This window comes from Sorex fumeus, unplaced genomic scaffold (genome assembly GCF_029834395.1).
Source record: "Sorex fumeus unplaced genomic scaffold, SorFum_2.1 ptg000007l, whole genome shotgun sequence".
Classification (NCBI taxonomy): Eukaryota; Metazoa; Chordata; class Mammalia; order Eulipotyphla; family Soricidae; genus Sorex; species Sorex fumeus.
Genome location: NW_026606064.1, coordinates 49,044,830 through 49,105,354, shown reverse-complemented (window position 1 = coordinate 49,105,354; position 60,525 = coordinate 49,044,830). Strand labels below are relative to the sequence as shown.

The 60,525-nt window shown below is 50.0% G+C and overlaps 5 protein-coding genes and 1 pseudogene across 5 annotated transcripts; 2 read left to right on the top strand and 4 right to left on the bottom strand.

Annotated features, from left to right (window-relative positions):
* Positions 1–4,894: 4,894 nt before the first annotated feature.
* Positions 4,895–9,562, bottom strand: PYCR2 (pyrroline-5-carboxylate reductase 2). Its single transcript, XM_056134487.1, has 7 exons — positions 9,392–9,562; positions 8,743–8,813; positions 7,123–7,302; positions 6,744–6,965; positions 6,339–6,431; positions 6,017–6,180; positions 4,895–5,398 (listed from the first exon to the last, which is right to left on the bottom strand). The coding sequence occupies exons 1-7, from the start codon at positions 9,456–9,458 to the stop codon at positions 5,233–5,235; spliced, it is 963 nt and encodes a 320-aa protein (XP_055990462.1). The 5' UTR covers positions 9,459–9,562; the 3' UTR covers positions 4,895–5,232.
* Positions 9,563–11,338: 1,776 nt separating this feature from the next.
* Positions 11,339–12,119, top strand: LOC130016338 (peroxiredoxin-4-like). Its single transcript, XM_056107011.1, has one exon. The coding sequence runs from the start codon at positions 11,339–11,341 to the stop codon at positions 12,113–12,115; it is 777 nt and encodes a 258-aa protein (XP_055962986.1). The 3' UTR covers positions 12,116–12,119.
* Positions 12,120–17,710: 5,591 nt separating this feature from the next.
* LOC130045669 (left-right determination factor 1-like) lies at positions 17,711–20,832 on the bottom strand. The gene is made up of 4 exons (XM_056138503.1): positions 20,589–20,832; positions 19,449–19,695; positions 19,067–19,309; positions 17,711–18,077 (listed from the first exon to the last, which is right to left on the bottom strand). The coding sequence occupies exons 1-4, from the start codon at positions 20,830–20,832 to the stop codon at positions 17,711–17,713; spliced, it is 1,101 nt and encodes a 366-aa protein (XP_055994478.1).
* An 8,499-nt stretch (positions 20,833–29,331) lies between these two features.
* LOC130016331 (mediator of RNA polymerase II transcription subunit 22-like) lies at positions 29,332–29,981 on the top strand (annotated as a pseudogene).
* A 2,990-nt stretch (positions 29,982–32,971) lies between these two features.
* On the bottom strand, positions 32,972–33,978 carry LOC130043551 (AP-3 complex subunit sigma-1-like). Its single transcript, XM_056135924.1, has one exon. The coding sequence runs from the start codon at positions 33,935–33,937 to the stop codon at positions 33,356–33,358; it is 582 nt and encodes a 193-aa protein (XP_055991899.1). The 5' UTR covers positions 33,938–33,978; the 3' UTR covers positions 32,972–33,355.
* Positions 33,979–52,469: 18,491 nt separating this feature from the next.
* On the bottom strand, positions 52,470–52,990 carry LOC130043428 (60S ribosomal protein L26-like). Its single transcript, XM_056135696.1, has one exon. The coding sequence runs from the start codon at positions 52,952–52,954 to the stop codon at positions 52,517–52,519; it is 438 nt and encodes a 145-aa protein (XP_055991671.1). The 5' UTR covers positions 52,955–52,990; the 3' UTR covers positions 52,470–52,516.
* Between the last annotated feature and the right edge of the window lie 7,535 nt (positions 52,991–60,525).

Sequence of the window (60,525 nt, the reverse complement as noted above, 5' to 3'; positions counted from 1 at the left end):
ACCCCTGAGCACAGAGCTGGGAGGAGACCCCGAGGTCTGCAAGGTATAGCCCTTGCCAAATGTTCAAAGACACTTGGGGCTGGAGTGATAGTGGGTTGGGTCAGGTGTTTGCCTTGCACATGTGCTGATGTGGATTTGATCCTCCAAGTGCTGCTGGGAGTAAGTTCTGAGTGCAGAGCCAGGAGTCTGAGCATCACGGAGTGTGACTCTACTCCCCAAAAGAAACTGCCTGACAACAGGAGAGTTGTCATCCATATCCTTACTCAAAAGATGGGGCCTGCTGCCCGTTCCCTTCAGAAGCACCCTCAATAGACAGGCAAGCAGGAGGCCATCATGGAGGTGACATGACTCTGATCCAGCCCAGGGCTGGACCCAGAGAAGGCAGATGTGCACAGGTGGACGGAAAAGTGGACACGGGTCCACCTATCTGTCCTCCTTGGCGTGATGCTGTCACATCCAGGGGCAGTCACGGCTGCTGCAAGCAAATGCTTTATGCCTATTGATTTTTTGTTTGCTTGTATTTGGTTTGGGGCCACACCCAGCAATGCTCAGGGGTTACTCTAGACTCTGAGCTCAGAAATTACTCCTGGAGGTGCTCAGGAGGTGCTGGGAATCAATCCTGGGTCAGCTATGTGCAAGGCTAGTGTTCCCCCAGTGTACTATGGCTCTAGCTCCTATGCCCATTTGATTTTTTTCTTTTTTGGCTTTCTTTTTGAGTCACACCCAGCAATGCTCAGGGTAAGTTACTCCTGGCTCTGCACTCAAAAATTACTCCTGGTGGTGCTTGGGGGACCATATGGGGTGCTGAGGATTGAACCCAGGTGTGCCGCGTGCAAGGCAAATGCCCTACCCCGTGTTATGGCTCCAGTCCCGAGTCCTTATGATCTTATTAAAACCAGTCCCATTGCTCCATGCTGCTTGTCTCAGGTTTGCCTGGCCAGGAGCCTCACATAAACAGAATCATCGAAGATGTGGCGTCCTGTCTGACTCATGCCACAGGCTTCCAAGGCTGTCCTACACGAGGGCCTTGTGGTGGGGTGGGGTGGGGGAGAGTTTCCCAGCTGAGTAACACCGTAACAGGAGGCCCAGCATGGATCCATTTGCTCACCAGCTGATGGACCTGGCTGGTCTGGAGGAACGCCACCATAAACACCACAGTACACGTGTTCGTGTGGACGTGGCTCTCCGTTTCTCTCCGTGTGTTCTGGAGAGCTGAGGTCGGGTTGCTGACTGACTCTGTGCCCGGGAAATGCCACTGTGAGGTTGATTTTCTCCTGGATGGGGAGCTAGTAGGAGGCACTAGTCTTGCTCCATTCTCCTTTGTTCTTTGGTTTGTTTTCTTGGCCATCCATGGCAGTGCTCAGGACTTACTCCTCCTGGCTCTGTGCTCAGGGCTTACTCCTGGCTCTTGTGCTCAGCGATCACTCTAGGCAGGGATTGGAGGACCATATGGGGTGCTGGTGATTGACTTCAGGCTAGCCATGTGCAAGGGAAACACTCCACCTGTTGTACTATCTCTCTGGCTCTTGGTTTTTTGGGGTTTTTTTGGGGGGAGGGGGTCACACCGGCGATACACAGGGGTTACTTCTGGCTCTGCACTCAGGAATTACCCCTGGTGGTGCTCAGGGGACCATATGGGATGCTGGGAATCGAACCCGGGTCGGCCGCGTGCAAGACAAACGCCCTACCCTCTGTGCTATTGCTCCAGCCCCTCTCTGGCCCTTGTTTTAACAAAAAATAATCACACCTGAGTGTGAAGTGATATCTCACTGGGCTGATATTCATTTCCAAGTTACTAATGATACTAAACATCTTTTGCTTGGGGGCCACCGGGCTTACTCTTGGGTTGGTGTTCAGGGGATCGCATTTGGTGCTAGGGATTGAACCAGGACTGGCGACATACAAGTCTTACCCCCTGTAATATCTCTCTAGCCCACTAAGCATCTTTTTATGTGAACCTCTGACATTTGTATATCTGCCTTATGAAGTGTCTATTCAAATACTTGGGGGCAAATACCTGAGCCCTTTACTCTTGATTATGCCCAGCTACAATGGCCAGAACGAGTTTTGGTTCTGGACCACACCCAGCAGTGCCAGGGTTTGATCCTGCCTCAGGAATCACTGCTGGCCATGCTTGGGGGACCATATGCTATTCCAGGAATCAGGCTGCATGCAAGGCAAGCACCTTACCCCTGTACTCTCTCCAGTCCCCAGAATGGGATTTTATATGAAAGGTTTGCCAAGGACCTTTCTTATAATAGGGCTAAAAAAATGATAATTGTGAGGGTCAGGGATCAGACTCATTGTTGTAGGGCATGTGTGAGATGCTCAGTATGATCCCCAGCACTGCATGCTGCCCCTCTGTCCCTGACAACTCTGCTACATGCAGCCCTGGTTTAGTGTCACCAGCCCCAAGCACCAATCTGCCAGTCTGAAGTACCAAGCCCCACACCACTGACCCCTCGCAGGGGTGACCACTGAGGGTGGCCCCTTTGAAAAACTGAAAGCTCCTCCCTCTTAGAAAAGAACCAGGTTGAAATGGATGCATGTGAGACAAAATGCTGAGAAGGGCGATACCAGGAGTTGGGAGATGTATCACGCACACTGCTGAATTCACTTCAACTCTTCAAAAATGAAGAAAAAGATGCTATTTTATTTTATTTTTTTTTTGGTTTTGGGGCCACACTCAGAAATGCTCAGGGGTTATTCCTGACTCTCACTCAGGAATTTCTTCTGGCAGTGTGTGGGGGACCATATGGGATGCTGGGGATTGAACCCAGTCAGGCACACACAAGGCAAGTGCTTTATTCGCTGTACTATTGCTCCAGCCCAAGATACTATTTTTTAAAAAACCAAGCATGAACTCCTAGGAGCTAAGCAGGACAGATATCAACAAGCAGACTGTCGAGGATGATTTCTGAGCCAACATCCACAACCTTATCCAGGATTTGGTTTGATTTCAGCTCCCCTTACCCAGGACCACAAGTATAAGTAGTGATAATAATGGAGGAATCAATTATTTCATATCAGTTTGTTTGTTTGGGGGCCACCCCTTGTGGTACTCAGGGCTGACTCCTGGCTCTGAGCTCAGGAATCACTTCTGGTGGGACTTGGGGACCATATGCGATTACGGGGATCAAACCCAGATCAGCTCTAGTAAGTGCCCAACCCACTGTACTATCACTCTGGCCTTTCATACTGCTTAAAAAAGAAAAAGAATGTGGAGCTAGAGAAAACAGTCCCCCAAGCAACACCAGAAGTGATCCTTGAGCACTAAACCATCAGTAAACCCTGAACACTGGGTTCAAAAACAAACAAAAGGTTTTGCAGCTTTCTTTTGGCAGGGGGCAGGGGTCGGTGTGTGTGTGTGTGTGTGTGTTATGAGTCACAGGTGGCTGTCCTCAGGGGTCACTTCTGGTGGGAGTGGAATCCGCTATGGCCCCTGTGCTCTCTCCAGCCCCGAGGCAGCTAGTTTCCAGCACTGCATTTGTTGCTGTGGAGTAATCTGAGCCCTGGGCTAAGGTTTGGGGTCAGAGCCTGGGCTGCCCGGGAGAGGCGGGAGGTTCTTGCTCCTCAGTGAGGGGCAGAAGAGCTCCCTGGGAAGTGATTGCCATGTGCCCTGGATCCACGGCTCTCACCACCCAGCTGCCAGCACTGAGCATGAGCGTGGAAGCAGGATGCAAACAGTCTCATCCAGACCCGCGGAGGCACTGCCAGCAGAGGACAATACAGAGGACAATACACCTGGGGTCCAGGGTACCGCATGTCTCTGAGGGGGCAGGTTGAAAATGGAAGTGGAGGGCTGGAATGATAGCAGTGTGTAGGGCATTTGCCTTGCACACAGCAAACCGGGGTTCAATTCCCAGCATCCCATATGGTCCTCTGAGCACCGACAGGAGTAATTCCTGAGTGTGGAGTCAGGAGTAACCCCTGTGCATCGCTGTGTGACCCAAAAAGAAAAAAAAGAAAAGAAAAAGAAAATGGAAGTGGAGGGGCTGGAGAGACAGGTACAGTGGGCAGGGCACGTGCCAGGAGTGATCCCTGAGCACCGCCGGGTCCGGTCCCTCAAAAAGAAAAGAATGAAAGGAAGTGGGCTTGAACCCACAGCTGAGACTGCTGCCTGTGCCACAGGCAGGGAGCTTCCCAGGAGGAAGGAAGCCAAGAGCTCGGCGGGGCAAGGGGGGGGGGGGGGGGGCGGCAACCCCCAGCCTCAGCTTCTGGGAAGCAGGAGAGCAGGAGGCCAGCAGCACTATGAGCTGCTTATCTCCAACCCCCAGAGACTGACAACCATGTGCCTGGATGGGGGCTTCCTCTCCCGGGACCCGGCTCAGGCCCATCCGCAGGCCATGACAGCCCTCAGGGGCTGGCCCTCACCTCCTCTTCTGTCCACTGCTTACACCTACAAAAGTACCAAGTCCTCCAGGATGACAAGGACCAGAGAAATAAAACAAACAAGGTTTGGGGTTGAAGAGATAGTACAGCGGGGGGAGGGGGGGCATTTGCCTTGCACACGGTTGACCTGGATTTGGTCCCTCATTCAACCTCATATGGTCCCCCAAGAGCACCGCCAGGAGTCCTTTCTGAGTGCAGAGCTAGGAGTAACACCTGAGCGCACTGCCGAGTGTGCCCTCGCCACCCCCCCAAAATAAAAAGAACAAACCAGGTTCAATCCCCAGCACCGTATATGGTCTCCCCAAGCCCCATCAGAAGTGATCTCTGAGCACCACTGGGTATGGCCCCCACACAAAACAAAACAAAAACCCCACCCCCAAGGGAAAAAAGATTGATGACAAGATTCAGCATTAAGACAAGCAGGGTAATAAAAAACGTCTATGAAAGGGTTCGACTTAGCAGCGCCGAATAACGCACCCAGAGGCTGGCCTAGATTCAAGCGAGAGTTATACAGAAGCACAGTTTCGCTTCTTACGCTGCTGATTCACTGGACAGTTCTAAGTTGCTTGCTTGTTCCCCATTTATTTAGGAGGGTAGGCCCTCGCTCAGACCTAACCTTCCTGACTGGGTAGCACACGGACCCTGCTGAGGGTTCTGGGTGAAGAACCCTTGGAACCCTCCTGCTTCTCTCCCAATAGCTAGAGGTCTGCGGGGCTACACCTGGCTTCTGGTGCCCCCTCTACTCCCGAGCATCTCCCAAAGTGGGACATGGGGATCCCAGTCTCACCTGCCCAGGATGATTGAGTGGCCCCCTCCCTGGACAGACCCCCAGGAGGGCCCTTAGTCCTTCTTGCCTCCCGGCCCTGGGCTTCTCGTGAGGAGAACCCCCGGGCTGGTGGGGGTTAATGTGGACACAGAAGGGGATTCCAGCTTCACTCTGTCCAGGAGGGTCTTCTTGAGGGCCGCGGGGGAGATCTTTTCTTGGTCAGCCATGGACTGCAGCTCCCTGTGGACAGAGCCCCAGAGAAGTTGAAGGAGGAATGGGGGGCTTCATCCTCCCCATTCACAGAACCGCCCAAACCCTGCTGACATGCAACCATCAGAAAAGCCCCAGAGACAGAGTGGCTGGACAGCCAGGAGCGAGCTTGCCCTGCATATGGCCGACCCGGGCTCAATCCCCGACACCCCATATGGTCCCCCAAGCTTGCCAGAGCTAGAGTAAGCCCTGAGCACTGCATGTGTGGTTCTCCCCAAATACAAAAACAACAGAAAAAGGAAAGTCTTGACCCACTGTCTCCCCCAAGCTTTACCAAGCCCCTTCACTGAGACTGGGTCTCCCACAGATAAGTGTGGGAAGGCAGAGGCCCCTGGCATCCTCCTGCCTCCTCTGTCACTTAGGACAGCTCTGGGACCCTGGGGAAATGGTCTGAGCCTCAACCTCTCATCGATAAACCCCAGCCATGAGAACTGGGTTAGAAACAGAGTCAGGAGGGCAGGCAGGCTCGGCTAACCAAAGTCAGGTCACTGGCAGTTTCCACTGTGCAGGCTCCATCAGGGCCAGGTGGACACAGACAGAAAGTTCCACGAGCCGCTGCCCAGCCCAGAGGCAGAGGAAGCCACCCACCGTGTCCGGATGCAGGAGGCCTCAACGGCATTGATGAGCAGTGAGCGGAAGCCCCCACTCTCCAGGAAGTGCAGCGCGTGGATGGTGGCCCCGCCGGGGGAGCACACGTTGTCCTTGAGCTGGCCAGGGTGCTGCTCCGAGTCCAGGAGCATCTTGGCAGCCCCCTAGGGCAGGAGAGGAGCTGCAGTGACCCACACATGCGTGCCTCGGCCCAGGCTGAGGCTCACCCCAACCCCTGTGGTGCTTGTCCCCAACCCCTGTCCCAGCTCAAGGCCCCGCCCCCCCAACCTTTATAGAGCACATGCAGAGGGAAGCTACTGACCAACAAGGCCTGGGCCCCCAGCCGGACTGCCAGGCGCCTTGGCAGGCCCATCTTCACCCCTCCATCGGCCAACGCATCCAGGGCCATGAATGCCTGCGGAGATGCTGTGTAAATCCTGCTGCAGTGGGCACCTCGGGTGCCCAGGGCCATCACCTCAGTGGAACAGCGCTTGTCTTGAGCTCACAAGGCCCTGCGCTTGATGCCAGGTATCTCTCTCTCTCTCTCTCTCTCTCTCACACACACACACACACACACACACACACACACTCTTACACACACACACTCTTACACACACACACACACACACACACACATACCACAAGGCTGAGGAACCCACTGCCCACACCCATCCGCCAGCTCATGTTGCTCCCCGGGGTGCTGGAAGGGTGCAAGTGAGGGTCTCACATAGGCAGGCCCGCTACCGCTGAGGCCAGTGACGGCGTCGATCAGGTCTTCCTCCACCTCTGTGCAGAAGCCCACGCTGCTCATGAGCTGCTCCAGCAGCTGTCCGTCCTCCACCAGGGCATGCGTGCCCGTGGCGTACACCGTGGCGCCCTCCCGCACCACCACAGGTGTGTTGGTCATACAGCGGATGACCTTGGGGGCCGGCTGGAAGGCCATTAGCTTCTGAGGTGGAAAAAAGGGTTGGGGGCAGTTGGCACAGCACCGTCCTTGGCAGCACCCACCCCAGCAGCACCCTTCTCCCGACAACCCTCCTCCAAGGCTGTCACTTCCAAGGCTGTCACTCCCCCCACCTCCCAGGGCCTTGGGCGGAAATAGGCACCTTCTCCACAGAGCTGATGGTGACCCCGGCCGCACAGGAGACCACGATGTGCCGGGCCTGGACGTCGGCCCCAATCTCATCCAGGATGAAGGGAATGATGTGTGGCTTCACGGCCAGGAACAGCACGTCACTCTGTCTCACGGTCTCCTTGTTGCTCCGGGTCAGGTTCACTCCCATTTTCTGTGAGTGGAGATGAGTCTGTGGGCCACAATGCCCTGTGCTCCCCAGGGACTGACCACCCCTTACGCACTAAGTTGGCCAGGCTCAGACACACTTCTCCCTGGCTGTCCCTCATCTCCAACAACACTCTAGCACCTTGCCAGGACAGGCCCAGTGCCCACCCTGGCCATCTGCTCATCAATCAACCTTCGAAGCAGGGTTCTATCCTCCCAGGCACGATCACCATCTCCTACATTAACAGTTATCTTCCCTGCAGAATCCCCCCCATCTATACTCCCCAGAGTGGGGTGAAGTCTTGGTTAAGTGCCTTAACTCCTGTACTATATTCTGGTCTAAGATACTCTTTTTTAAACCCCCTCAGTTTTGAGCTACACTCAGCAGTGCTCAGGGCTTACTCCTGAGTCTCTACCTGAGATCACGCCTGACAGGGCTCAGGGTACCGTACGCAGTGCCAGGGATGGAAACCAGGTTGGCTGCCTAGAACATAAGCACCCTACTCGCTGGGTTATCTCTCCAGCCCAATGGGAGATACAGTTTTGAGAGAAAAAAACTAACTTGTCAGATTTTTTCCTATCCAACTCATTCATGCCTCATTATCAAACCCAGAGTTCTCAGCTTCTGCTTCTAAACGAGGGAACTGAGCCTCGGGGTGACTGAGTACTTGGCAGCCACAGAGTCCATGAAGAAACCAGTCCAACCACTTCTGACCTTGCCACGGTGTGGATCTACCTTGTCTCAACTTTATAATGGTGCAATATGCTGCAGTGAGCGGTGTGCATCCCACAGAAAACAGTTACTGCAGTTCCATCTTCTCCCTGGCTAGCAATATAGGAACCCACCAGGTCCTGCTATCATGATGCTGAGGAGTAGTCAAAATGCCTAAGATAATCAACACTGTACTATAAGACACTCAGTGCTACGTGACTTTGCAAGTGAATGTAGGTCTTCCGAGCCTGTTTCAGACAGGCAGGGCTAAGCCATGATGTTTGGGAGGCCAGATTCATTAAAGACATTTTTTCACTCAGGGTATTTTCAATTTATTTATTTATTTATTTATTCTTTGGTTTTAGGGACACTCCCAGTGATGCTCAGGGGACGGTATCCTGTGCCAGGGATTGAACCCAGGTTGGCTGCATGAAAGGCAAGCACCCTATCTTCTGTGCTATCTCTCCAGCCAGAGGATATTTTCTACTTACTGTAGTGCCATAGGAAGTCAGAAGCCAGGAAAACCTGTTTTCCTGATTCCTCTCCACAGGACCCCAGTGTGTGGATTTGAACCCAAATGCAGAGTGCTGCCTGGATCTTGCCTCACTAAACTGCCCCAGGAAGGTAGGGACTTACTGCCCTGACAAGCAACCCCAGCAACCAGGGCTCAGCTTATCTGGGACAGCACAACCTCCTTGTCTCCACCCACCTCCCCACCCCCTTGGCCCCACCTACCCGGAGCGCGGCCACCGTGGGCAAATCCATTTCTGGGGAGCTGGCTATTATCTTGTGAGCCGACAGGATGCCTGCGAAAGACAGGGCTCTTCATTCACTGAGTTACTTTCAATAAGGCCCCCACCATCATCTCTGTCCAGAGAGATGGTGTGGGGGTGTGGGGTGGGTCTGCAGGTTGCGATGCTCAGGACAAGGTACTGGGGCACCAAGACTACACCTGGAGGTGCTCAGGGAGACATGCAATGCCAGAAATCAAACTCAGGGCCTCGTACGTACTTAAGTCAGAAAGACCTTTTTTAAAAATTTTTGTTTGTTTTGTGCCACACCCAGCTCGGAGCTTACTCCTGGTCCTGTACTCAGGGAACACTCCTGGCAATGCTCAGGGGAACCATATGGATGCTGAGGGTTGATCCCCGGTGCCGACTTGAGCCAAAAAGACCTTTTTGTCTGGAAGTCGCAGATCAGTCTTCTGCCAGCTTTCCTGGGGATGACCGGTCCCCATCTCCTCCCCTCAGCCCTTCCCGGGCTCTCATCTTCCCCACCAAATGTAAAGTCCGCCTTCATTCACTCATTCATTCCACCTGCGGGGGAGAGGGGTCACAGACTAGGGTAGGGGCCCCCCTCCTGCCTCCCGCCTTCCCGCGCTCGCCTGCGGCCGTGAAGCCCCGCGCCAGGGCACAGGCCAGCTGGCCTGCGCCGATGAAGCCCACGCTCATGGTCCACGGACACGTCTGCAAGAGCTGCCTCAGGGATGCCGTCGTCTCCGGCGCGCGTAATTCCGGGGAGCTTCCGGCGCCGCGCGCCGCGACCACACTCACTCGCACCCCACGTGGCTCCGCCCCAGAATAACAGCCAATCGGCTGCCGAGGGCTTGAGATGGACCAATCAGTGCCAAACCTGGGAAATGTGCCCGCCTCCTGCGCATGGGATTTGGCAGCGGAATAGCGTAAGCCCCGCCCCCGCCCGAGAGCGCACACGTAGCCGTTGGGACCGTCCGGGGTCTCAGTCGGCGGCCCTGGGGACATCTGGCTGTTGTTACTCGGGGCCATCTGCGCCCCTTCCAGGCAAGAGGACCTCTTCAAGTGGCCGATTTGAGGGGTTGGATGAGGCCCTGCTGGCGGGTTTTCCATTTTGAAACCCGTGGGCTGTTCCCTCGGTGCCCCCACTCCTCCCCGCCCCCCCCCCGGGATTAACGGTTGAACGTGGAGGTCCCACCCCCTGCCTAGCGAGGTTCCCCGACGGTTTATTCACGCGAACTTTCATGGTTTACGTGAATTGGTTTAAAGTAGACCAAAGCGGGTTCGTTCTTCGTTTAGAAACGTTCCTTCCTTGAAATACATTCCTTAGGGCCTGGTTCTCGGGGATGATTCAACTTCACCCTGTCCCCTGCTGCTTGCTTTCAACAGCACAAAAGTGACACTTCCGTTTTCATCACTACTAACTCTAACTAAGGGATCGTGAGGAACAGGTGCCAGAAAAGTAGAGAATAAGGAATTGGCGCTCTTAAACAACCCAAGGAGCCAGCCGTGAAGAGAGACTTTCCCCCCCAAGGTCTTGATCAGCTTTTTTAGTTCCTTCAGTGTAAGCCACACCCCTAGGCCCTAACTCCTAGAGTCTCTTGCTCTGAATTTTTCTCTAGTTCCTGACCAAGGGACTAGGTTTCTGCACCTTTAAAAATGAGGTCTATGGGGGCTGGAGCCATGCAGTGGGTACAATGGGTCGCCATACTAATAGGTACAATGGGTCGCCCTACAATGGGTACAGTGGGTAGCCAAACAATTGGTACAGTGGGTAGCCATGCAATGGGTACAGTGGGTGGCCAAACAATTGGTACAGTGGGTAGCCATACAGTGGGTACAGTGGGTAGCTTTACAATAGGGTGCTTGCTTGCTCTTCGACTCACAGGTATCCTACATGTTCCCCTGAGCCCTTCAGGAGTGATCCCTGAGCACAGAGCTAGGAGTCAACCTTGGAGGTGGCCCAAAAACAAACAAAAAAGAGGCTTATAGGGCTGAGCCTTGCACGAATAAGGCACTAATTTGGATACCCTTCCCTCAGGGATATTTTTAAAAGGTTGGGCTTTTTTATCATAAAAATCACCTTTTCTGTTTAGAAGCTAATATATATATTGGAAAGTAATATACATTGGAGGATTGGGGGGCAGGGTGGGACTTACACCCAGTGGTGCTTAGGGTTTACTCCTGGCTCTGCACTCAAGGGTCACTCCTGGCAGGGCTCAAGGGACCATATGGGGTGCCAGGGATCAAACCCAGGTTGGCTACATGCAAGGCAAATCCCCTACACACTGTGCTATCATTCTGGCCCCTAGAGGGTATTTTGGAAACTACAAAAATTTTCCAAGTCAAAGATCACCCATTGGGAATAGTGCCTGGGAACTTGAACCTGACCATTTCCTCCAGTGGAAGGAGGATCACTGGGTCCCATTTGGTGGACAGCTACCCACTAGAGCACCTATGCTCAGTCCAGAGGAGTGGAATAATGAAATAGTTCCCATACTAATCTTTCTTTCTCAGTTCCCCAATAGAGAAGTTCAGTTCGGGGCCTAGACTTCGTGGCTATTTGTCCAACAGTCAACATGGAACACCGAAGCCGACCTAGGACCAAAGGTCTGGGTAGAATCCCTGGAACTCAGCCGCGAAACCCCAGGGTCCCATTTCCCCTACTGGTGGAACAGGAGGCCAGGGAAGGAGAAGAATGGGAGCAACGAGAAATACATCGACAGCGGACTCCTGTCTACAGCCCAGTAGAAAGTGAGGAGTTGACCGACAGTATTGCAGTTTCCAAGCCAGCACCCTATTGGGAAGGAATAGCTGTGATAAATGGAGAGTTTAAGGAGCTGAAGCTGACTGATTATCGTGGGAAGTACCTGATTTTTTTCTTCTATCCACTAGATTTCACTTTTGTTTGTCCAACTGAAATCATCGCCTTCAGTGATAGAATTGAAGAATTCAGATCAATAAATACAGAAGTTGCTGCATGTTCTGTTGATTCACAGTTTACCCATTTGGCCTGGATTAATACACCTCGGAAACAAGGAGGTCTGGGGCCAATCAGGATTCCCCTTCTTTCAGATTTGACCCATCAGATCTCCAAGGACTATGGCGTGTATCTGGAAGATGCTGGCCACACTCTTAGAGGCCTCTTCATTATTGATGACAAAGGAATTCTGAGACAGATTACCCTGAATGATCTTCCTGTGGGTAGGTCGGTGGATGAGACCCTGCGTTTGGTTCAAGCCTTCCTATACACTGACAAACATGGAGAAGTGTGCCCTGCTGGGTGGAAGCCTGGTAGCGAAACAATCATCCCAGATCCAGCTGGAAAACTGAAGTATTTCGATAAAATCAACTGACAAGTACTTCCTCAGATTTCAGTGTTTGCAAGACACAAACAATAAACAAAGTTCACTGTTTTTTGTTTTTATTGTTGTTTTTTCCTTCTGCTGTTTGGGTCACACCCAGTCGTGCTCAGGATTTAACTCCCAGCTCTGCACTTAGGGATTACTCTAAGTAGACGCGGGGAACCATATGGGGTGCTAGGGATGGAACCTGGGCTGAACTCGTGCAAGGCCCTACCCACTAGACTATACAAAAGTTCACTGTAAAAAAAGAAAAAATCACCCATGAATTGGTTGAGGATATGACCCAAAGGACTGGAACACAAGTTTTGCATGTAGGAATTCCTGGTTTGATCCCCAGCACCCAACATGGTATGGTGCCCCCAGCACCCTGAAACATCTAACCTGGAGTAGCCTTCCCAGCACCCAATGGGTATGTGTTTAAAACAAAACTAAAATAGACCATAACCATATTTCTAAGGATAGTGTCTTGTAAATATTTGGATACGTTTTCTTATTTTCTGTGCATATGTAGTTTTTTTACTACTGGAAATGAATGATGTAGCTCTGAATATTCCACATTACATACTCAGAACTACTCCACTTAGTTTTGGTTTCAGGGCCACACATGGCAGTGCTCAGGGGCTACCCCAAGCAGTTTTCTGTTCTCGGAGCACCATGCACAGCGGGAGATTGAAGCTGGGCCTCCTGCACACAAAGCATACACTCAGCCCAATGAGGCAACACTCTAGCTGCATTTTACTTAAATGAGAAATTATTTTAAATTAATGACTAACTGCATTATATGGATGCACTGTACAATTTAATCATTCTTCCAAATATCATCATTTATCCAACATCTACTTTAAAAAAAAAAAGATTTTGGGAGGCTCGAGAGATAGCACAGTGGGTAGGGTGTTTGCCTTGCACATGACCACCAGGTTCAATTCCCTGCATCCCATATGGTCCCCTGAGCACCGCTAGGAGTAACTCCTGAGTGCAGAGCCAGGAGTAACCCCTGTGCATCGCCAGGTGTGACCCAAAAAGCAAAATAAAGTTAAACTTTAAAAAAGAAGAAGATTTTGGGCCATCCTGGCGGTGCTCTGGGATCACACCTGATGGGGGTTGAACTGCCAGGGATTGGACCCAGGTCAGCCATGCACAAACCAAGCACTTTAACCCACTGCACTGTCTCCAGACCCCGATCCTGATCATTTATAACAAGTGTGTGTGTGTGTATACAGGTTGATCTGTAAATAACTGGAGATGTGTGCACACAGAGTTTTGCTTTAAGTGGGAGTATGGGTGTTTTCAACTCAAAATACCTTTAACGTTATTTTCTTGAAGAAATAGAACCATACTTCTGATGAGATGGTTCATTGATTTTTTTTTAATTGCTACCATAACAATTCACAGATTTTGTTTTGGGGCTACACCACCCAGCAATGCTCAGGGATTACTATTGGCTCTGTACTCAGGAATTACTCCTGGTAATATTCGGGGGCCATATGTGATGCTAGGATCAAACCTGGGTCAGCTTCATCCAAGGCAAGCATCTTATCCACTGTACTATTTCTCTAACCCAACAATTCACAGGTTTAACAGCTTGAAACAGTTATCTCCTATGGTGTAGATTGAAAGTGTCTGTGAGCCTAACTAGTGTCCCTGCTAGGCCCACCAGATTTGGTCAAGGTCCAATTGACAAAATTTTCATGTCACCTGATCTCTGAGCCACAGGCCCTGGGAGAGAACCAGTTTCCAGACTCATTCAAGTTGTCGGAAGAATTCTGTGCCACATGGCTGTATTGCTGAGGTCCCTGTCCCTTACTGGCTGCCAGCCACTGGTCCTTTTCAGGTTCTAGAGGCTACTCCCATTTTCCAGCTCAAGTCTCTTTCATTTTCAAATGAGCAGTAGGGAATTCTTACGTCCTCTCTTACCTCCTCTCTCCAGTCTCTACTCAGAGAAGGTCTCTGCTGCCAAGATATAATATTGATTAGGTTGCGTTCACAGGGACAATCCAAGCTACTTTCCCTATGTTCAGGTCTGAATTGTAATGACATTAGCAACATCCTTTTTGTCCATAATATAACAGTCTCAGGTGCCAAGTGTTAGGCCCTAGATATATTTGATGAATTTTCTATCACATCCTTTTTCTGTGCTCATTAGCCTCTCTTTACATTGTGTTTGAAAACCTTGGACATTTTTTCTGCTCACAGGGCACGATGCAAGCAGGACCATCCTCTTGCTGGTTGGGAATCTACACATCTTTTAAAGCCACAAGTGGGATTGGTGGGGGAGTGATAGTGCAGTGGGTAAGGTACTTGCCTTACACTCAGCAGGTCCAGGTTTGATCCTAGGTACCCCCTATGAAACTCAAGCCCCACCAGAGTGATCCTTGAGCACAGGAGTGGCCCCAAAGCAAAAAAGCCAGGGGACAGAGTTACAGTAGTATTCCTTCAATGATAATGATAGCCCTCTGTGGAGAGAGCAGCCGTAAGTCCTGGTACTCACAACACCCAAGGGGAAAGATACCATTCATTCATTTAATGCCATACGGAGATGAGCTAGCCATTAACAAGTAAGAGACAAACCCTCTCCCTCTACCTCCAACAATACTCTCACCATGGCCACAAAACCTGACAGTTCATTGACCTGCTTCATTTGTCCTTCCACTATCCAGTGGAAGTTGACAGCATTGGGGGTAAAAATAAAGCATCTATGAATTTCAGATATAAGGAGATGAAGCTGACTGGGAAAGGTAAATGTAAGGGAATGGAGTAACTTATAAATGACATTTTTTAAGGGGAGGGGAGGGTTGGGGGTCATACCCAGTGTTGTGCAGGGGCTATTCCTGGCTCTCTGCTCAGGAGCTACTCCTGTCAGTGCTCAGGGAACCACATGTGGTGGCCAGTCATTGGACCTGAGCCAACAGCATATAAGGCAAGGGACTTAACCTTTTGTACGATCTCTCTGCCTCCATGCCCAGTGACAGTTAGCCTAATGCCAGCATCTGCACAAGCAAGCTTCCTGTGCTGTGGGATGGGAAGGAGTGAATAACCCACGGGATGGGTGGTTAAAATTGCCTCTGCTTTAAATCCTTCCTTTATAGAAGAGGTTCCCCAGAAGTGCCACTGGGGGCAATTCTGGCAATACTCAGCCCAGCTGCGTGAGTCGGACCATTCAGTGTTCTGGTCTGGCAGTGCTGGGAGCCACCGGATCTCCACCAATAGGTGCTTGAGGGCCATGCAGTGCTGAGGATTAAATTCAGGACCTCTGTGTGTAAAGCAGGTGCACCAGCCCTTAGGGTGATCACCTAGCCTTATCATTTCAACCTTTTAAAAATAGGGAACAGGGGGGCTGGAGAGATAGCGATAGCACAGTGGGTAGGGCGTTTGCCTTGCACGCGGCCGACGCGGGTTTGATTCCCAGCATTCCATATGCTCCCCTGAGCACCGCCAGGAGTAACTCCCGAGTGCAGAGCCAGGAGTAACCCCTGTGCATTGCCGGGTGTGACCCAAAAAGCAAAAAAAAAAAAAAAAATTGGGAACAGGGGCTAGAGCGATATCCAGCAGAGAGGGCATTTGCCTTGAGTGCAGCTGACCTGGGTCCAATCCCTGGCATCCCATATGGTCCCCTGAGAACTACCAGGAGTGATTCCTGAATGCAGAGCATGGAGAAACTCCTAAGCATCACTGGGTGTGACTCAAAAAGTAAAAAAAGTAAAAAAAAAGTGGGAAAAATAATAACTCCTTCTAGGAATTGTTTTAAGAATTAAGTGATATGTATGAATATGTGATAAGCCTAACCAGCTCCCTGGGTTATAGTGAATGCTTAATCAATGGGCCAGCTTAAGAGCTCAACAAGCTGAGTGATCAATAGTTTGGGTAATAGTTTGACTTCTGGCACTGCATGGTTCCTCTGAGCAACACTGCAAACAACCTCTGTGCACTATATGTGGGAACAAAGGTCTAAAAAAAAAAAAAACTTCAATGTAACCCAATAATAAGCAGCCTTGTAACTGTGTATTTCACTGTGATTCAATTAAAAAAATTAATAATAAGGGGCTGGAGCAATAGCACAGTGGGTAGGGTGTTTGCCTAGCACACGGCTGGCCTGAGTTCAATTTCCAGCATCCCATATGGTCCCCCGAGCACAGCCAGGAATAATTTCTGAGTACAAAGCCAGGAGTAACCCCTGAGCATCGCCGGGTGTGACCCCAAAAAGAAAAAAATATTAATAATAAATAAAATTTTTTTAATTTAAAAATTTCAGTGTTAGTTTGCTTACCTCGCTGCTGTTGTCTCAGCCCTGTACTCCCACATTAAACAAGGATTAAAGTGCTTTCTAAGAGGTGGAGTAGGAATCATTGCTTGCAATATTATTTGGAGAATAAAAATCGGGCATAAAATATTATATATGGAGACATAATTGAAACTTGATTGTTGCAGAATTAAGCACCTCTAGGAAGTTAGGATTCCTTGGTCTCTGGCCTCCTTCAGATCATTTCCCCAAATCGCTCTCATTCCCCATTGCTGCCCACTTCTGTCCTATGTAGAGTACCACGTAAAAGAATTACAGGAATACAGAATGAAACTGCACTTTATTCAAAGAGGTTGTCTACATTTATTTTCTAATTAAAACAGAAACCATGTTAGTACATGTTACTCATGTGTTCTATAAATCAGTGGCAAAATAGCTTACGTCTATGTGGTTGACACTGGGGCGCTGAATGAGGGGCAGGTGAGGGGGAGACTGGCTGGTCCCCAGGGAAATGCAGTTGTAGAGCTGAATTCCAGCGTCTATTTAGGAGGAAAAGGGTGACCCACGGGTCTTGGCATTTGTTTGGGGTCAGGATTTGCTTTTTTGGGGGGGGGTTACACCCAGATGTACTCAAGGCTTACTCCTAGCTCAGCAGTCACCCCTGAGCTCCTGGCAGGGCTTGAACGTGTGGTTGAGCCACGTTAGCCGCTACCTACTGTACTATCTCTCTGGCCTTAGAGGATCAGGATTTGTGATCCTCTGAAACCCAACGTCTCCTAATCCTGATCTCCCTCCTCGTTCAGAGCTCTTTCTCAGAGAAAAGGGGACTGGGGATGTTTGTAGAAGTTCAGAATAGACCATTTGATGAGGGAATTGATATCCTTTTTTTCTTTCTTTTTTAAAAAATCTACTATGCTAGATAGGAGTCTGGTTGCAGGATTCTTTTTTAGGCCTCCTCCCTCACTAAGGGAAACAAGGATGTTAGTGTGGTTTGAATTCGTCCCGTGCTAGAGTCAGTCTCTGTCCCCGGTTTTTATCACAGGGAGGTGCTATACAGGACTGTGCGGAGAATTTGCCAGCAAACAGAAACCCCCAGCTGAGAGTTCGGCCTGGCTGCAGGCTGGGAGCACTGGCTGGAGCACAATGCTCCCAGCCGCCTCACTGTAAGTGCTTGAAGGCAGGGGTAGGAAGGGGTGGGTGGGGGAGAATAAAATGAAGCAACGCAGCAATGATGGGAAAGGACAAGGGACACTCGTCGGGGAGGGCTATGTGCTAGGTAGAAATTTAAGATCTACACTAAGCTTGTTTGGTGTTTGAGTGTAGACAGGGGTGTCAGCTGCCCCCCAAGCCTACGGCTCCAGCCTCCTGGGCACAGGTGCCCCGTCCGAGGCACAGCTGCACTTCTGCACCCTCATGTTGGGCAGGCTGACCACCCGGGGCTGGAGCTGGCCCCCCTCCTTGGTGCTCACAATCATGGGCAGGGAGGTTGTCTCGGAGGCTATACATTGTCGGGGCCCCAGAAATGGCCACTTGAAGGTCAGGGGGTCCGGGGGCTGCAGGCAGGTGCCCACGCACTCATAGGCCAGGAAGCCAGGAGGCTCCAGGACCCAATTCTCGGCCCACTTCAGCCCCTGCAGGTCAATGTACATCTCCTGGCGGCAGCAGCGCTGGGTGCCCCCACTCTCAGGCACCTCGGGGTCACAGTTGCCCTTGGCCCTGTGGAGACAAAGAGAAGTGGGGTCCAAGGTCAGCTGGGAGGTCTGTGGTCAGGGATATGTTGAGAGTCATCTGGAGGGAGATTTAGGACCCACATCTCCTACATTCTAGAAGCAGGATGGGAGGCAAAGGTGGATTGCTGGCACCTTACAGTCTCCAAGCACAGAGCAGTAAAAGTCCCTAGCACCACTGGGTGTGGCCCCAAAGTAAAAAAGCGGCACATTGGGGCTGGAGAGATAGCACAGTGGGGAGGGCGTTTGCCTTGCACGCGGCCGACCCGGGTTCAATTCCCAGCATCCCATATGGTCCCCTGAGCACCACTAGGAGTAACTCCTGAGTGCAGAGCCAGGAGTAACCCCTGTGCATCGCCAGGTGTGACCCAAAAAGAAAAAAAAAAAACGCTGCACATCTATGACACATGATGAATGGAGGGAAACCCCGTCTAAATCACAAATAATTAACCAATATTTATTACAGGCTCCTATGTGCCAGGTATTTAGTGAGGTACTTTGTTTATATTATCTCTGATGAGACCTGCAGTGCATGCCAGGAATTGATTATACATCAAGACGGGGAAACCTAAGGGTTCCCTGGCCCCTGAGACTCTGCAGCCAATGGAAGGCAGAGCGAGAGGGCGCCTACCTGTCGGATTCCAGGGGCCTCAGAGCCACCCAGTCTTCCCCAGAACGCTAACTTGTTCCATGAACGAATTGGCAGAAGAGAACGGTTCAATCTTAGCAACAGCTAATGCTGATAGTCCCATGTGAGTGGGAAATAAATGGTGACAGTTAATGTATATTATCAATAGCAACCAAAAAATTGCGATGCCACACCCCCAGGATATATTCACTAAATATTGGAGTGACAATGTGTAGCATAAGGAACGCTGCCGGGTGGGGAATTGGTCCCATTTGAGGACCTGTCCACATCCCCAACCAGTCCCTAGGTCGTGGACTCAAGGTACTCGCCTCCCGCCAGGCGGCGCCTACCCGTAGTCTTTGAGGTCCAGCGTGTGCAGCTCCAGCTGCGGCTCGGCCTGGCCCGACGCGCCCTGGCCCTGGGCAGCAAAGCGGACCAGCTTGTGCGCGCCCGACGCCTGCGGGCCCAGGTGCTCGCGCTGCACCGACACCTGCAGCAGCAGCGGCGTCCGCGGCCGGCTCAGCTGTTGCCAGAAGTTCACGGCTTCGGTCACGTCGAAGGCCTTCCAGCCGCTCTCGTGGACCGACACCAGCCTGCGGGGCGCGCACACGGAGGGCGGCTCAGGGCCGGGGCGGCCACGCACGGGGCCGGGCCGGCCTGTGGTCGCGCCCCGCGCGGGCCGGCAGCCCGCCCCGCCCCCGCCGGCCGCAGCCCGGGGCCGCCCCTGCCCACCTGGAGTCGATGAGGGAGGTGCGGTTGGAGCCGTCGGCGCGGACGTGCAGCCACTCGACGGTGACGCGCGCGCGGGCGGCGCGCGGGGACAGGCGCTCGTGCCTGCGCAGCGCCGGCCTGGCCGCGGGCTCCTGGAAGAGGCGCAGCACGGCCTGCACCAGCTCGCTGTGGGGCGGCAGCCGCTGCTCCATGCCGAACACCAGCAGGTAGCTGGTGGCCTCGGACACCAGGAACCTGCCTGCCACCTCTGGAGGGCGGGGAAAGGGGACACGGGAGGGTCAGGGGGCTCCCGGGCGCCAGGGGAGCCCCGAGTGGCAGAGTCGCTGAAGGACTGGCAGAGAAACAGCCCCTGTTTTTTCTCCCCACCCCCCCTACCAGCTACCCAAATCCTCGTGAACTCTGGGACCCCCAAACGACAGGGAAATGCTGAGACCCAGGTTCCTCCCTTGGCAGCCAGGGAGAGTCCGAACACAAGTCAGGCCAAATAACTCAGTGAGGGTCAGGATCTTAGTGTAACCCCAACTTTTTCTGCACAGAAATGTCCTTTACTAGTCACAGAAGGGAAAGGGGGAGCAGACCGTTGGGCAGGTAAAGGGCTTGCCTTTCATACACCTGACTGGCTTCAATATCTGACACCCCCTCGGGATCCCTGAGCACCAACACAATGATCCCTGAACACAGAGTCAGGGTAAGCATAGCCGGGTGTGACCCCAGAAATAAAACCAAAAAAATCGTTCTGAGTGGGCACTAGGTGAGCGGAGGTTGGACGGGGGTCAGAGGGGCAGGCAGGTCTGGACAGGACATGAAGCTGTGGGCTCACGGCAGGGTAATTAGTGGTTCTGTGAAGTGGAAGCCACAAAGCCTGACTCTTTGGTTCTTGCCACCCCAACTGACTGCTGCTTCCACGATCCCTCCTTACCTCTCCCTCCCTTCCTCCTCTGCTTTGGCATAAGGGCAGTGGGTCCAGCCTGGCCCAGCCCCTTCCAGGCTGAGGGGTGGGGTGTCCGTGCAGATGACACAGGGGACCCTGGCCGGTGCAGACCTTCTGCCACCCCATGAGTGTGGTCCCCAGAGGCCACCCCCAAGATGGGCAGTCCCGCTTGGCTGCCCCCAGGACCTGGCGCAGCGAGGGGTCCTCACCTCGGAAGTGCTGGCTGAACCTTTTCCCGCGGGAGTGGGCCTGGTGGCTGCCCTGCAGCAGCGCCACATACTGGGCCCGCACGTGGGCCGGGGTCACCAGCCGCTCCACTTCGGCCTGGTCCAGGACAGGCACCTCGCTGAGGTGCAGCTGTTGTAGCAGGCTGCCCAGGATCTGCTCCCCGGTCAGCGGCGCCCCCGGGCTGGCCAGCGCCCAGAGGGCCCAGCAGAGCCTCCACAGCCTCATGGCAGCGCTCTGGGGAGCAGGAGGAGCAGAGCAGAGTCCCCTGGGTGGCTGGCGAGGGTCCCAGCGGGGTGAGGGCGCGGCAGAGAGCCAGGCTGGGCCAGCTTTATAGCAGCCCCTGGGGGGAAGGGAGGGAGGACACACCCCTCGGACCTCCTGGGAGTCAGCGGCCAGACAGGGCCCTAGGAGTGAGGAGGGGGCTGTCTGGATGCCGCACTGGCCGGGAGACTCTGGCCGTTGTCTGGAAGTGCAATTATAACTTTAGAGCCTGCTGGATTTCCCTGCTGTGACTGTCCTTGTCTGTGAGAGGGAGCACTGACAATGCTTTTCCATGTCTCTAGGTCGGTCCCGGAGATGGGTCTGGGGCTGTGTCCTGGTGTGTGTGTGTGTGTGTGTGTGTGTTTGGGGGTGCAGGTGTCTGTTCATCTCATGGGGAGGAGGGGACTGTTCTGCGTTCCCTGCATGCTGAGCCAGGCTTTTGTTTTCTCCCTCTGTGATCTGTTCCCCACAGTGCCCGGGCCCCATGGCTCATCTCTGAAGTCCCTCTGGACAGAGGAAGGCTGGGCCTGAGGGTAGGAGGCTGTTCACATTTCTGTTAGCAGGAGCTCACCATTGTGAGCCACGTAAGGCCCAATGTCAGGGGACAACTGGAAAACCTGCCAAACTGTTTCCCTGGGCTCCTGGCGGGTGAGGGAGTCCCCACTGTGTCTTCAAGTGCATGTCATAGGGTGGCTGCGTTCACACCTGCCATCTTATTGGACCTGCCAACTATTTTTTCCTAGTATCTCAGTTTCCTCCTCTTCTAGATGGGGAGATTACAGTGGGTGAGGAGCGGGTAGAAATTGCCCAGAGAACTCTTGAGAAGGCTCAGTACATCAGCGTGAGGATGGAGAGATTGGGTCACAATGCATCCGTGGGGATCACCTGTCATTGATTTCCAGGGGAGAATTTCCAAAATTGGCCATCTCGAGAATAGCCATTTCTGGGGGGAGGGGTATGCCTCTGAGTAAGGCCCTGTTCAAAACACAGAACATTTTCCACAGCAGCTCAAGGAGACCGCATCAGCCTATCCTCCAGGTGCCAAGTCCAAATGCAGCTTGAGGAAGAAACCAGGGCTCCAGAAGCAATGTCATCCCCAGGCTGTGCCTGGCACCCAGGCGTGAGCATGTAGGGACCCGCCATGGCCCCTATCTGCAGCAGCCTCACTTCCCAATCAGGGTGGAGAGGATGAGGAAGGCCAAAGGCCCTGTCACCCCCCTGCTCCTCCCGAACAGATTCCACTCTGGACTCCACTCTGGGTATGGTTGTCATTGTCAGGGATCTTAGGTCAGCTCCTGCCTCATGCCACACACATACATACTCTCTCTCTCCACAGGTAGAATTTCCCCAGGACAAGAGCACAGGGAGCACAGGAGCTGCACATCACGTGCCTCACTGGGCATCTAACGGGGTTGGGGTGAGAGAGGCTGGGAATTTGCCAAAGGAAAGGAATGACTGCAACTTTTTTTTCTTTTATTGCAGAGGCTGGCGGGGGGTGGGGGGGACACACGGGGACACACACACATCCAGTGATGCTCAGGGCTTACTCCTGGCTCCACACCCAGGAATCACTCTTGGCGGTGCTTGGGGAATCGAACCCAGGTTGGCTGCATGTAAGGCGAGAACCCCATTGCTCTACCACCTCTCCAGCCTATGATGCACTAAGAGTGCCGGTGGCTGCTGGCACTGAGAAGTTCATATCATCACAACAACTTGCTCCACTTCAGAGATGAAGAAATGGAGGCGGAAAAGTGTTTGCTGAGATGTCCTTAGGTGCGAGGGCTAGGAAGTGCCAGAGCTGGGGGTGTTCGGGGAAGAGGGGGCAAGGGTTCAGTTCCAGACCTCCTTAGGCTGTGCAAGAGAATAGGCGAGAACCTTGACAGGTGGACAGAAAGGGTGGGGACCTCAGCTGCTTCCCGGGAGCCTGCTCCTCTCCTCTCTCACCTCTACTGCCTCTCAGGTCCCTTGGAGCGCGTCACATCACCGGGGTACCCTGACGTGTGGGCCCCCTCAGGCCTCTCCCGCTCCTGCCTTGGGCTCAGCCTTCTCCACAGCAGTAGCTGTTGCCTTTCCCTGCAGGCGATTAGCCAGCAAAGGACTTCCCTGATGCAAACATTTGGGCCTTAAGTTGGGCCAAAAGGTGCAGAAGATCTGTGATCCTTGGTCCCCAGAAGCTGTGTGGGGATGGTGTTCCATAAATATGCAATAGCCACCACCCCGTGGCGGGTGACAGGAAGCTCTGTGGCTTATCAAGGCTGAGTGGTGCCAGGATATCACACCCACGCCGCCCTGCCTGCCGCCCCCCTGCCTCCACTGCCGCTCACCCGTGACACCTAGATCATAGGGGTTGAAAGCACACAATGAAGCCCTTTGCCCAGTGCTGGTTCTGCAAGGACCTGCTGTTATCTGGTGCCACTGCTCCCTGATGTGGCCACATGAGGGGCTCACGAGAGGCTGAGGACCTCTGGAATGACCCAGGAGGTCAGATGCCCCTTCTATGAATCAAACTAAGATGAAGTGAAATCACCATCGAGGAGCCGAATATGGCAGAAACTCCTGCTCTGCTGACCTGGGCCAGCCCCGAGGGTCTCACTGTTGTCGGGTGCTGAGACCTCAGGGGATACAGCCCAGCTAGTACCCAGCTCTGACGGACTCCCTGTCTGCCCGTGGCCTGGTGCTCTTGGAATGGGACCAGGTGGTCTAAGAGTGGGAGGGAGACCGAGAGACTTGCCTTATCTTGGGGGACCCGCCATAAGTGGGAAGCATTTGGCAGGTCCCTGGGTTTGTCCAGCCAGGTCCCTGCTCCTTCCCCTGCTGCCCCAGAGATTAGAGAACCAAGAGCCGAAATGGCCTCTCCTGCCCCCCACATTTTAGGGCTAAACAAACTGAGGTCCAGAAGAGTCACCATCTCGAAAGCTCATAGTGTTATGAGGGATGCCTGCATCTAGGCGGAGTTTCCCAGCCTGACCTCCACTCTGTGCCCCTCTCGGGTGGGCAGGACGGGCGGGCAGGGCATCACCCATGAGCTCAGCCTGGGTGAGGGCGTGGGGGTGGGGAAGCAGGGCGAGGGCAAATCCCCCAGACAAAGGCTTCCCCCACCCAGGCCTCTGGTCTGAAATGTGGATTCCAGGCCAACTGCAGAGTTTTTTGCAGGGGTGGGGGGTGGAGGGGAGAATAAAATAATTGAGCAATTAGTCAGCTGCCCAAAGAAGGTGAATGTGGATTGGGAGGGTTTGGAAGGGACTCATTAGTCAAGAGGGAGGACAGCTGCCCTTTGTCATGTGGAGTGGACAAGCAGGGGTCCCCTGGGACTGTGGATCTGGGGGGGGCAGTCGGCAGAGTGAGTCGGGTCTGGCTGTCTGTGGGGCCAATTGAGACTGAGAAGCAGCAAAAATGCCCTCTGCTGACCTGAAAGGGGTCTGCTTACAAAGCTGGTGACCCGCAGACCACCTTTCGTGGGAAAAGTCCATACCAGGTTCGTGTTTTGTTTTGGGGATTTGGGGCCACACCTGGTGCTGCTTAGTGGTGGGATAGTGCTATTGGGGGCGAGGGGACAGGCAGAGGGCAATTATGCTGTGCTGAGATTACAACCTGGACTGAACCTGGACTTTCCTCATCAAATCTCGTGCTCCAGTTATGAGGTCCATGCAGCTGATGGGCGAGTTTGTTTCAGGTTTTACAATGTTGCAGGAAGCCCAGGGCTGGGTGCTACAAACAGCCCAGGTGACTGGGCTGTAATGGGCGGTAGGGGAGGCCAGGAAAGAGGATGGGGGCTGAGTTGGGAAGTCCGCCCCCAAAGTGAGGAAGCAGTTTGTAACTGTTGCTCTGTGATGAACAAGTTGTGTGGCATGGTCAGGCTGGGTAACAAGGATAAAACAGGGAGAGGCACTGCAGAACCCAGGCCCTGGACAAGGAGGGCAATGGAGAGCACGAAGTAGGTGCAAAAAGGAGGGATAGTGTGGTTTCCTGGGAGCACAGCGCATGCATGCTAAAGCTGCTTGCAGGCAGGGCTGAGCAGGGGGGCAAACAGGGGGGCAACAGCTGACCAAGGGGAGAGAATGCTAGACACACCCGCTGTTCCAGATGATTCCTCAGCTTCCACACTTCTGTGACGAGAGGAAAGAAACAAGGAGAGAAAGCAGAAACAAGTTTCCCCTGAAAATTGGTGCTTAAGAGCTGGAAGACAGAATGAAATTTTTCCCCCCTTTTTTTTTAAGCGGGGGGGGGGTGGGGGGGTGGGGGGGGGAGGGTCACACCCGGCAATGCACAGGGCTTACTCCTGGTCTGTACTCAGGAATTACTCCTAGTTCTGCTCAGGGGACCATACGGGATGCTGGGGATCAAACCCGGGTCGACCGTGTGCAAGGCAAATGCCCTACGCACTGTACTATCGCTCCAGCCCCACAGAATGTTTTTTTTTTCCCCCTTCTCTCTGAATGCTCATGTGATGTGCCAACTAGGTTTAGTTTTGTTCATGCTAAGTTAATGTTTTGGTGACTGTTTTCCTTTAGATGGCTGCTTTGCTCCCCTGGTCCCTCCTGCAAAACATTGTCAGGTTTTTGGCACAGCTTAACCTCGCTGAGCATTGCATTTTCACTTTCTAGAACCCTGACAGGGAGACAGGAGGGCCCGGGATGACCGACCACAGACACTGTCTCCTCCTGCCCGTGCAGAGGCTCCTCCCAGAAGCCTGCCCAACCTCGAGCCCCCACCCACCTGCTGGAGAGCCCCCAGCCCCCTGCCTGAGAGCCCCCAGCCTGCCTGCTCCACAAATCCCACTGCTCCCCACCAACCCCACTGCTCCCCACCATCTGCTGCCTGGCCTCTCACCAAACATCCCTGATGAGAATCTTTGCTCATTGCTTCACTCCTCTCCCTCTGAATTATTTCCTGTGGTAAGCAGCAACATAATTTCACTTGGTTCCTACAAACCTTTCCCTGATAGCCTGACCACCCTGTCTCTCTCTTTATCCCTGTATCACCGCCATGTTCTCTGGCTGTCCTCTGTCCCTTGAAAACACAAATGGATGGCACTCTTTCCTGACATTCCTTTTTGAGTTTGGGGAGGGGGGAGAGATACACACAAAGTCTCACACATAAACACGTTCTCTTTTACACACATACACTCTTGTCCATACACACTCATTCTCTCTCTCTCTCTCTCTCTCTCTCTCTCTCTCACACACACACACACACACACACACACACACACACACACACACACACATTCCAGGACAGCTCTCTCGACTCAGCAAAGACTTAGACTTGGTGTGCGCTGTGCTCTTGGTGACAATCTTGTCCTTTGGCTTGTCTGTTGCCACCAGTAGTCACAGCGTGCTGGCGATGCCCAGACTCCTCCAGTTCTGCCAAGGGAACATCTATAGCTTCCTTCTCTTACAGCGCCCACCCCCACCACAATCACAGCATCCCCTGCCTTCTATGCCCACATGTAGGTGCCCAAGAAACAGTGCTTTGTTTTCTGGAAGGTCTAGAGAAGAGCCGGCAGGTGGCAGGCACCTTTCCTCCTTCCCTTCGGGCCATGGTGGGGATTTCCTGGAAGAGAGCAATTCTCACTGACAGGGCAGCACTGTAGCACTGTCCCTCCGTTGTTCATGGATTTGCTTGAGCGGGCACCAGTAACATCTCCACTGTGAGACTTGTTACTGTTTTTGGCATATCGAATACGCCACAGGAAGCTTGCCAGGCTCTGCCGTGCGGGCAGGATACTCTCGGTAGCTTGCTGGGCTCTCCAAGAGGGCCGGAGGAATTGAACCCGGGTCGGCCACATGCAAGGCAAACGCCCTACCTGCTGTATTATTTTGTTTTGTTTTGGGACCACACCTGACAGTGCTCAGGGTCTACTCCTTGCTCTGCTCAGGGATCATTCCTGGAGGGGCTCAGGAGGGGGGTCAGTGTTGACCATGTTCCAACAAGACAAGTACCCTGCTCACTGTACTATCTCCCTGATCCTTAACAGAAAATTCTATTTTTGTGTGTGTGTTTGTTTGTTTGTTTGGAAATAAAAAGGAAAGAAATAGAAATTTTCCAGCTGGGGAGGAACTTAGTATAAGACCAAGTTCCTGGGGGAAATGTTGTTGTTCGCTTTAAGAAACACCCAGCAGTGCTCCTGTGTTGGTTCCCACTCTGCACTCATGAATCTCCTGGCATGCTTGGGGGACCATAGGGGATGCTCAGGATTGAATCTGGCCACAAGCAAGGCAAGTGCCCTTCCCACTGTGCTATGGCTCACGTCCTGTGCTAGTGGAAAATTCTTAAAGGCCAGCAGCAGGTCACATTTTCGAGGCAGCAGGTAATGAGTGCATCATTTGGAACTAGAGTTGTGAGCAGTGGAGGGGAGCACAGGGCGGAGGGAGGAGTCTTGATGAGGGTCATTACTCTGCCCTCTAATCTCCAGAGCAGGCTGATAAGGCAGGGAGGAGGATTTGCACCTTCTGAGTGGTAATTGGAAAGGTGGGCTGAGTAAACAAAATACATAATAATGAGCATGGAGTTGTTTGGGAATCTGTGGGATTAACTCCATCCCGCTGGGATAGACCCTCCGTCCCCCAGGAACCTCAGCCCTTTATCAACGGCTTTGCCCAACAGCTGTCACGGAAAGGAAACGAGCTTTTGCCATCCACTCTGGTGAAAAGCTCCTCCATGCCCCCCGGCTTCCGGCATGTTCATTAGGGATGTGACACTCCAGCCACCACGCAGCCCCCACACCTACCGGAAGGATGTTTACTCCCTCTGCTATGCAGCTCTGAACTGTCCTCTGAGCATTTGGCCCGCTGCTGGACTTGAAGCTTAGAATGGATCCCAGTGGTGTGGTGGTGGTGGTGGTGGTGGTGGTGGTGGTGGTGGTGGTGTGTGTGTGTGTGTGTGTACACATGTGCATATATACATAGAAATCTATGGTTCTAAACTGACTAGCTAAGAAGGGTTTATAATGAAAAGCAAGAGTCTCCCACTCAGTCCTCATAGTTTACATCCCAAACTGAGCAGCTGACTTAGGTCTTTTTGTGGGGCAGTGGGCCCCACCTAACTGTGCTTGGGAGCTGTTCCTGGTGATGCTGTACCTGGAAAGGTGTGTGTGTGTGGGGGGGAGGTCAGGTAATATGCAGTGTCAGGGGTCAAACTGGACTTCCTGCATGCCAAGTATGAGCTACAGTCCTCTTCTCTTTGTTTCCTTGACTTCGCAATATTTGCCATGGACAACAAGGGTTGATTGATTTCATAATTACATTTATTTATTTATTTTTTGGTCTGAGGGCCACACCCAGCTGTGCTCAGGGCTTACTCCTAACTTTTTGCTTAGGGATCACTCCTGGAGGTTCCCTGGGCATCATACACAGTGCTGGGATCAAACCAGGGTTAGCATGTGCAAGACAAGCACCTTACCGGCTGTCTTCTCTCTGCAGTCCCAAGAAAACAAGGGTTTAACTACGTTCTCCTCATAATTCTGTATCTATTGTTTTCCCAAATTTTGCAAGCAAATTTATTTTGTTTGCAAATGGTATTTTTATTTTATTATTATTATTGTTATTGTTGTTCCTATTGTTTGGGGGCCACACCCAGCGATGCTTAGGGCTTTGCACTAGGGAATTACTCCTGGTGGTGCTCAGGGGGCTGTATGGGATGCTGGAGATTGTGTCAAAGTTGGCCACATTGGCCATGTGGAAGGCAAACACCCTACCTGCTGTAGTACAAGCTCCAGCCCCTAAAAATGCATTTATATTTTTCATATTTTCTGTCACTTTGCAAACTGAAACAATGTACTAAAACTCTATTTTTGGGGGCCTGAGGAATAATACATAAGGTAAGGCACTTGCCTTGCATGTGATGTACCCTGGTTCGAATCCCAGCCCCCCCCATAAGGTCCTCTTAGCCCACTAGGAGTTATCCCTAAGTGCAAAGCCAGGAGTAAGACCTGAGCCACACCACTGGATGTGGCATAAAATAAAAACAACAATCTCTATTTCTTATTCCTTTTTTTGGATACACCTGGCAATGCTCAGGGGTTATCCCTGACTTTGGACTCACCATGGGCGTTGCTGAGATTAGAACCAGAGTCACAGTCACATTCACTTACTAGGCCAGCACCTTACCTGTTGTACTATCTCTCCAGCCTTGCTTTTTCTTCTTTACGTGGTTGTGGTCAAACTGCACATGTTTTGCAACATCTTTTTTCTCATAGGACCATGTATCTTGAAGGTATTTCCATGTTTGCCCACCCAGATACAGTACATTGTTTTCGCTCCTGGTGGTGTTCCAGGTACCATATGGGATGCTGGGGATTGAACCCCGGGTTGGCTGTGTGCAAGGCAAGTACCACACCTGCTGTACTATCTCTCCTGTCTCTATTTCTTACTCCTTGAACTTCAGGCACCTTAGTATCTCATTAGAAGAAACTCTGGGCCACAGGCCGGGCGCCTCTTCTCGTGGCCCTGGGGGCCAGCGCGGCGGGACATGGCCCAGCAGCAAGTGCTGCCGCAGAGCAAGGCGACGCTGCTGCAGTCATACACCAAGCGCCTCAGGGATGACGACAAGTCCTTCATGGACAACTTCACCAAGATCATCAAGACCGCCAAGATCGAGGATGAGACGCAGGTGTCCAGGGCTACCCAGGGAGAGAAGGACCACTACGAGATGCATGTGTGGGCCGCCAACATCGTCCAAGCCGGAGAGTCCCTGATGAAGCTTGTGTCCGACCTCAAGCAGTTCCTCATCCTCAACGTGCAACAGTGTAACCAGCAGCTGTAGTGCTACAGGAGGACTGTGACCAGAAGCTCATCAGCCTGTGGGACGAGGTGTCGGTGGACCTGTAGGAGCTGGAGGAGGAGTTTTACTCGTCCAGCTCGAGTGTTGGCGAAGTTAATGACCTGCCTCTGTGCCAAGTGTACTGGAGGCTGGACCACGACACAGGCTCCCAGCTGGGGTCCCCAGAACCCCTGCCCACCCCCATGTCTGTGGCCCAAGCCCAAGCCCCACTGAGCATGCCTGAGGCCTGTCCCCAGGCCCAGGGTCTTAGGCCACCCGGTGCTCATCTGGGTCCCCAGGTTCTGCCTCTGCCATGCCCCCACCTGCTTGAGGAGCTGCCTGGTTTTGTCTGACCGATGTCACTGTTGTCCCAAAATTTCAAACGGGATCGAACCACCGTCTCCTTTGTGCAAAATTCTACTTCACAGAGCGGGGAGAAAAGGCTGCAAAGTTTAAGAGAGAACTCCAGAACGATCACCAACTGGGAGCTCTTTGCCACTACTGCAGCAACATGGGAAGATGCCGTCATTGATAACACTGACGAAGAATACGATCGACTGGTTCAACACCTCCATGATTGTGCAAGGAACGCCGAGAGAGAGAGAGAGAGATAGCCACAAAAAGACAGCTGTCTTCAAAAACTCTCGAGCTCATTTGCCAATGTGGCTTGGTGCAAGCCTCAGGCAATAGCTAGCGAACGTCTGACTTTGCAAAGCAGTACAGAGAAGCGATAAAGGAAGATCTCAAAGAGAGAAGAGCAGCAATGCTGGCCAATGCAGCAGAAGCCGGGAAAAGCATTTGCAATGCCCGCCTGTCCTTGACCAACTACAAGACCAAGATGACTGCCCTCCAATGTCCTGATGGATCCATCACATCTTCCAGAAGGGCAATGGAGAAGATTATCCATGACTTCTACTCAGATCTCTTCGATAGCCACGTCCACCTGCCCACATACCAAATTCCACAGAATGGATATGTCGTTCCCAACATTCTTCCTTCTGAAATCCGACACGCCATTTCATCGGTAAAGAAGCGAACAGCACCTGGCCCAGATAAGGTCAGACCAGAACACCTGAAGAACCTGCCATCAGTACTCATCAATACACTGGCTACCTGTCTGAATGCAAGTTTCCATCCCAATGGAAAACCAGCAGGACTGTTCTACTACACAAGAAGGGAGACATCCACAACATTGGCAACTATCGCCTGATTTGCCTGTTGTCTGTCATCTACAAGCTGTTCACTTGAGTCATCCTGAATAGGATTGGCAGAACACTAGATGAAGGACAACCATGCGAGCAAACAGGGTTCTGAAAAGGATTCAGCACTATCGACCATTCCCACACAGTAAGCAAGCTCATTGAGGTTTCTCGGGAGTTCAAGATGCCGCTCTGTCTAACATTCATTGATTCAAAGAAGGCCTTTGATTCTGTTGAGACTGAAGTGGTCATCAAAGCCCTAGCCAAACAGGGCGTTCAAACTCATTACATCAGGATCCTCTGTGAGCTGTATGATGGATTCACTACCAGGATCTCACCATTCTACAAGGAAGTGATCATCCATGTCAAGAGTGGGGTTTGGCAGGGTGATACTATTTCACTGAAACTCTTCAGAGCCACCTTCAAGAATGTCATGCAAAGACTGGAATGGGAAGGAATGGGAGTGAAGATAGATGGTCAGCAACTACACCACCTCCGCTTCACTGATGACATCATTCCTAACAACACCAAACATTAGCCAAGTGGCACAAATGCTGACCGACTTCGACCGTGAGCGTGGAAAGGTCGAACTACAGCTGAATCTCATGAAGACAATGTTTATGAGAAAAAGTCTCATTCCTGACATTCCATTCGTTCTCAATGGAACGAAGATCTCCAAATGCAAGTTATGTGTACCTAGGTTGAGAACTCAAATGATGAATGACCTGGCATCTGAGTTGCGCAGGTGGAAGAGAGCAACTTGGAACGCCTTCAAGAGCATCGAAGAAATAGCTAAGAGGACGAAGAACCTCCAGATCCAGGCACATCTCTTCAATTCCACTGTTCTTCCTGCATTAACACACATCTCAGAGAACTGGGCCCTACGAAAACAGGATGAGAACACTAATTGCATCTCCCAAAGAGAAATTGAAAGAGCTATGCTTGGAGTATCACACGTCACTCAAATGAGAGAAAGAATCCGGAGCTCTGACCTCCATCGATGATCAAGAATCAGGGACACTGTCTCATTTGCCAAGGCATCGAAAATCAGATGGGCTGGACATGTAATGAGATTTGGAGACGACCGCTGGACTAGAGCTGTTACCAACTGGATTCCACAGGACGTCAAAAGATCTCATGGTCAGCCACCTACGAGATGGACAGATTTCTTCATCAAGACCCTAAACGATTGGTTTGAGGCTCTTCATGTTCCTGGAGCGAGCAGACGCCATTGGGCTATACTAGCACCCGACAGGGACAAATGGAGATATTACTGGCGCCCACTCGAGCAAATCAATGAGTAACCGGATGTCAAGTGAGCAAGGTATTTATTTATTATGGGCACACTTTAACCCTGGCCACAAAGAAATGGTGTTTCTGCCATTAAAGAGGCAAGGATTTTTATTTTTCATTCTCCATCCATTATTCTTACCCTTCCTCATTTCATTATTTTACTTGTTTAATTTTTATTTTAAGCCACACCCAATGGTGCTCAGGACATACTTCTGGCACATTACTTGGGGGTTGTTCCCAGCAGTGCTCCAGAAACAGGAGGAATCTGGGATCGAACCTAGAGCTCCCACATGGAGAGCATGCTCATCAGCCAAGCAGACCTCGTTGTAATTTCCTTCATGTTTGGACCATGATTTTCTTCAGTCTTTTATTTTTCTTAGAATTGCTGGTTACTTTCCTTCTTTCCTTCCTTCTTTCCTTCCTTCCTTCTTTCCTTCCTTCCTTCCTTCCTTCCTTCCTTTCTTTCTGGTTTTGGGAGCCACAACCATCATTGCTCAGGGATTACTCCTGGTTCTGTGCTCGCTCCTGGCGAACTCAGGGCACCATAAAGGGTGCCAAGGATTGGACCTGGGTCTGCCATGTGCAAGGCAAAATCCTACCCCCTGTACTTGCTCCAAGCCCTCTTTTCTTCTTCTTTTTTTTTCTTAACAGTGATAAAACATATTTTTATTTACTTTGTTGAGTTAGAGGATCATAAAAAAAATTATTGCTAAAGTCTGTATCAGGCAAACAGAAAGGTGCTTTTGAAGTCCAGTTACCTTGGGGTTTATTTCAACTAAGAGAAAAAGGTCATGTTTTCATGCAATACATACTACATACTTGGTTCTTTAATAGTTATGACAAGTACAGAAAGAATTAAGGAATGCTGCACTTGTGATCCATACAAAACACCAAACATTTTGGGTTGTACATAATTTAAAGAAATGTCTCAAACACTTTTTGAAATACTGTGGTAGCCAATACATAGAGGCATGCCTTAGGTGGGCACAGGAATGCAATTTAGAAAGAAAAAGAAAAATTACACCAAAACTACTCAATTTCTTTAAAACCACTGAGCAAGAAAAGCAACATTGAACTTCTATACTGATTTAAACAACTTCTATACAGTACCTTGACTTAAATCCAAGAGCAAAAATTAAGACTCTCCTCTCCTCTATTTTTGGTAAACAACTGCATGGTAAACTTAGATGACTTATTCCCACTAGATTTTATCTGAAAGTGACCTTTTTAATTTTTTATTTAAAAGAGGGCAGGTTTGGCACTTTTATACTGATGTCACCAATGTTAATATTTCTTGAGATCTCAGGAAGATTCATATTCTTTACAGCTGACACAACATGGGCTGGAGCTCCTGCTAAGCTAGCCTCAGATTTCTCCAGTTTGTTTTGTGCATCAATTTGTGTGACAATTTCATTCACATTGGTCTCCAAGACCATTCCCCCCATCACCATTTCTGCAAGGATATCGTGAACCTTGTCTACATGGAAAATTAAATCCAGTTCACAAACATTTTCAAAACACTTGTCTAGTGTTTCCACAAATACCTGAATTAAGTCTAAAATGCCAAGTTCACTTTCTGAAGAATCTACGCAGAAGACAAAATATAATGTTACATAATGTCTGTATATCAGTTTGTTGTCAGATCCTCCAATCAATAATCCTCCTCCTAGGAAATTACAAACATTTTCATCTCTCTTAGATACCAAATGGAATGTCTCCCTGATAATCTGCTGTTGTGTATCTTCACTGTATGGCTGGTAGAACTTGGAGAGCCGCAGCTTCCCGTGGTTGTTGAAGATGAGAATCGTCTTGATCATGACTGAGCCCGGCCGACTCGGGGGGCGCTGGGGGTCACGGGCGGGGGCTGGCGCGCGAGCTTAATCTCAGGATCTCGAGGGTGATCTTTCCCCACCCGCCCCCGCCCGCGCGCGCCCTCTTTTCATCTTAAAGTCAAAGAAGTGTGTGTTTTACCTTATCTTCAGCATGTTCCGCCCTTCCTCCAGGTGTCAATTACTGAGGATTCCATTTTTGCTCTGGTGCGTCTTTGCCTCTTCAGCGCTTCTCGCTTCTCACGTGTCATTGGTGCCTCCCTCTATTACTGTCTCGGGTAATTGTCTCCCTCTATTACTGTCTCAGAACCACTATTTCCAAGGCCCCTTGTTTCCATTTCCCAGGTTTCCCTTTCATGTGGCCGGGACAGGGGCTGGAGAATTAATTCAGTGGCTTGGCGCTCATGCTTTGCAGACAGGCCTGATCCCCAGCATAGTACTGCGTAGGCCTCCAAGCACCACTGGGATTGATCCCTGAGCACTAAGCTGGAGGTAGCCCCTGAGTACTGCAGGTTTGTGGCCCCACAACTAAATATTTTGCTGAGATAGGTCTTGAGTTAACATTTTCAGAAAAGGATCCTAATGTCTAAAAATGTCTCACTTATAATTATCTTTGACTTTGATCGGCTGGGTATAGAATTTGTTTCAAAAATTATGTTAGGCCACAGATAGAGAAAGAGACAGAGAGAGTCAGAGATAGAGACAAAGAGACAGAGTCAGAGAGAGACAGAGAGTTCAACATGCTGGAGTAACATGTATAGGAGGCCCAGGTTTGTTTGTTGGGTTGGTTGTTTTTTTTTTTTTTTATCATACCTGGCGTTGTTCAGGGGTCACTTATGACTCTGAATTCAGGAATCACTTCTGATACTTCTCAGGGGGCCGTATGGGATGCTGGGAATTAAACTTGGGTTGGCCACATGTAAGACAAGCACCGTAACCCCTCTGCTATCTTTTTTTTTTCTTTTTTGGGTCACACCCGGCCTTGCACAGGGGTTACTCCTGGCCCATGCACTCAGGAATTACTACTGGTTATGCTCAAGGAATCATATGGGATGCTGGGAATTCCAAACCCAGGTCTTCTGCATGTAAGGCAAAACACCCTGTCTGCTGTGTTGTCGCTCCAGCCCCACGCCTGTGCTATCTTTAAGGCACCTATTATTATTTTTATATCTCTTTGTTAGTTGAGTTTTTGGATCTTCTTATTCATGGTGCTCTGTAACTGTACAGCTGTACTTAACCCATCTATCCTTTTGCTCATCCACCTCAGCACTTGTAACTTTCTGAATTTTCAAATTTTGAATGAATCAATAATTATAGTTGAATTTTCATTGTATGCACTTTCAAAAATACGGATACGACAAAAGCTTTCAGATACCCTCCCTCTTCCCTGCCTCTCTGTACACCTTCCCAAGATGACTGTCCATCCCTGTCATTTTGGTGTGTATCCTGCATACAACTGTCCTACAAGGTAAAGTGGGGAAATATGGCCTTAAAAGCCGGAGAGATAGTACAGCAAGTAGGCTGCTCGCCTTGCATGAGGCTGACCTGGGTTTGATCCCCAGTATCCCTATGGTTCCCTGAGCTCACCAAGAGTACTTCCTGAGCATAGAACTAGGAGTAACTCCTGAGCACTAATGAGTGTGGCCCCAAAACCCAAAGAAAAGAAAATAAATATGTCCACATAAACATATATATAATATTTGCTTTTTGGCGATGCACAGGGGTTACTCCTGGCTCTGCACTCAGGAATCATTCCTGGAGGTGCTGGGGGACCATATGGGATTCTGGGAATCGAACCCGGGTTGGTTGCGTGCAAGGCAAATGCCCTACCTGCTGTGCTATCACTCCAGCTCCGAACTTATGTATTTTTAATTCCCTTTAAATTTTTTGTAGATGAGACACCAGGGGTCACTCCTGGCAGATCTCAGGGAACCATAAGCATTGCCGAGATTAGAACGAGAGTCACAGTCACAGCCTCTTGCTGGGTTGGTGCCTTATCCTCTGTTCTATCTCTCCAGCCTTTCTTTTTCTTCTCCACACGGTTGTGGTCAAACTGCACATAATGTTCTGCAACATCCTTTCCTCATGGAACCATACAACTTGAAGATAATTCTGTGTTTGCCCACTTTGGTACGTACACTCATTTTTTAAACTGCTGAATGGGGTTTTCAAACTACAGAAATATTTCCTAATGGACTTTTGGATTTTATCCAGATTACAAATAATATTGCAATGAAAAGTCTCTGGGGGGGGCATGAATTTGGGGGGCCACGTCTGACAGTGCTCAGGTGCTAGCTCAATGTTTGTGGGATCCTCTCTTATGGTTCTTTGGGAACCACACAATGCCAGGGATCGCATCCAGGACTCATACCTGCAAAACAGGTAGTTGTTCATGAGCCCTTAGAAATAGCTCCCTGGCCTGACATGCAAAAAGTTTTGTTTGTTTGTTTTGGGGCTACCGCTAGCAATGCTCAGGGGTTGCTCCCAGCAGTGTTCAGGGGATCATATAGTATCACCTTGGGTTTCCTGCATGCAAAACACTTAACTTGATGAGCACTTTCTCTGGTCCCAGCAGTGCAAATTCTTTTTTTTTTTTTTATTTTTTTAGTGAGACACCATGAGGTATAGTTGTAGACTTACAAATTTTTGTGCTTGGGACAAATTCTTGAACATTCCTCTTTGTGCATTTGTGAATGGCGTTTCTCTCTTGATATAATATTATATATGTAGAAAGTATATATATGTATATAAAAATATAATATATATTTCTATTGGTATTGCATATAGTTATGCAATATGTACTATATATCATTATAGTATTTGATTATGTCATTATAATAGATAATATTAAATTTTTATCATATTACAATATTAGAATCACAGCATAAATCTATAATATGTCAAATATATACAAATGCTTCTGAGATAGATACTAAGAATAGGATGGAAGGGTTTCCCCATTTCAGTCTGATCAGATTCCGCCTAATTGCTGCCATGATCTCGGCCAATAAACAGATTCATCCAGCTCCATCTGAGAGAAGGTCTTCTCCCATTCTCACCCTCTCTTAAGCATGAACCTACGTTCTGCTAATCTGATGCTGAGTGGGAGCAGGAGGCTATGGGACTGTGCTGCCTTTGTTTGCATTTCCCTGCTCTCCAGAGAGATGGACTGGCCTTCCTAAGGCAACCGCGGAGACGCATTCCCTCCACCTGCTCTTCTGTCCTGGCCATTCCCTGTTGACTCAGCCACTGTCTCTGTAATCTGGGCTCGTCTGGATCACACGGGCATATGTACGGCTGGTACATTCTCCCAGACGGCGGCCAGGGCTTTCCTGAGTTTGTGATTATTTTTCAAGTTTAAGTACTTTCTGCTTTACGATATCAAACAGGAGCGATAGCACAGCGGGTAGTGCGTCTACCTTGCACGCAGCCAACATGGCCGACCCGAGTTCGATTCCTCCGCCCCTCTCGGAGAGCCCGGCAAGCTCGGAGAGAGTATTCGATATGCCAGACACAGTAACAACAAAGTCTCCAATGGAGACGTTACTGGGCCTGCTCGAGCAAATCGACGATCAACGGGAGGGCCTTTACCTTTTACCTTTAAGTTGCGTCTTATTTAAGAATGCCTTCTTTCCTCCAATGTCTGAGTTTCAGCTCTTTTCAGTTGAATACTTTACATTTAAAAAAATCTCTTCTTGGAAGCCAGAGCGATAGTACAGCAGGTAGGGCACTTATCTTGCACGAGGCTGACCCAAGTTCCATCCCCCAACACCCCATAGGGTCCCTTGAGTAATAATAGAGCATAACAGAGCACCACCAGGAGTGATCCCTGAGTGCAGAGCCAGGAGCAAGCCCTGTGCATGCCAAGTATGGCCAAATGAACAAACAAATAGATCTCTTATTTTTCTCCCGCTTGTTTTTCACTTCATGCTCGGAGGCTACTCTTAGCTCAGTGCCCTGTGTGACATATGGTGCTGGAGATCAGAGCTGGTCATCCTGTATGTGAAGCTGTGCTCCACTGTCCAATTCATCTCCCAGACTCTCTTCTTTCTTCTTCAAAAGAGATTGATGAAAGTTAAAGTTAAAAAATACATATAGGGACTGGAGAGACAATAGTACACTGGGTAGGTTGCTTGTCTTGAAGCTGGCTGTGTGTGTGTGTGTGTGTGTGTGTGTGTGTGTGTGTGTGTGTCACACCCAGCGATGCTCAGGGGTTACTCCTGGCTCTGCACTCAGGAATACTCCTGATAGTGCTCAAGGGACCATATGGGATGCTGGGAATCAAACCCAGGTCGGCCGTGTGCAAGGCAAACGCCCTACCCGCTGTGCTGTCACTCCAGCCCTGCAGCTGGCTGGGTTTTATCTCCAGCACCCACGTGGTTCCCTGAGTTCCTCCAGGAGTCATCTGCCAGGAGTGCAGAGCCAGGAGTAAGCCCTGAGCACCTCTGGGTGTGCCCCTTCTCCCATTAGATATAATGCTTTGTTTCTGCTCTTGGCTCCATATTCTGAAATGGTCATGATTTTATAATCAGGCCCTTTGTTGTTGTTTAGGTATTAAATACAGTGTTTATTTTAGAATAGATTTATACTTACAAAAGTATTACACAACTAGTACTTCTAGTTCCCATATAACCCATGCAAAGATATTTGTCATTAATCGTTTTTGGTGTGTGTGTGGGGGGGGGGCTGTTCTTTGTTGACTCCTGGGCCACACTCCTGGGGATACAGTACCTGGCTCTGCTTCTACCCAATATTTCTTGGGGCTCCCAGAACAACTCCGGTCTGTCCCCTATTATTACTATCATGCATAAGTGGTACTTTTGTTATAGTCGGTGAGCCAATATAATCTTACTGACATATATATCAATAATATTGTTATCTAAAATCCATTCTTTATTTCAGACCACTTAGGGATTTTATTTATTTTTTTACTATTCATAAAAATTTGTAATTGATTGACGTTCTGTGGTTTACAATATTGTTAATAATGTTTTTTCATGCACATAATTCTAACACCACACCCATCACCAGTGTCCCCTCTTCCCTCCCTTTCAAACGCCCCTCCTCCCCTGCCCACCAACTCAGTTGTGTGGATCAATTTTCCCATTCTGTTGCCTTTGGCCCTTTGTTGACACCTTGCTGTGTATCTTTAAGTCTCAACCTATGAGAGAGATCATTCTGTATCTGTACCTTTCCTTCTGACTGACTGGCTCTGCATGTCACCCTTCAGTTCCATTAATATTGTAACAAATTGTGTTTTATTTTAACTGTATTCATTTTCTTAGAGCTGTATAATATTTCACTGTGTATATATCACAACTCAATCAAGTCACCTCGGGGCTGGAGCGATAGCACAGCGGGTAGAACATTTGCTGTGCATGCGGCCAACCCGGGTTTGATTCCCAGCATCCCATATGGTCCCCCGAGCACTACCAGGAGTGATTCCTGAGTGCAGAGCAAGGAGTAACCCCTGAGCATCTCCGGGTGTGACTCAAAAAGCAAAAAAAAAAAAATCAAGTCACCTAGTTGGCCGTTTGAGTTGTTTCCATATCATGGCGATTGTACTAAGTTGGGCAGAGAATACAGGTATGCATATATTTTGAATGAATGTTTTTGTGTTTTGGGACTAGATGATAAGAAGTAGTAACACTGGGTCATATGGTAGTTCTATCCCTATTTTTTTGAGAGATCTCCATATTTGCTTTCCACAAGGGTTAAACCAGACAACATACCAACAGTGGGTGAGGAGTCCTTTTCACCACACACCCACCAGCACTGTTTCCAGATATTTGATATGTATCATTGTCACTGATATGAGATAATATCTCAATGTTGTTTTGATTTGTATTTCCCTAATCATGAGAGACAATGAGCACTTTTCCACGTGTCTGTTGGCCATCCATATGTTAAATCACTTTTTTTTTTTGATTTTTGGGTCACACCTGTTGATGCTCAGGGGTTACTCCTGGCTCTGCACTCAGGAATTACTGCTGGCAGTGCTCAGGAGACCATATGGGATGCTGGGAATCGAACCTGGGTCGGCTGCGTGCAAGGCAAACGCCCTACCTGCTGTGCTATCACTCTGGCCCCAAATAATTTATTTATTTTTTTTTACCTAATGTCCATTTTTCACTACAGTATGCTATTTCAGATGCTACATTATTATACCATAATAGATACTATACTGTATTTAATCATCTTGATTCCTCTTGGCTGTGAATATTTTTTTAATTTAATAAACTTTATAATGTTTTTTTCAGATTCTAAAGTCTTTTTCAGACTCTAAAATGACCCAAAGAATATTGATTATCAGGGCCAGAGAGTTAGTACAGTGGGTAAGATAGTACAGCTTGACTTGCATGTGGTGGCTTGGGTTCCATCCTCAGCACATCATATGGTCCCCCAGCAGTGCCAGGAAGAAGCCCTGAGTACACTGGCTGTGGACCAAAAACAAACAAACAAGAATACTGATTATCCCAGCAATGCTTGGTTCCCCAAACACTGCTGGGAGCAACCCCCAGCATTGAGCCATGAGAAGTCCCACCAAGCACTGCTGGATATGACCCATCGGCCCCCCCCCCCCCACCAAAAAAAAAAGGAATGCTAAGGATAATGTTTAAAGCATTGTATGTTCCCAAATAATATCTTATGTCAGACACTACTTTTTTCTCTGTTTTTTTTTTGGGGGGGAGGGGGGCATGCTCAGTCAAATACTTCCCTCGGAGGATACTAACCTGTCATCAGTTTTTACATACGTGAGACTGTGAGTTTCCACCATCAAAGCTCACCCCTGGGCCAGGGAGAAGGCACAAGGGCTCGTGCACATGCTTTGCAAGCAAAAGACTCGGCTTCAGCCTCCTGAGCACCATCAACTATGGCCTCAAACCAAAAATAACATCAAACACAGGGCCGGAGTGATAGGACAGAGGGTAGGGCATTCGCCTTGCACGTAGCCAGTCCAGGTTCGGTTCCCAGCACGCCATAGAGTCCCCTGGGATCTTCCGGGAAAGATCCCTGACCAAGCACATTGCCCTGAAGTAAGCCCTGAGCACAGCCAAGTGTGGCCCAAAGACAAACAACAACAAAATCAACCAAAACTCTCACTTCCAAGCAGAAGCCTGAAGCTGCCTCTCCTGTTGCACATGTGAGTTTCCTGCTGGAACTGGGGTGAGGCTTTGAGCAATAAGGACATCTCCAAACCCCAACTACGTAGGACAACTTGGAGGTCCCCAAGTTATCAGCCACAGAGCCTGTGGCCCCTGCCTGTGCCCTAATGGAACCTCCTCCGAGTCGAGGGGGCGCCCTCCTGCCCCAGAGCCCTGCCAAGGCTCAAGGTGTGCCAATGGAAGAACTGGGATGAAGGTCTGGGCCAAAAGTCTGCAGAAGAAAAGCCACTGGTGCAACCATGGGGCTGGTGGGTGAGACATGCACAGGAAGCAGATGGTTCCTCGGAAAATGAACTGCAGGGGCCCAGGGCTGGCTCAACGGGCTGAGTCCAGCTTTGAGTGCTGGAGGCCTGGGTTCCATCGTCAGCACTGCATGGTACCCTGAGGACTGCCAGGAGAGACCCCCAACACTGAGCTGCAAAATGCCCCTGGGCACAAACAGGCATGGCTCCTCAAAAATGAAAAAAGAAAAAGAAAAATGAAGAACAGAACAGAGCACCCCATTCCCTTCAGTCCATAGACTCATCTCCTGCAGCCTCTCTGAGGGGAACATTGTTCCATACATTCCAGCATTGGGGGAGGGGGCAAAAGGAAGGGGGAAACCATATCCAGTGATTCAAAAAGCCACACAGACACAAAAACACCCCACAAACGAAATTGTGATATTTGGGGGCTGGAGTGGTGGTATAGCGGGTAGCTCATTTTCCTCATGCAGCTGACCTGTGTTTGATCCCTGGCACCCCATATGGTCCCCCAAGCCCACCAGGAGTGATCCCTGAGTGCAGATCCAGGAATAAGCCCTGAGCATTGCCAGGTGTGGCCTCCAAACAACAATTAAAAAAAAACTTTGATATTTTGCTCAAGATAGATTTGGGGCGGGGGGAATTACTTGGGGGATGAAAGCAGACCTGGGTGGCTCTCAGGGGCTACTCCTGCTCTCAGCAGTCCTCCCAGTGGCACTCAGGGGAGGGTTGGCTCTGGGCTACCTGATGTGACCCACACTTGGCCCGGGAGCTCTCTCTCTGACCTTCGCGTTTGGGTGTTGATTCTTACTGACTTAAGATCATCTTTCCCCTGATTACTGACTGTTTTCCCAGGAGGCTTTGTCAGTGTGGCTTCCGAGGTGAGAACCTCACTGGCTCTACTCTGGTAGCGGTTGAGGAGAAGCAGAGAACGGGGCTGGGACCTGGGCAAGTGTCAAGAGAGAGAAAACCAGGAAGGTGACGAGAGGAAGGGGAAGGTCACATGGGGGAACACGCAGTTTCTCTGCGGGGGGCTAAGCACTGCACCTCCTGGCAAGTGGGTCAGTAGCAAGCCCCGGCCCCCTCCCTCACTACCTGGGAGACCTCCCTCCCCACCAACACCCCTAGGAGTAAGCTGGGAGCAGACCCGTGGCGCCCTGAATCTCCAACCAGAAGCTCTGTGCCCTCCATTTTTTCCAGCCAGGCTTTTTGCTCGCATTTATGCTGTTTCTAGCCTCACCACTATGGCAACTTTGGAGACAAAAGTGAAGGCCCGAAGACACAAGCTCATTTCATTTCGGGTCCTGCAGCTGGACCCTCAGAGACTGCTTCCTATCCCCCACCCCCAGATTTGAGCCCAGGGCCCCTGACTAGTCCAGGCTTTACCCCTCCGCCCTTGTCTTGCGGACTAACAACCTCCTAATCTCAGGAGCCGGGTTCCTCTGGGCAGCCAGCTAATCTCACGCACACTCCAGCCATCCAATCCACATTCGCTGCTCCTGTCCATCACAGGACACCTCAGAGCGGGCAAACAGATAGGCCGTGTAGGAGCTCAGCCTCTGTAAACAGGGCGAGAAACGGCACCTGGGCCCCGCTAATAGCTAAGGCTAATGTGGATTCCCGTTACGGCTCAGGGAATAACAGGCTCTGTGGCCCTTTCTTTGGGGTTTGGGCACCCTTGGAGTTGACCGGGCAGAGGCAGGCCTGTCCTGAGCATTTGGCAGAGAGAAGGCCCCAGGCAGAGGAACTTGAGCAGAATCCCTTCTGGCCACCAAGCAATGCTTCTTGGTCACCACAAAGGACATACTCGGATGGCCTGTCATGTGAGCACAGTACCCACGAACTACTCAGACACCTGAAAACTGTAAAATGGCCCAAAAAGACCTGTGGGATGAGTCAAGGTCACAGGAACTGGGTGACTGGGACCCAGGTAGCAGGTGCTGGTTCGTCCTGTGCCAGCACCTTTCCATTGCCCCTTCCTGGCAACACCACAGCTGCCAGGCCCATAGGTAGGCCCATCCTCGCTGCCCAGGCTACAGCCCTGCCCTCCCTACAAGGCAGGTGCCCAGGAGCTGCACCTGAGTCCTGGAGTAAGTCTCAGATCTCACAGCCAGGAGGGCAGCAGGGCCTTTTTTATGGAGTTCTTTAAAGAGTTTGTAGGGGCCAGAGCAATAGTACAGTGAGGAAGGCATTACATAATTAGAAAATTGAGATTTTTTTGTTTGCTATATTTATTTTTATTTTGGGCTGGAGCGATAGCACAGTGGGTAGGGTGTTTGCTTTGCACGCGGCCGTCCAGGGTTCGATTCCTCCACGCCTCTTGGAGAGCCCGGGAGACTACCGAGAGTATCTTGCCCACACGGCAAAGTCGGGCAAGCTACCTGTGACGTATTTGATATGCCAAAAATAGTAATAACAAGTCTCACAATTCGTTGTGAGTTGTTACTGGTGCCCACTCCAACAAATTGATGAACAATGGGAGGACAGTGCTATAGTGTTATTTTGGGTTTGGAGCCACATCCAGCAGTGTTCAGGGATTACTCCTGGCTCTGTGCTCAATAATTCCTCCTGATGGTACTCAGGGGACAATATGGGATGTGGGGGATTGAACATGGGTCGGCTGTGTGCAAGGCAAGTGCCCTTCCCGCTGTATTATTACACCAGTCCTGGTCTGCTTTATTTTCAAGATGCTCACTCTGGAATTCCAGCAGATAAATCCTGCCTTGGATCTGCTTGCCTAGAATCTTTTTTTTTTTTGCACATCTAAATTTTTAAAAAATTTTGATTTATTTATTTTTTGTGGTTTTCTCTTTATATTTTATTTTATTTTATTTTTTTATTTTTTAATTTTTATTAGTGAAACACCATGAGGTACAGTTGTAGACTTACCATTTTTTGTGCTTGGGTTTCAATTATACAATAATCAAATACTCATCCCTCCACCAGTGCCCATTTTCCACCACCACAGATCCCAGTATCTCTCCCACCCTCTATCCCCCTCGTTCCACCCTGCCTCTGTGGAAGGGCATTCCCTTTTGTTCTCTCTCTCCTTTTGGGTGTTGTGGTTTGTGAAAGAGGCATTGAGTGGCAATCATGTTTGGTCTATAGTCTATTTTCAGCATGCTTCTCCCATCCTGGGAGGATCCTCCCAACACCCTTTATTTGGTGCTCCCTTCTCTATCTGAGCTCCCTTTCCCTCTAGCATGTGTGGCTGGCCTCCAAGACATGGGGCAAACCTCCTGGTACTAATCTCGGCCACTTTTAGGTGTTAGTCTCCTATTTTGTTACTTTATGTTCCTCAGATGAATGCAATCTTTTTATGTCGGTCCCTCTCTTTCTGACTCATTTCACTTAACATGATACTTTCCATGTAGTACCACTTGTATGTAAATTTCATGACTTCATCTTTTCTAACAGCTACATAGAACTCCATTGTGTAAATGTACCAAAGTTTCTTTAACCAGTCATCTGTTCTCGGGCACTCAGTTTTTTTCCAGATTCTGGCTATTGTAAAGAGTGCTGCAATGAACAAAAAAGATTGCCTAGAATCTTGAACCTCGTATTGAACCTCTGACACTCAGTTTGACCAGTCATAAAGAGAGAAAGAATATCTCCCTTATAAATGGGGGGGGGGGGGAAGAAAATGAAGTAATACGCTGTACCCAGTGCTCCTTGAGCAGCACCCAGAGCCCACCAGTGTACCCCCTGGTCACCTCGTCACCACCTAAGCTTTACCCAGGAGAGGAAGTCATCATGAAAGGCCCCATTCTAGAGGCCAGAGAGATAGAACATTGGGTCAGGCACTTGCCTTGCACATGGCTGACCTGGGTTCAATCCCCAGCATCCCATATTATCCAATCCCCAGCACCCCATATTCTGAGTACCGCCAGAAGTGATCCCTGATCACGGAGCCAGGAATAAACCCTGAGCACTGCGGATTGTAGCCCCCAAACCAAAAAGTAATTAAAAATAATAAAGAAAGGTTCCCTTCTTGGGAGTTTATAGATGATTTGGCTGCCCTAAAATTGGGAGGCACACCCACAGTGCTCAGGGGTTACTCCTAGTTCTCAGGGTCTCATTCTGAGCAGGGCTCAAAGATCCAGGTGGTGCCAGGGATCAAATCTGGGCCTCCCACATGCAAAGCGTTCACTCAGTCCCTTGAGGCAGCTCCAGATTCCTCCTGACAATTGAGACGAGTGTTGCAAAGGCAGAGCTGTGTGGCTGTGTGTTTGCATCCACAGACCCACGCGTGCAAAGACATTTCCTTCTGAGCAGTCAAATGAAAGAACATTCGTGAAAGGGCCTTGCAGACATTGTCAAGGGCTGTTCAAGACAGGAGATTATTACTGGTAAGAACTATTTGACAGCCTGGAATATTTTTAGCCACAGAGAAGAAATTCTTGCCGTTTGGGATCATATGGAAATTGCTGAAGCCACCAAGTAAACAAGACACACACAGAGAGAAATGCCTCTGATGTCACTCACATGTGGAAGCTCAGTCAGGCTCACAGGGACAGGGAGAAGGATGGCGGCTGCCCGGGATGGAGGTGGAGAAGGAAGGAGATGGTAAGGCACAGTGTCATGTACCAATGACCATGTCATGTACCAGTGTCATGACAAATGACCAAGATGGGGAGGCTGGTGGCATTTCATTATGCTCTAGAATTTCGTTATGTTGTGCTATATATTGAAATCTAATAAGAGGGTAGATCCTAAATCTCCACACATGAAAGTCAGAGATAAATTAGTGGGATGTCTGTGATCTATTCACCCCCTGTATGTACTTAAAGCATAAGTTGAACACCTTGAAAATATGCAATTTTCACAGTGTAGGGCATATGCCAATAGTTTATTTCTCTGGAAAAGATGGAAATAAGGGCCATGATCCAGAGACACACAAAAGAATCTCTGAACCAAGCAGCCCACTGCAGAAATGCCTTTGTACTTTAAGCCAGGATGACTTCACTGAGGTGCCTCAATGGGGGCAGGTGTCGTCCCTCCACCTGCCCTCTAAGAGCCCCGGAGGCCACCAATCCTCATCCCCAGTCCCGGCTCCCATCCCCATTGGAGTCAAGCCCACAAACTGCCTCTAGCTGCTACTTATGCTGCTTAATGGCCATGGTCCAGAGACACCCAAAAGAATCTCGAACTGAGCAGCTCGCTGCAGAGATTTCTCCAGACCCTAATTATCTAAAAGTTTAGAATTCCAGGAGAGCGCCGCCGCAACATCTTATGCTATTCATAAGAGGCAATACAAAAGAGTGTATGGGGGAAACTGTCTGCCACAGAGGCAGGGGAAGGTGGGGATGGGCGGGATACTGGAGACCTTGGTGGTGGGAGATGTACACTGGTGGAGGGTTGGGCGATTGATCGTTTTATGACTGGAACTCAAACAGGAAATCGTTATAACTGTATCTCATGGGGGGGGAAATAATAATAAAGATAAAATTAACATTCTGAATTAAAAAAAAGTAACGTGGAGTTCATGCCCAATTCAATCAGCTTAATCAATGGCTAAATAAGTAGCAGTACTCCTACATTTAAAAAACAAAAGAAAAGAAAATATGCAATTTTTATATCTCAATGAGATCTCCAAAAATTGTTTTAAAAAATATTTTGGGGGGCCAGATAGATAATACAGTGGTTCGGGCTTTTGCTTTGCATGCAACCAACCTGGATTTCATCCCCTGCATCCCATATGGTTCCCCAAGCACCACCAGGAGTAATTCTTGAGTTCAGAGTCAGGAGTAATCCCTAAGTATCACTGGGTGTGGCCCCAAAACAGAAAAGTATCTGTGGAGAGACAGAGTGACACAGTGGGTAGGGCACTTGTCTTGCATGCAACCCCTCTGAGTTGATCCCTGGTACCACCAGGAGTGACCCCTGAATGCAGAGCCAGGTGTAAGCCCTGAGCACTGCAAAGTGTGGCCCAAAAACTAAAGAGAAAAAAAAAAGATTTCTGGGGGCCAGAGGGTATAACAGATAAGGCACATGTCTTGCATGCGACCAACCCAGGTTCAATTCCCAGAATTCCATATGGTCCCGGTGTGGTCCCAAAAACAAACCAAAAAATTTTCAAATGAACAATTTCACAGGAGTTATGGAAAAAGCAGAAAAATGTGAAAGATTTTTGTAAAATAATGTTTTGTGTGTGTGTTTTTTGCCCCCTCGGGCAAGGGGCCTTTCCAAGGTGCTAGGGGAACCCAGGAGACATTCCTGGGATACTTGGCTGACCAGGCTGGTGGTTCAAGGTAAGGACCTGAGGGTGCAATGCTGGGGACCAGCAGGACCACTTTAGTGGGGCCCAGGGCCTCCAGAACCACACCCAGCGTTGTGCAGAAGATAATGGGGTGCTGAGAATCAAACTGGCCTTGTATGTGCCCCAACCCCTCTTCTATCTCGCTAGACCCCCCAAATATTTTTCCCCACTGGGTCCTCTGACTGGATCCTGCTACTAAGCGGGGAGAGTAGTATCCCACCCATCAGGTCCGACCCTGGTTTCCCCTGAAGGACCCTGGGACCCAGACAGTCAGGGAGAAGAAGGGCTGGCTGCTGAGCAAAAGCTTTCAGGAAGTGTGGGGTGAGAGGTGCACAGTGATCCCCTCCCAGCTGCCCCCCAGGCTCAGGGTGCGGTCAGGGGAGCCTGCCCTTCCCTCTCTTTGCCAGATCCATTTCCCCTTCTCTGTCTACTCTCCTCTTGTCTTCTGTCTTTTTTTTTTTCCCTGGGTCACACATGGCAATGCACAGGGGTTACTCCTGGCTCTGCACTCAGGAATTACTCCTGTGGTGCTCAGGGGAACCATATGGGATGCTAGGAATCGAACTCAGGTTTGCCACGTGTAAGGCAAACACCCTACCCGCTGTGCTATTGCTCCAGCCCCATTGTCTCCTGTCTTCTACTGCACCTGGGGTCCATAGGCACTGTGAAATACCTCAAAAAAATCTTTTGTTATTGTTTGGGGGCCATATCCAGTGATACTCAGGGTTTCCTTCTGGCTCTGTGCTCAGGGATCACTCCTGGCGGTGTTTAATACCTGAGGATTGAACCGGGTTGGCTCATGCAAGGCAAACGCACTACCTGCTGTATTATCTTTCTGGCCCCTGTAGAAGTTTTAAAAGGCATAAGGAGGGGTTGGAGTTATATTGGCATCCATCCATATGCTGAATAGCAGTAACAATCAGGAGTGATTCCTGAGAACCACAAGTAACCTCTGGGCATTGCTGGATATGCCTCCCCCCAAAAAAATTTTTTTTAAATATATGTATATATAACTATTCCTCTGCAGAAGCTGCAGATACAACTGTTAATGACAAATGTAACAGGCCTAGAACTGCTGCCCACAGCATCTGAGCATGTGGGGACGTTTTCTTGTCATAACTGCAGATGTATCTGGTGAAGCAACTGTTTTTGTAGCATTTGCATTTTGCTAGGTATTGAAGGTGATCTGAAGGAGATTTATCATGTCACTAGAGGAAGGATGGGGTTCTATGCTGGGTCTATATCGCTTCCTCTACCATACTTGCTCAGCTGAGGGCTTGGGGGCCAAACCCCCAGCAGATACAGAAGCGTGACCATAACGAAAGTTCATAAACGAAAGTTCAGTGATGCACGAAACAGCACCAACTCCAACCCTATTACTGGTAGACTTTCCTCCATCCTGTTTCAGAATTCAAGGGGATGTCATTTAGGGATTGGTATCCCATTTTCCACTTATCATTATATTGTGAAATGGAATAGACTTAAAAACACAGCTCTTTTGTTTGATTATTTTAGTTTTGGGGTCATACCTGGAGATGCTCAGGGCTTACTCCTGGCTCTGCACTCAGGGATCATTCCTGCCAGTCCTTGGGGAACCATATGGGATGCTGAGGATCAAACCTGGGTCAGCTATGTGCAAGGCAAGTGTCCTACCTGTTGTGCTATCTTTCCAGCCGCCCCTCCCCCCAAACACAACTCTTACTGAGGACATGGGGCTTTGTGACCTAACAGTGATTGAAACCAGCTCTTGGAAAGCTCATCTTCATTATCTTGGCTGCCCTAATGTATCCCCCACAGACAGGGGCTGGTCCTCTCTGTATCCACACCTGGCAGACTGCGGCTTGGGGCTCCCCCTCTGCTTACAAGGGCACTTGCCACATCACGTGACCTCATCTCACCTCCATCTCTGTCATCACTGGGGGCTCACATCACCTCAGGAGATAGGCCTGTGACTGCACACAAGCCATCCACGGCCCCATACCCACAATCCTGCATTCAGTCCTACACCCTGAGCTGAATGCAAGGCAAACACCCTCCCCATGTACTATCACTTCTGGCCCCCAAAACTACTGTTTAACCCTCTGCTTGTTATTTCTTTTTCTTTTTTTTTCTCTGCTTTTTGGGTCACACCCAGCGATGCACAGGGGTCACTCCTGGCTCATGCACTCAGAAATTACTCCTGGCAGTGCTTGGGGGACCATATGGGATGCTGGGAATTGAACCCGTAGGACGCATGCAAGGCAAATGCCCTACCTGCTGTGCTATCGCTCCAGCCCCTGCTTGTTGTTATTTTTGAGATGGCCAGGCATTCCATTGGTTGTAATGTGCCTCTAATTTCTCATTGTAGTGCTTGCCAGGAGTTGCCAGCCTGACTCCCTTACACAGAAGATCATTTTTTTTTCTTTTTGGGTCACACCTAGCGATGCACAGGGGTTACTCCTGGCTCTGCACTCAGGAGTTACTCCTGGCAGTGCTCAGGGGACCATATGGGATGCTGGGAATCAAACCTGGGTTGGCCGCATGCAAGGCAAACACCCTACCCGATGTGCTATCTCTCTAGCCCCTTGCACAGGAGATCTTACAATTTGTTGCCCAAACTGAGCTGTGGGGCTCAAGCTCAGGCATGTGAGGAGGTACTGGGGATCAAACTCAGTCCTCAGGCCTCACACTTATAAGACAGATGCTTAGCCAGGGGGCTAGCCTCAGACCCTTTAAACTGTTCCAAGTCGATAACTGAAAGTTTTGCTATTTCTCTGGGGAAAATAAATCAGGGCAAGTGGGTTCAGATAGTACAGTGGGTAAGGTGCATGCCTTGTACCTGGGTTTGAGTCTCAGTAGCCCATATGGTCCCCCAAGTCTGCCAAGAGTGATCCCTGAGTCCAGAGCCAGGATTGAGCCCAAAAACAAAACAAAAATCAGGGTGGAGATTGAGCTACACCCTGCAGATTTCAGGGTTTACTCCTGGATCTGTGCTCAGGGGTGACTCCTGGAAGTTTCCAGGACACCAGATGTGGTGCTGAGGAGCAAACTGGGATCAGCTCTGTGCCAGACAAGCCCCTTGCCTACTCTATTGTCTCTCTGGCCTGTCTCTGGGAAATATTTCCAACTACTTTTCACTGCCCTTGTTTTTTTCTTCTTGCTTCAGATTTGACAAATTTCTTGGAAGCTTTGTTTCATCCAATAATCTGAATTTATCTGCTTCCTCATGTCAACAGATTGCTAGGAAGGAAGAAGGCGGCTGTGATCAGCATCACCCTTGGGTTTCATTGCAGGAGGAACGGAGACTTCAGTCCAGTTAAAAGAACAGCGGGGAGTGGTCAGGAGAAAGAGAGAAAGAAGGAGGAACGTGGATTTCTGACCCCTTCCCTGGCCAGACAGCAGCCCCTGTAGGGGTATTTTTATCCCTGAGCACCAAATACAAGTGAGTGGTGACAACAACTCAGGTCTGGTTGCACCCCTCCCCCAGTCTGGAGGGGACCCCAGCCAGACATGCCTGTAGGGATTCCGCCCTGTCCACCAGCCCTGTGCCTTACCCTGCCCTTCTGGGGCGAGGAGACAGACAAGGAACCAACCAGATAACCAGATAATGGGAAGGAGGCCGGAAACCAGCTGATGGCAGAAAGGACCAGGGAGCCCTCACAAGGAGCTGGTGCAACGGCTGGACCCCAGGAAAGGGTGTCCCATGGGGCGCCCATGTGACTAGGACATAGAGGGCAAGGGAGGAATCCCCCCAGAACAAACATATACAAAAGATTATTCTAAATAAACAAACTGGTCTAGGCTTCCAAGAAATCTTCCTCAGTGTCTAAGAGATAGACACTTTTAAAAATTATTATTAGGGGCTGGAGCAATAGCACAGCGGATAGGACGTTTGCCTTGCACACGGCCAACCCAGGTTTGATTCCCAGCATCCTATATAGTCCCCCGAGCATGGCCAGGGGTAATTACTGAGTGCAGAGCCAGTGATTACCCCTGTGTATTGCCGGGTGTGACCCAAAGAGAAAAAAAATTATTATTATTATTTTGGCCACACCTAGCTATATTCAGGGGTTACTCTGGGCTCTGAGCTCAGGGGTTACTCCAGGCAAGCTCTGCACTCCGAAATCATTCCTGGCAGTGTTCAGGGACCATATGGAATGCTGGGGATCAAACCCGAGTTGGCCGCATGAAAGGGAAGCGCCTACCTGCTTGTCCTATCGCTCCAACCCAGAGACAGACACTGATTCTGGCTGCACCCTGGGTAGGGCCTGCGGGTGAAAGAAGAGACCCCCATGTCACACACACGGCGCCTCCTCGTAGCTGAGGCGGCTGCAGCGGGCCTGGTCCCCGGGAGAGAGAAGCAGGCTGGTGGCCCAGCACTGGCGGAGCACCATGGGAGTTGGCTTCGAGTGGGCACCGAGCATGTGTTTGGGAAGATGAGAAGGTTCTCGAGAGAGATGGTGTGGTGGTGGGCAACATTGTGAAGAGACTTGATGCTACCAAACAGTCCAAAAAAGGGGCTGGAGAGACAGTAGAGTGGGGAAAGCATTTCCGTGGCATGAAGCTGTCCCCAGTTCAATCCCTGGCACTATGAGAGATCCCTGAGCACAGAGCCAGGAGTCATCCCTGAGTGCTGCAGAGTGTAATCCAAACCGCAACCCTCCAAAAATCAAAACAGTCAAAATAGGACATTCTTGGGGCCAGAGCGACAGTACTGCATCTTGGGTGCTTGTTTGCACACAGACAACTCGGTCCACTCCCCAGCAGCATATATGATCCCTCGAGCACTGCCAGGAGTAATTCTGGAGTGCAGAGCCAGGGGAAACCCCTGAGCATTGCTGGGTATGTCCCCCCCTCCCCAAACAAACAAGCCATTCTTTTTTTTTTCATTTTACAGTTTTTAATCAAGTTGTATATAACTTTATTCCTGCATCTTCTCAAATGTTTCTTCCTTATGTTTGCCCTTCTCCTTTCCTACTTGGTGAGACTTGGCTTTGCGTTCAAGGATCTTTTTGCGATCTTTGTCCAGTTTTAGTCTAGTGATAACCGCCTTACTGGGGTGAATGCCCACATGGACAGTTGTGCCATTTGCCTTCTCCCGCTGAACTCGTTCAATGTAGAGAGCATACTTCTTTCTGTAAACATGGACTACTTTGCCAATTTGCTGACCTTTGTAGTGTCCTCTCACAACCTGAAACTCATCGCCCTTCTGGATGGGCATGGATCGCACATTGTACTTCTGTCTCAGCTCTTTGGAAAGAGGGGAAGACATAATCTTCCTACAAATGTGGGAAGGTGCATTGAAATACCTCTTACGGTTCTTGCTCCGGTCAGAAGTCACAAAAGGATTGAACTTCATTTTGGCAGTTACCACTTCAGCGATGGCCGCAGAAGGGAAAAGCACAAGCCATTCTTAAATTGCTGTGGCTGCCATCCTAGGAGTCCTCTGGGAAACGCAGTGCCAGAGAGTGTGTCCAGGGCCTCGCACATGCCAAGCACATCCTTGGCCCCCAGAGCCCAGTCCAGCCCTTCAATAGCACATTTTATGTCATGCGTTGTTGTACTCAACAAAAAAAGTGAAAAGAATCTTCCTCCGTGTGAGAGAAGGGCAGCAGAGAGGAAGCCACGTGCTCATAAGGTGTCAGGATGAAGAGGCCCGCAGAGGCCGGGTAGGGAACAAGCCTTGGGTGCGGGCAGATCTGCGTCCAGGCCAGTCGGACGCAGGTCACTTGACTATTGTCACAGGGAAGGAGAGGAGGGAGACGTGGGTGCTGTGGACAGCAGCAGACTGCGAGCCGTAAGGACGCTTTGCAGGGGATGCCGTGCTCACGTGGGCTCTCAGCCTGGTTCGGGGTTGGCTTTATTAGAGCTGGCTACTGCACAACAGGTCCTTGCAGCTATATGCTTTAATTCTCCGCGGAGAGGACTTGACTGCCTTCTCCCCACCTGGTACACTGGTCAGGGGCCTGGCCCAAGCGCCCGGCTACAGTGGTTCTCATTTCATACCCAGTAATGCTCAGGGGTTACTCCTGACTCTTCACTCAGGCATTACTCCTGGCGGTGCTCGGGGGACCATATGGGATGCCAGGGATTGAACCCAAGTCGGCTGTGTGCAAGCAAATGCCCTACCCGCTATACTATCGCTCTGGCCCTAGAACCCATAAGCTCTTGAGGGGTGATTTGGAACACATCTGGGGATCTATTGTTCATCTAGCGGACAGGACAGTGCCTATTTTATAAACCTGGGCTGTGAGGTATGCCAAGGTTGAGTAATAATATACTGCAGAATTGGGCCTGAGAGGAAGCACTAGAGGAGAGAGACTTGCCTTGCAGACAGCCTCCAGTCACAACCTTGGTTCGAATCCCCAGAACCCCATATGGATCTCTGCACATTGCCGGGAGTGACCCCTGAGCACAGAGTCAGTAATAAACCTTGAGCATCACCGGGTATGTCCCTTCTCCCCTAAAAAAAGGGGGGAGGACCCAAAACCTAATAAAATAAGCTGCAGAATGGATCCTTCCACTCAGCTGGACAAACTCTCTGTGCCCAGGTAGACCCTAACCAGGTCTACCCTTTCCCAAACCGGGTGGTAAAGACAAAGTCGCCTCACAGAACAAGATTCTCTCGTTTCCACAAGATGAAAGAGGCTCCAGACATCCTCGGGGCCCCACAGGGCCGAGTCCTGAGGGCCCAGCCTTTCTGACATCTCCTCAGGGCCCAGCTGGCTGAGGGTTCTGGCCCCTGGGTTCAGGCTAGAATAGTGCCTGGTGGTATCTGGGGGTTTTCTGTGGGGGCAGAAGCAGCTTCTCAGCTGGACCCAGATAGTCTGAGAGAGAAAGCTGGGAGACACCTGGACTCGGGTCCCCGAGAGCCTGGCCCGAGAGGCCAGTTCTCTCTACCATCAATTCATTTCCTGTCGGCAAAAGGCAACATGGACTTGGAAGAGGCCTGTTGTGAGGGGCTGCTGAGTCTCTGAGTAGTACTTTCACTCGGGTTGCACGTTTATTTGGGGAGATCTGGGGAAGCCTGAGGAGGCCATGATCATCTCAGCCAGTCCACCCTCCCATCGTATAGAGGATTTTATAAACCCAGTATGGTAGGCAAATGCTTCCTGGATAAGCACCTCTCTCCCCACTGATTTTGTCTACAGAACTGAAATACCTGGAGATGGATTTGGAGGTCAGTGGAAGGGTGGGAGGGGTCCTTGTGACATTGGTGGCAGGAAGTGGGCAGTCTGTGGAGGGTGTGGCAGCGCAATAACTGAAGAATGAAAGTGTCATTAACAGTATTATCAGTCACAGTACCTCAATAAGGAGGAGGAGGAGGGGGAAGAAAAAGGAGGAGGAGGAGAAGGAAAAGGAAGAGGAAGAGGAGAAAGAGAGGAGGAGGAGGAGGAGGAGGAGGAGGAGAAGGAGGAGGAGGAGGAAGAGGAGGAGGAGGAGGAGGAGGAGGAGAGAAAGGGAGAAGGGGAGAGGGGAGAAGGGGAGAGGGAGGAGGAAGAAGAGGAGGAAAAAGAGGGAAAGGGAGGAGGAGAGGAGGGAGAGGGAAAGGGCAGGGGGCAGAGGGGGAAGGGGAGGGGGAGGAGGAACCACCCTCATTTTCTAGCTGTTTTATTGGGGGTGAGAGATTGTCTCCTATAACCCAGGGCCCCCAGTCACCTCCGCAGGAACCCCACCTCACTGGGCCCTGCAGAAGGAATGAGTCCTTCCCTTTTCCGTTGCTTCCCGCATTGTGTTCGTGTTTTCCTCCTTCCCTGCCTCCCTTTGCTGTTGCCATGCCCCGATGTCACAGGTTCCCTGGGGGCTGCTCGCTCCCATCGCAGTGCTCATGCTCCTGCATATCCTGGTGATAGTTCCCACCCAGAGCCGCTGTGGTGCTCGCACATTTACCAGGGCGTGCATGCATCCTGCAGCAGCAGGGCTTGCACAGGCCTGGCCATGAGGAGATGTGCACACTCTTCCGCCAAGCCCAGGGCCCCAGAGCACAGTGCATGGAGGACCATGCTTAAAGCACCTGGGAGGCAATGGGGATAGAACTCTTGGCCTCATGCTTACAAGGCAGGCACTTTGCCATGAGCTCTCCCCAGGATCCCTTGCAAATACGCCCTGTGTATGAAATGACAGAGCAGAGGAAAGGCAGCAGCAGTGGTGGTTAGATCTGAGTCCTCTGGAAAAGTTGCACACATGGCAGACACGCTGCAAAATACAGCCGAGCCAAGGCGCCTTCACATTATCCATTCTTGTGAATGAATGGATCGGGGTCTCTTCTCCAGATGCCAGTCCAAACAGGCCCCAACCTGGAGCTGGTGCATAGGTCCCCACTACAGTGCCTCCAGGAGTCAGTCAGGATAAGGGCATCAGGGGTATCCCAGACTCACTGTGTTCCACCCTTAGCTCCACTGTTCTTTGACAACACACACACACACACACACACACACACACACACACACACACACACTCAGAGCAATTGTTAAATATACAAGAGTTCCTCAAGTTTCTCCAGCAGAAAATCATAAATTACTGAGGAGAGAAGCAGTTATTTTATAAGCTATTCAACACGCTGATAAATGGTGTATTTGTGCCTAAAAGGGGAAAGGAAACCAGGAGAATTCAAGAATCAATTCCAGGCAAGATTAATCTCCAGCATGTGGCTCCATCATTCCATGTGGGATTCGTCTCCGGCTGACATCACGTGACCAACCAGGAGGTCCTAGCTACCTCCGTACCTGACCTGTGCCCCACTCACAGGCTCACCTCCCCAGCTTTTGCTCACTGCTCCACCATCCCAGAGACTAATCCTGGCTGTGTCCAGGGGACCATATGTGTACCAGGAATCAAACCTTAATCAGCCATATGTAAGAAGATGCCGTGATGCCTAGGAAGTGGAATGAGAGAAATGGAGGTCCAAAGATGCCTAAAGGAAGACCAGAATGTGCAGATGATAACAACAGTGAAAAGGATATGAGCAGTTACTCTGGATGTAAAATCTGAAGGGCCAACAAAGATTGAGTCAAAGTTAGGAGTTGGCCAAACTAGGAAACCAGCAGAGTTCGCTGTCTTCACATGCCTTACTCATTATGGGGACCAGGAAAACCTTAGTTAGACTTGCATTTACGCTTTGGAACTTTATATAGCTTTTCAGTGATTTTTACTAAAGCAAGCTACTTTTCGAAAAAAAGAGAATCGGGAAAGAGAGCGGTCCGTTAAGTCCAGGCCAGCTTGCACCCAGTCATCCATCTGCCACCGGTTCAGTGTGTTCGGGCAGGAGGGACTCTTGTGAACGTGACGGGGTGGGGCGCAGGGGGTGTTACTCCAGTTCCAGGGATCCACCAAGGACCCCTTAACATCCCTTTCCACAGCCTTCTCCAGCCTGCCCCGCTTCTGCTCACATTTGTTAGTACAGAGCGCCCTCTACTGGCCACAAAGTATCCCCTCCTCCGAAATGAGTTTTGGCGCTTGGAGGTGAGCCGCAGAATCCCTTTCTATGGATTGCCCTTCACACCCACCCACACAACAGATTTCATTTTGCGAAATCCACAGTTCCAGTCATTTCTCCACAACTCTCAAAAGCACCCTGTGTCTACAAGCAAACGATCCAAACCAAGTGCATGCGCCCCTGAGGAAACAAGACACTGATGAGTGGTGAATGATCCTGAACTCTTGTCAACTGGCTGTTCTATAAAATAAATTCATCTAGGCTACTCGGACAGTGGCTTATTTAATAAATATCTGTTGGTCACCTTCTACATACCAGGTATTAAAACATCTAAAACATCTAAAAACCTCTGCCTAGCAGAACCTACTCTCTCTAGGAGAGAGGAAAGTTTGTGCACCATTGAGGAATAGTAAGAAAATTGGTAATTTTAAAAAAGTAAAGGTAGGGGAGCTGGAGAGACAGTACAGGGCTAAGGGGCTTGCTTTGCACACAGCCAACCCCAGCTTCGATCCCGGCTCCCAGGGCCTCTCCAAGAGTGATCCCTGAAGACAGAGCTAGGAGTAAGCCCTGCGCACCACCAGGGGTGGCCCAAACAACAAACAACAAAAACAATAATTGTAAATAAATCATTTGAAGTATTACAGGAAATATGACCCTTTGAAGAGCAGATCACACAGATCACAGATCACCCTGTTATTCGTCGATTGCCTCGAGCAGGCCCCAGTAACGTCTCCTTCATCCTAACCCTGAGATTATATTCAAGGCTCTTTAGGAGAATGAGACCCATCATTGTTACTGGTATTTGGCATATTGGCTACGACACAGGGAGTTTGCCAGACTCTGCCGTGTGGGCAGGTTACATTTAGGAGCCTGCCAGTTTGTCAAAGTAGGAATGAGATGTCATAATAAAATGTCGCGCGGCCGCATTTGCAGCCGCGCGGTTCCAGGATCTAGTTTTTATAGTCTCTGAGTCTTGGCCGCTGATGGGATTACACGGTGCCAGGGGGCCAGTTGGTGGGTGTGACCCCCGCCTACTGGAATTTGGAGGATCTGGGTGGAGGATGCTCGACTCCAATCCGAGTAGGATTTGAAGAGCAGCGAAGAAAATATGAAATCCTTAGAGCAGGTTCAAGAGGTCTCAGAGAGCTCTTGACCACCAGGTGTGGTCAGGAAAGAATGAAGGAAGAAAGGGAGGGAGGAAGGAAGGAAAGAAGGGAGGAAGGAAGGAAGCAAGGAAGGAAGGAAATAAAGGAAAAACATAGATGTGTCTAAAGAGGAAAAACTCACATTTGAATACAATTTTTGAAAAAGGAAACCATAGGGCTGGGGAGATAATACGGTGGGAAGGCTCTTGCCCTGCACATGGCCAACCCCAGTTTGATCCCTGGTGTTGCATATGGTCTCCTCCGCACCTCCAGGAATGAGCACAGAACCCTGGGCACCATTTGTGGCCCCAAACGAAGAAACAAACAAAAACAAAATTTTAAAAATAAGGAAACTCTAAATTAGACATAAAGCCTCTCTTCCACAACTCTCCATGCCAAAACACAGTAGCAAAGATCTTTGAAGGTATGACTCTAAGCCAAGACAGTCAAGGTAATGCATTTGTAAAGGCATTGTAAAAACGTAGCCAGATATTGAAGGGTTCAGAAAGTGTGGCCCACTCGTTTGAGGATCACATCCAGTGGTGCTGGGGGTCCATGGGGTGTTGGGGATTGAATCCGGGAACTCTACTTGAATAACATGTGCTCCAGCCCTTTGAGTCAGCTCCCAGCCCCACTTAAATAATTTTTGGGGGACTGGGGGAGTAGTTGTCATACAGTGATGCTCAGGGCCCATTTCTGATTTTGTGCTCAGGAGCGCCCCCTGGCAGTGCTTAAGGTACTGACTATATTTGGTACAGGGCATCAAACTGGGGTCAGAATAAAGCAAGTGTTTTCCATGTAGTACCACTTGTATGTAAATTTCATAACTTCATCTTTTCTAACAGCTACATAGTACTCCATTGTGTAAATGTACCAAAGTATAGACACAGAGATTGCATTCATCTGGGGAACATAAAGCAACAAAAAGGGAGACTAACACCCAGGAATGGCTGAGATTAGTACCAGGAATTTTGCTCCATGACTGGAAGGCCAGCCACACGTGCTAGGTGAAAAGGAAGCTCAGATAGAGAAGAGAGCACCAAATAAAGGGTGTTGTGAGGACCCTCCCAGGGTGGGAGAAGCATGCTAAAAGTAGTCTATAGACCAAACATGATTGCCACTCAATGCCTCTCTTGCAAAACACAGTACCCAAAAGAAGAGAGAGAACAAGGGGTAATACCCTGCCACAGAGGCAGGATGGGACGGGGGGGATGGGGGGTGGGGGGGATGCTGGGACCCGTGGTGATGGATGACGGGCACTGGTGGAGGGATGGGCACTTGATCATGGTATAACTGAAACCCAAGCACAAAATTTGTAAGTCTATAACTGTACCTCATGGTGTTTCACTAATAAAAAAAGAAAAAAAAAAGCAAGTGTTTTACTGCCTGGACTATCTCTCCAGCCCCTTAAATTTTTTAATAAAAGAAAAACATGTATCTGCAGAAGACAAAAACTAAAAATTTCCAGATTATGTAGTAGAATGATAAACATTAACTTCAACCCAAATGAAAATCTTGTAGTTGCTGGAGAAACAGTACAGCAGGTAAAGTACCCAGCCAATATGGATTCAATCCCTGGCACCCTATATTGTCTCTCAAGGTCTACCCAAGTCAAGAATAATCTCTGAGCACTACAAAGTGTTACCCCCAAACCCAAAAAAATAATAACAGCTAATGATAGTAATAAACTGAAATTAAAAAAGTAGAGTGTTTTTATCATGAGACAAAATGAATGTACAAAATACTCACAAGAATAATAAAGAAAAAATACTTATTTTTAAAATCTTATATTTACTTTTTCTACCAATTATCTAAGAGCAGCCATAAACTTTGAGCCACTCCCAAGAGATGCAACAGGCACTGCAATGTGGACCTCTCCTGCTCTTGACAATGCCTGCCCACATGCCCCAACCAACCCCTGCCCCTGGGCTGGCCTAACTTGGGATCACAGGAAATGTTCTTCCTTTCCCTAAGACTTTAAACCGGTAATCTCTTTAATAGTGATTTGCTACCCTAAATAACTATTTACATCCAGTTTGGCCCAAGATGTTTCCTTGAATCATTGTCTGTTGTAAGACACTTTGATGTTGAGAATCCCACTCATGTCATGAACAGAATCCTGGCTGGGATTTTCTCCCTTTCAGAACTGTTTGGAAAATCAAATAAAATCATCAGAGGGTCCGAAAGTCTTGTGCAGGGTTACCCTTTTCCATGCATTCCTCGTGTGACCTCCACAGCAACTCCTATAAAGGCTGAATAAGACAGCCAGAGAGATAGTAGATCAGGTAGGATGCTTGCCTTGCACATGGCTAAACCAGGTTCGATCCCCCATACCCCATATTGTCAGTC

Bases quoted from the DNA above. Each gene is read 5' to 3' on its own strand.
- LOC130043551 (XM_056135924.1), bottom strand. From the start codon at position 33,937: ATGATCAAGACGATTCTCATCTTCAACAACCACGGGAAGCTGCGGCTC.
- LOC130045669 (XM_056138503.1), bottom strand. From the start codon at position 20,832: ATGAGGCTGTGGAGGCTCTGCTGGGCCCTCTGGGCGCTGGCCAGCCCG. The intron at 19,696-20,588 runs GTGAGGACCCCT...CCCGCCCTCCAG, and splicing joins GTTCAGCCAGCACTTCCGAG to AGGTGGCAGGCAGGTTCCTG. The intron at 18,078-19,066 runs GTAGGCGCCGCC...TTGTCTCCACAG, and splicing joins CTGGACCTCAAAGACTACGG to GGCCAAGGGCAACTGTGACC.
- LOC130016338 (XM_056107011.1), top strand. From the start codon at position 11,339: ATGGAACACCGAAGCCGACCTAGGACCAAAGGTCTGGGTAGAATCCCT.
- PYCR2 (XM_056134487.1), bottom strand. From the start codon at position 9,458: ATGAGCGTGGGCTTCATCGGCGCAGGCCAGCTGGCCTGTGCCCTGGCG. The intron at 8,814-9,391 runs GCGAGCGCGGGA...TGTCTTTCGCAG, and splicing joins GCGGGGCTTCACGGCCGCAG to GCATCCTGTCGGCTCACAAG. The intron at 6,966-7,122 runs GTGCCTATTTCC...TTTCCACCTCAG, and splicing joins CCATCAGCTCTGTGGAGAAG to AAGCTAATGGCCTTCCAGCC.
- LOC130043428 (XM_056135696.1), bottom strand. From the start codon at position 52,954: ATGAAGTTCAATCCTTTTGTGACTTCTGACCGGAGCAAGAACCGTAAG.